General features: G+C 52.4%; 1 protein-coding gene and 2 pseudogenes across 1 annotated transcript; all 3 read right to left on the bottom strand.

Annotated features, from left to right (window-relative positions):
• Positions 1-5,020: 5,020 nt before the first annotated feature.
• On the bottom strand, positions 5,021-6,833 carry LOC133251939 (AFG3-like protein 1; annotated as a pseudogene).
• A 55-nt stretch (positions 6,834-6,888) lies between these two features.
• On the bottom strand, positions 6,889-7,782 carry LOC133251791 (MKI67 FHA domain-interacting nucleolar phosphoprotein-like; annotated as a pseudogene).
• A 2,196-nt stretch (positions 7,783-9,978) lies between these two features.
• NOTCH3 (notch receptor 3) lies at positions 9,979-49,714 on the bottom strand. The gene is made up of 33 exons (XM_061421817.1): positions 49,575-49,714; positions 46,892-46,970; positions 43,399-43,541; positions 42,981-43,319; positions 42,771-42,893; positions 42,460-42,693; positions 41,415-41,570; positions 41,139-41,324; positions 40,428-40,541; positions 40,081-40,194; positions 39,058-39,291; positions 38,827-38,937; positions 38,152-38,344; positions 37,924-38,075; positions 37,587-37,700; positions 36,480-36,635; positions 34,888-35,113; positions 34,283-34,484; positions 33,877-34,030; positions 33,312-33,496; positions 32,627-32,759; positions 32,285-32,542; positions 32,083-32,201; positions 31,043-31,629; positions 29,094-29,426; positions 25,514-25,668; positions 25,215-25,437; positions 23,672-23,756; positions 21,511-21,673; positions 17,938-18,242; positions 17,525-17,672; positions 12,913-13,010; positions 9,979-12,094 (listed from the first exon to the last, which is right to left on the bottom strand). Exons 1-33 carry the CDS (start codon positions 49,693-49,695, stop codon positions 11,039-11,041), a joined length of 6,999 nt encoding a protein of 2,332 aa, XP_061277801.1. The 5' UTR covers positions 49,696-49,714; the 3' UTR covers positions 9,979-11,038.
• Between the last annotated feature and the right edge of the window lie 1,019 nt (positions 49,715-50,733).

Here is a 50,733-nt window from a genome sequence, read left to right as displayed (position 1 = left end):
TATCAAACTAAAGAAGAAAACTTATATATTGACACAGAAAAAGCACTTGACAAAATCCATCACTATTAGTACACTAGTAATAAGAGACTTCCACAACTTGATATACTTCTACCCAAAACCTACAGCTAACCCTTTACTTAATGGTGAAAGATTTAATGTTTTCCCTCTAAAATGTAAAACAAGACCAGGATGTCTCCTTTCACCACATCTATTCAATATTGTATTGAAGTCAAGTCTCATAAAATAAGGCAAGGAATTCCTAGCAAAACATAAAAGAAAAAGCATTTTGACTGGGCTTTAGTAAAACTAGAAATGCCTGCGTTATGAAAGATACAGTTAGAAGAGTGAAAAGTTAAGACATTTGAAATAAAGATATTTGCAAATATCTGACAAAAGATTGCTATCTAGAACATATAGAGAACTCCAAAAATCAACAGTAAGAAAACAAAAAAAGTCTTCAGTTGGGTTCAGTTCAGTCGCTTAGTTGTGTCCGACTCTTTGTGACCCCATGAACCACAGCACACCAGGCCTCCCTGTCCACCACCAACTCCCGGAGTTCACCCAAACCCATGTCCATCGAGTCGGTGATGCCATCCAACCATCTCATCCTCTGCCATCCCCTTCTCCTCCTGCCCTCAATCTTTCCCAGCATCAGGGTCTTTTCAAATGAGTCAGCTGTTCGCATCAGGTAGCCAAAATACTGGAGTTTCAACTTCAACATCAGTCCTTCCAGTGAACACCCAGGACTGATCTCTTTTAGGATGGACTGGGATTATTGATATTTCTCCCAGCAATCTTGATTCCAGCTTAAAAATGGACGAAACAGGGACTTCCCTAGTGGTCCAGTGGTTAAGAATCCCCCTTGTAATGCAGAGAACACTGGTTTGATCTCTGATCCTGGAAAATCCCACACGCCATGAGGCAACTAAGCCTGCATGCCCTAGAGCCTACGCTCCACACAAGAGGGACCACCACTATGAGAAGCCTCACAGCACAGCTAGAGTGTAGCCCCTGCTCACTACAACTAGAGAAAGCCCACATGCAGCCAAAGGAAGACCCAGTGCAGCCAAAAATAAAATAAACTAATTTTTTTAAATGGACAAAACACACAAGACAAACATTTCACTAAAGAGGATATACAGATGGCAAATAAATACATGAAAATATGATCAAATCATTAGCCATTAGGGAAATGCATATAAAAACCTCAATTAGATACATCTGTGTATCTAATCAGAGAAGACAATGGCACCCCATTCCAGTACTCTTGCCTGGAAAATCCCATGGATGGAGGAGCCTGGTAGGCTGCAGTCCATGGGGTCGCTAAGAGTCGGACACAATTGAGTGACCTCACATTCACTTTTCACTTTCACGCATTTGGAGAAGGAAATGGCAACCCACTCCAGTGTTCTTGCCTGGAGAATCCCAGGGACTGGGGAGCCTGGTGGGCTGCCGTCTATGGGGTCGCACAGAGTCGGACACGACTGAAGCGACTGAGCAGCAGCAGCAGCAGTGCATCTAATAAAATGGCAAAAGATAAAAACAAAACAACAACAATAACAAAACTTGACGATACCAAGTGCCAATGAGGATGTGGAACTGGAGGTTTCAGACATTGTTGTAAATGCAAAATTGCATATAGCCTCTCTTGAAAACAATGTGGAAGTTTCTTATAAAGTTAAACATCTTTACCATATGGGCCAATAATTCCACTTCTACATATTTTTCCTAGGAAATGAAAACATACATCCACACAAAAACCTATCCATGAAATGTTTATGACAGCCATATTTAAAACTGCCAGAAACTGGTCACAATGCCGATGTCCTTCAATAAGTAAAGGGTTATACAAACTGTGATATATCCTTATAGTGGTATACTACTCAGAAATGAAAAATAGAAACTTACTGAAACATGGAAGAAAAGCTATGACAAACCTAGACAGTGTATTAAAAAGCAGAGACATCACTTTGCCAGTAAAGGTCCCTATAGTCAAAGCTATGGTTTTTCCCGTAGTCATGTATGGATGTGAGAGTTGGACCATAAAGAAGGCTGAACACCGAAGAACTGATACTTTTGAACTGTGGTGTTAGGGAAGACTCTTGAGAGTCCCTTGGACAGCAAGGAGATCAAATCAGTCAATTCCAAAGGAAATCAACCCTGAATATTCATTGGAAGAACTGATGTTGAAGCTGAAGTTCCAATACTTGGCCACCTGATGCAAAGAGCAAACTCACTGGAAAAGACCCTGACGCTGGAAAGATTGAGGGCAGGAGGAGAAGGGGGCGACAGAGGATGAGATGGTTGGATGGCATCACTGCCTCGATGGACATGAATTTGAGCAAACTCCAGGAGACAGTGAAGGACAGGGAAGCCTGGCATGCTGCAGTCCATGGGGTTCTCAAGGAGTCAGACAGAGAACTTAGCAACTGAGCAACAACTGAAACATGAATCAAAGGAGGCGGAGTGACTGTTTAGTAGTTGTTTCCACAGAATTCCTGCTTCCACAAAACTGATAACCCTTAAATATACCCCACCCCCCAGTTCCAGAGCAGAGACTGATTGCTTTAAGAAATAAGCACATTCTTTTTTTCTTTTTGGTGGTAAAGCTGAATTAGCTGATGCACTACCAAAGGTGTCAAAAACTTAAAGATTGTTGAGAGGCAAAACCCAACAATTTTATTTCAAGATAGCAAGTTGCCCTGGCATACAAAAAAAAAACACAGAAAAAGTTTATTTGGTGGTCACTGCATGAATCTTGAAACCAAATTCCAGATTGATGATACTGATAAAAGATGGTAGTTATTAATTAATCCATGTTCAGTTCAGTCGCTCAGTCATGTCCAACTCTTTGCAACCCCGAGACCCCATGGACTGCAGCATGCCAGGATTCCCTGTCCTTTACCAACTCCCAGACCTTATTCAAACTCATGTCCATCGAGTCGGTGATGCCATCCAACCATCTCATCCTCTGTCATCCCCTTCTCCTCCCACCTTCAATCTTTCCCAGCATCAGGGTCTTTTCCAATGAGTCAGTTCTTCACATCAGGTGGCCAAATTATTGGAGTTTCATTTTCAGCATCAGTCCTTTCAATGAATATTCAGGACTGATTTCCTTTAGGATGGACTGGTTTGATCTCTTTGCAGTCTGCGGGACTCTCAAGAGTCTTCTTCAATACCACAGTTCAAAAGCATCAGTTCTTTGGTGCTCAGCTTTCTTTATAGTCCAACTCTCACATCCATACATGACTACTGGAAAAACCATAGCTTTGACTAGACAGACCTTTGTTGGCAAAGTAATGTCTCTGCTTTATAATATGCTGTCTAGGTTGGTAATAGCTTTTCTTCCAAGGAGCAAGCGTCTTTTAATTTCATGGCTGCAGTCACCATCTGCAGTGATTTTGAAGCCCAAAGAAATAAAGTCTCTCACTGTTTCCATAGTTTCTCCATCTATTTGCTATGATGAGATGGGACCGGATGCCATGATCTTAGTTTTTGAATGCTGAATTTTAAGCCAACTTTTTTACTCTCCTCTTTCACTTTCATCAAGAGGCTCTTTAGATCTTCTTCACTTTCTGCCATAAAGTTGGTGTTACCTATGTATTTGAGGTTGTTGATATTTCTCCCAGCAATCTTGACTCCAGCTTGTGCTTCATCCAGCCCAGCATTTCACATGATGTACTCTGCATAGAAGTTAAATAAGCAGGGTGACAATATACAGTCTTGTTGTACTCCTTTCCCTATTTGGAACCAGTCTGTTCTTCCATATACAGTTCTAACTGTTGCTTCTTGACCTGCATACAGATTTCTCAGGAGACAGGTAAGGTGGTCTGGTATTCCCATCTCTTTCAGAATTTTCCACAGTTTATTGTGATCCACATGGTCAAAGGCTTTGGTGTAGTCAGTAAAGCAGAAGTAGATGTTTTTCTGGAACTCTCTTGCTTTTCAATTACTCAGAGGATGATGGCAATTTGATCTCTGGTTCCTCTCCCTTTCTAAATCCAGCTTTAACATCTGGAAGTTCATGGTTCACATACTGCTGAAGCCTGGCTTGGAGAATTTTGAGCATTACTTTGCTACCGTGTGAGATGAGTGCAGTTGTGCAGTAATTTGAAGATTCTTTGGCATTGACTTTCTTTGGGATTGGAATGAAAACTGACCTTTTCCAGTCCTGTGGCCACTGATGAGTTTTCCAAATTTGCTGGCATATTGAGTGCAGCACTTTCACAGCATCATCTTTTAGGATTTGAAATAGCTCGCCTGGAATTCCATCCTGTTATCCACGCTAGCCCACTGCAAACTAATTTACATTGCCCGCCAGAACTCTCCCACATAACCTTGTTATGGATGGGGACTCCCGTGCTGGCTCCCGACAATCGTATATACATAAATGAGTCTCTGTTAGTACTGACACCTCCTTCTCACTCCCCATAGGATTTAAGTTCTAGTTTCAGCCATCTTATGGGTTAAACGTGCTTGGTCTAACAGAGAACTATTTAGATGTTGTCAAGCAAGATTTTCTTTATTTGATGGTAACAACAGAGGCTACAGTTTAGTACTTAAACCAGCAGTTAATAGGGACCTTCTATTCAGCTGCCGTCTATGGGGTCACAGAGTCGGACACGACTGAAGCGACTTAGCAGCAGCAGCAGCAGCATTCAGGCAGAGTAACTAAAAGCAGCTGTGAAAACTGCAAAGAAAACTAGAGACAGGATAAGAGGCAGTGAAACCCTGACTGCTGTAAGCTGGTACACACCCCTGCATTTCAGCAAACACAGGAAAGCCAAAGTCACTGACTGCTTTCCTCACTGACTTGAATTGACAGTTTCTTCTCCAACCATCTTGTTACTGGTTGCATTCTACTGCTGCTGCTACTGCTAAGTCGCTTCAGTCGTGTCCGACTCCATTCGACCCCATAGACGGCAGCCCACCAGGCTCCCCCGTCCCTGGGATTCTCCAGGCAAGAACACTGGAGTGGGTTGCCATTTCCTTCTCCAATGTGTGAAAGTGGAAAGTGAAAGTGAAGTTGCTCAGTCATGTCTGACTCTTTGCGACCCCATGCACTGCAGCCCACCAGGCTCCTCTGTCCGTGGGATTTTCCAGGCAAGAGTACTGGAGTAGGGTGCCATTGCTTCAGGTTGCATGTGCTTTAGTTTGCTTCCTGGGGGTCCCAGAGGCTGCTCTCCAGGCAGAGGTGCCAGGCTGGGCTCTCCTGCAGCGGGCCCCCCATGCCAGCCCTGCAGACCCTCGGGAAGGGCTGTGTCCTCCTCCAGGCCTCCTGTGCCCTCCACGAGCTCCTCGTAGGTGATCTTCTCAGCGAACGGCCGCGGCCCAAGCAGCTCCACCATGTCAGCCCGCTCCAGCACCTCCTTCTTCAGCAGCCGCCTGCCCAGCTTGTCCACCTTGTCCACCTGCTCACAGTAGCATATGAGCAGGTCCAGAGTGCATGCAAGCGCGGAGCCGATGAGCCACCGCACCTCCTTGTCTATGAGCTGGGCCATGGCCTCGCTGAATGGCTTCTCCACCAGCGCCTCTCCTGGCCACGGGAGGTCGAAGGACACCTGGCCCAGCTTCTCGCTCATCCCGAACTGCATGATCTGAGCCTAGGCGCTCTGGGTGACCTTCCTCAGGTCATCCTGGGCCCCCGTGGTGACCCACCCGAAGAACAGCTGCTCAGCCATGCGGCTGCCCAACAGGGCACACAAGCGGTCAAAGAGCTGCTCTGGTGTGTACAGGTACTACTCCCTGGGCAGGCACTGGGCATAGCTGAGCCCCTTGCCCCGGGGGACAATGGACACCTTGAGCAGGGAGTCTGCATGTTCCAGGAACCAGCCCACCACCTCATGGCCAGCCTCGTGGTAGGCCACCATCATCTTCTCGCAAGGCTGCAGGACCTGTGTCTTCTTCTCAAGGCCTCCAATGACCCTCTGAATGGCCTGCTTCTCCCCGACACAGGGGTTTAGGTGGCGGGTGGCAATCAGGGCGGCTTCATTGCAAACATTAGAAATATCAGCACCTGTGAAGCCTGGAGTGAGGGCCGCAAGCTTCCTCACCAGGGCATCCTTGCTGAGGCTCTCATCCAACTTGAGTGGACGCAGGTGGACCCTGAAGATAGACGACCTGCCTTTGATGTCCGGGGAGCCAGTGTAAATCTGATGGTCGAAGAGGCCCGGCCGCATCAGGGCTGGGTCAAGGACGTGGGGACGGTTGGTGCTGGCCAGCACGATGACGTTCGTGGTAGAGTTGAATCCGTCCATCTCCACGAGCAGCTGGTTCAGGGTGTTCCGCTCACTCCGGCCTCCAAAGTGCCTGCAGCCACGCTTCTGGCCAATTGCATCAATCTCATCAACAAACAAGATACAGGGAGCATTTTTCCGGGCCATTGCAAACATGTCATGAACCCAAGCTGGGCCAACACCAACAAACATCTCCAGGAACTCAGACCCATTCATGGTGATGAAGGGCACACCAGCCTCCCCTACGATTGCCTTGGGGAGAAGCGTCTTGCCAGTACCAGGAGGACCTGTGAGCAGGGCTCCCTTTGGAATTTTGGCCCCAAGGTCCTGGTACTGTTTGGAGTTCTTCAGGGAATTCACAAACTCTGTGATCTCCAGCTTGGCCTCTTCGCAACCAGCCACGTCTGCAAACCGCACACCGATGTCATCCTTGATGGTCTTGGCTATTGTCTCACCAATGCCAAAGAGGCCCCCTCCTCGCCCACCATGCCCAGCCCCCATCAGACCCCTCCTCATGGCATAGAGGAAGATGCCAATCAGGAGAAGGGTGGGCACCAGGCTTCACAAGAAAGTCCCATCACTCTCTAGTTAAATATAAAGAATCAGTCTTCATAGTAAAATCATCTTTTCAGAAGAGCTATACACAATACATTCAAAACCACTGACTGTTTTTTCTTCTTTGTTTCCTTGAACTTGTAGGTGGTTGAATCTCTTGTGTTTCTTCTTTTTCACCAGATATGGGCTGTTTGAAAACTATTTCATTATCTTTATCATCATCATTCATTTTAGCCACTTCAGATTTTTGTTTTTCCAAAAATGTTGGTGTACAAATTGGTGTGGGACCCTGGCTATCCACAGCCTTCTCAGGAGTGTTAGGAGTGACTGAAGCTGCTTTCTTCTTACATACAACCTGGTGCTTTCTGGAATTTCAAGGACCAGTGTTCGAGCATTTTCCTCATTTTTATGTAAGACCTTAACCAATGAAGGGAAACTATAATCAATTCTCTTTTTAGCCAGTCTCTTCCTGAGTAATTTTTCCTCCATTTTAAACCACTCCTCCATCCATAGCTTTTAAAGAAGCGACTGATTCTGATTGTACCATTTCACTGCTGGATATGATGACCTTTTAAATAGTATATGCCACTCTCAAAAAGTTCTTCATGTATCTTTTCAGGTGGTATAAAATGACACTTCAAGAGTCTTTCACCAAAAAGGTAGCTGTTCATTGTTTCAGCAGCTATTTTGGCAACATCTTCAGACTCAAACTCCACAAAGCCATAGCCTTTGCTACTTCCAGTCTTTTTTACCCCTGGACAGTCTGAATTTTGTAACAGTGCCAAACTGGAAGAAATATACTCAGATCTGGGTTTCATAAAGTGATGGTGGTAAGCAAACCTGAGCCACCTCCTTTTTAAATTTGGCATCCTCCTGTAGGTTTAGGGACAGGAGTGGCTTAGCTGGGTCATTGAAGGCTGCCATTCCACCAACTTGTACGCAGATGAGAAATCAACACATTCTATATCCCATTGCCGTAGTGATTGGCTAGTGCCGTGACGTTCAAAAGCAAGTTTTCATTGCTTGGCAATTGGCAACATCTGGAAACATTTTTGGTTATCACTATGGAAGAGTGGATGCTGCTGGCATCTAGTGGGTGGAGGTCAGGGATGCTGTTAAACATCTACAATGCAAAGGACAACCTTCTACAGCAAAGAGTGATTTGGCCCTAAATGCCAGTATTACCAACATTGAGGGACACTAGGCTAGAGGATAAATATGTGACCCAGTTGAAGTCAATACAAAATCAACCCCAAGACTAAAAGCTTCTCAACTCTCTGGAATGTACAAGATGGTCTATGATCCTTACACCTATTTTGTTAACACAGAGAGGGAAGATCAGAGCTGTGGAGGTGGGAAGAGAAGCCAGGTTGAGTATCATGTGGAGCCTGGGGGTGAAATGTTGACCTCATTTGAGCCACTAGATGAAATCTCCCCTGAAGCTGGTCCTTTTCAGTTATATGAATCGGTTGGTTTTTGTTTGTTTTAGCTAGCTGGGTAGACTTTTGTGTTACCTGCAACCAAGAGTGCACCAGCTGACAGGAATGAACACTAAACTTCCTCTTTCCTGGAGGAGCCCAGTCTAAACACAGCCTTGTCTTGTGCACAATTATCTGCAAGACATAAAAACCTGTTCAAGCTGCAGTACTTATTAAACGATGCAGCAGTCTCTCCAAACCCCAAGGAAGCATGAAGTATAGTTGAGATCCGTGCAAAACCAGCCTTAGGCACTTAGAAGGCAATTAATAAATACCCACTGATGGCAAAGCTATAGTTTTTGCAGGAATCATGTATGGATGTGAGAGTTGGACCATAAAGAAGGCTGAGTGCCAAAGAATTGATGCTTTCAAATTGTGGAGCTGGAGAAGACTTTTGAGAATCCCTCAGAAAGCAAGGAGTTCAAACAAGTTAATCCTAAAGGAAATCAACTCTGAATATTCACTGGAAGGACTGATGCTGAAGTTGAAACTCCAATCTTTTGACCACCTGATTCGAAGATCTGAATCACTGAAAAAGACCCTGATGCTGGCAAAGATGGAGGGCTGGAGGAGAAAGGGGTGACAGAGGATGAGATGGTTGGATGGTCTCACCAATTCGATAGACATGAGTTTGAGCAAACTCCAGGAGATAGTGAGGGACAGGGAAGCCTGGCATGCTGCAGTCAGTCCATGGGGTCACAAAGAGTCAGACACGACTTAGAGACTGAACAACGAATAACATTGATGTCAATGGAATATATGTTCAATTAACTGGAATTTCCATTTGGAAATGAAGTACTCAACATCCTGGAACCATTTGAGTGCTCATCTCTGATTCTCCCATAGAATCTGATCCTCCCAAAGAAGACTGCATAGTTCCAGTCTTCTGCTGTTTTCTCATCAGTACCCAGCACCCCAAATTGTCCATCAATATTTCTTCATCTGTCTTGGCCTTAGTAGCTCCACCAAATGATAGCTTTCTTGGCATCCTCATTTTAAAAACATTCTCAAGCAAGAATCTGATTGGCTCAACTTTAGTTAGGTGGCCATCCCTAGTCCAATCAATGGAGTCATCCATCAAAAGAGGAAGCAAAAGTGGGTCAGCAGGTGAACCAGATGGTTTGGTCCCAAGATGAAAGCTCAAGTTACCAACCAGGGTTCTTGGACACCTTCATCAATAGAATTGATCAGAGGCCAGATAAGAAATTCTGGCAAGGTTTTGTTGGGACCGCTGTGGCAGCAGTGGGGAGTGAGAACAAGCAACAGGTTCCCTTTACTTGCTCATTTCCCAACAGCAGAGAGGGACAAGCTGGTTCCTTATATGGTGTAAGTGGGGGCGGGGGGTCCAGGGGTTGAGCTGGAGGGGTGGCTTAGGTGGTACCCAGCCCTCACGTGGTATTGTGTGCAGGAGGCAGGCACAGTACCCTGTTCTTGCTCCCAGCTCTTCAGAGGCGGCAGTTGGGGTTTTCTGGTCTTTTCACATCTTATTGTCTGTAATTTGCCCCCAATACACATGCCTGCAGGTGTTTTTAGTCCCTTATAGTTTCTTTGTATTTTATTGCTCCAGGAGATGTTTGTCTAGGTGCAAGCACTGCAGGAAAGGGTCCCAGGTCCCGTGTCTCAGCCTGTCTCAAAGTTAATGCTGAAGAGGCCAAACCCCCACACTACCACCACCCCTCCTCACCTAGACACACAACAATGACACCGAGTGTTAACTATTCCTTTATTAGGTGGTGACGGAACAGGGGGCTGTACAATGCAAGGCCTGGGGACTTAGCTACACAGGGATTGTGACCAGAAGCTATATTACAAAAATAGCCTACAAATACTTCTATTTTGCCCTGAGGCTGGGCCAGGGGAGTACCAGGAAGAAGAGGTGCCAGGCAGGCAGCTCCTTCTCTTCCTGCAGGCCCATTGTTTACAGGGAGACAAAGTAGAATGCACACATCTCCCTTGGTCCTCATAGTCCCACCAGCCACCCCACCCTCCCAGCTCCCAAAGGGAGAAGGCCCACACCCTAGGATGGGGGTGGGGGGACTGTGGGCGGGCTCTCTTGGGCCAGAGGGCAAAGCTCTAGAATAAGTTCCATCTGGAATGCAGTGAAGTGAGGGAGGTGGAGCAGGGAGGAGGCTCCCAAGTCTCACCCGACCCCTAGCCCCGGAGGGTGCGCCCAAGGGTGCCTACTTGGTACACACCAGGGTTGTGTACTTGGTACACAGGAGCCCGGTCATGCCTGTGTACTTGGTACACAGAATCCAGCTTGGCCGAATGGGCCCACAGACTCAGCCCCACAGGGGCACTGGGGGGGTTTGCAGGGGGGCAGAGAGCATCTCCATATATATATTTTGTAAAAAATAATAATAATAATAAGTTTGTTTAAATGAATTTGTTTCTATACAAAATGTAAAAAAAAATAATAATAATCCACTTGTGTCAGAGCAGGAGGAGTGACAGAGGGGGGCCAGAGAAGGCAAGAAAAGGGGGGAAAAGAGAATGGGGGTAGGGGGGTGTTGGCCACAGGATGAGGGGAGAGGCAGGCGGATGTCCTAGACTCACCACAGGACCCAAGGGTGAGGGTCAGCCTGCACCCCTTATAAATAAAGGAAGACTGAAGCCCTAGGCTGGTGACCTATCTTGGTCACATTGCAAGGAGAGCAGGGTGCAGGAGAAAACAAGAAACAGAATGAAATGGACTAAAAGGGGAGAGAGAGAGGGGAATCATGACTGGGAGCCCCTTCAGCCTTCCAAAATTCAGGAACTGGGGAGCCCTCAGGCCAACACTTGCCTCTTGGGGGTGACTTCAGGCTGGGGCCCTAGCTGGGTCTGGGCCTGAGCAAGAGCGCCAGGGACCGACAGGGGGAGCGGCTGGGCCGACAGGGACCCAGCAGCTGTGGCCGAGGCCCCGGTGGCAGTGGCCGGGCTGGGCGTGGAGTCAGACCAGTCCGAGAGTGAGGGTGGGGAGGGGCTGGCCCAGTGCTCGGGGGACTCGGGGGATGGGGTCAAGTAAGGGTGCTCGCTGGGGACCCGCAGGAAGCGGGCCTTGGGGGGGCTGCCGTGAGCCCCAGCCACCGCGGGGAACTCCTCGCCGTGTCCTGGGGCAGCCAGGTAGGGCGGGGGCCGCTCCTGGGGGGACACAGGATTCCCAGGGTTCAGCAGTTGGGGTCCTGGGGCCAGCGGCAGCAGGAAGGAGGGACCTGGAGGGGCGGGTGGGGGCAGCCGGGCCCAGTCGAGGGGTACGGCCACGGGGTTCAACAGGCCCAGGCTGAGCACGCAGCCCCCAGGGGGCTGACGCCCTAGACCCGCCCGGCCCGCGCCACCCAGCTGCGCCAGAGACACAGCCGTGGCCGTGGCGGCCGCGTAGGGCCCCTCGAGGGGGAAGCCGCCAGGAGACGCGGGGGGCCCGCCAAAGGGCCGCGGGGAGTCCAGCGAGTCCACGGGCGAGAGCGTGACCGAGCTGTCGGCCAAGGGCCCGGGGCAGGCCAGCGTCAGCTTCTTGCCCCGCCCCCGGGTGCCCTGCGGCCCCAGCCCCGCCTTCCCCGGGGGCCTCCGGCTCTTCTTAGCCCCGGACTGCGCCACCTTGAGGCCGGGGAGGAAGGCCCCGGGGGGACAGAGCAAGGGCCCCAGGCCGTGGGGGCCAGCGGGGCTACGGGGCCCGCTGGGCTGGTCCAGCAAGCGCACGATGTCCTGGTGCAGCCTCTCCTGGGCCACGTCCCGGGGCAGCCTATCCAGGTGGTCTGTGATCTCCCGGTTGGCAAAGTGGTCTAGCAGCAGCTTGGCCGCCTCGAAGCTGCCCTCCCGGGCGGCCAGGAACAGTGGAGTCTCTTCCTGTGGGGGCCCAGGAACCCACAAGATGTCAGGGTCAAGAGTCAGGTAAAGTCCTGCCTAACGTCACAGAGTCCTCTAGTCTCTGGGGGAAACAGAGCTAGGAGTTCATACTCTGCAGCCAGACAGACCTTGATTGGAATCTCAGTTCTGCCTGGATGAAAAACTGGGCAAGTTCTTTCCTTAAAGCCCTATTCATCCAGCACCTATTAAGAAACTTCAGGCCCCAAAGCCAGGACTAGAGTGAGGAGAGTGAGGCACTCACCTTAGGCACAGAATTTAAGGGGGTGGTGAAAAATTCTGCTATCAAAATAAATGGTATTTAATGCAGTTTTTAAAGTTAAGATTAATGCAAAAATATATACATAACAAATATAACATGGATATTTTAGATAAAGATGGAATCTACCCCTGCATTCTTTTGAACCTCATTTTTCCATTTGTAAAATGAGAGTAATACCACCTTGCAAGGGTTTTCAAACAACAGTCATAATAGCTATCTTTTGTTGAGGATCCTCTAAGCACTTTACAAAAGCATTAGCTCACTGAATTCTTGGAAGAGGCGATGAGGTGGGTACTGTTGCTTCCCCATTTCAAAAATGTGAACAGAAGTTCAGAAGAGTTAAGTAACTTGCCCAAGGTCACCAGCAACTGCCATACACTTCCTCCCCTGATCCACTATTGGAACCTCTTGGGCCCTGATCCCACGTGAACACTGGCTACAGGCAGGGTGAATGTCCCCACCAGCCTCCCCCAATCTGCTCTCTGCTGCCTGTGGAGGCTGTTCCAGGGCTGAAGGTGAACCAAAAGCTGGGGCTCACCTTGCTATCCTGCATGTCCTTGTTGGCTCCATTTTTGAGCAGAGCCAAGGTGGCCTCCACGTTGTTGACAGCTGCAGCCCAGTGTAAGGCCGATTTTCCTGTGGGGAAGTGAGGGGAGGTCAAGGTCAGGACCTGGCTCATTAGCTGCCCCTCCCCCACAGGGGAGGACAGGAGTGTCTAGAATATGGGATGGGATGGGGGGGAGGGTAGGCTGAGTACCTGTGTTTGGGTCCATGTGTGCACAGCTATAGGTGTAACTTTCCATATTTGGGGCATATTATGTGGGCTTAACTAAGTTGTATGTAGAGCTGTGCTGTCCAATGCAACAGCCACAGTCACATGTGGTTCTTTAGTTTATATAAATTACAAAAAAAAAAAAAAGAAGTTCCCTGGTAGCCTAGTGGTTAGGATTCCAAGCTTTCATTGCTATGGCCCAGGTCCAATCCCTGGTCAGGGAACTGAGATCCCACAAGCTTCACAGCATAGCAAAAAATAAATTAATTCATTAAATTGGTGTCAAGATAGTTTAATGGGGAAAGGATAACTTTCTCAACAGATCATGCTGGAGGGCTTCCCTGGTGGCTCTGCGGTGGAAAATCTGCTTGCCAATGCAGGGGACACAAATCTGATCCCTGGTCTGGAAGGATCCCACATGCCTTGGAGCAACTAAGCCTGTGTGCCCCAACTATTGGGCCTGTGGTCTAGAGCCCAGGAGCCGCAACTACTGATGTCCTTGAGCCCAGAGCTCATGCTCTGCAACAAGAGAAGCCACGACAGTGAGACGCCCACACACTTCAACTAGAGAGTAGCCCCCAGTCACTGCAACTAGAGAAAACCCACACACAGCAACGAAGACCCAGCACAGCCAAAAATAAAAAAAAATTATTTTTTTAAATGGTACTGGTACAACCGGATCTCCATATGCAAAAGAACAAAGTTGGACCCCTACCTCACACCACATACAAAAAATAATTCAAAGTGAATCCAATATCTAAATGTAAGACCTCAAACTATAAAACATTTAGAAAGAAACACAGGAGTAAATTTTCACAAGACCTTGAATTAGGCAGTACTTTGGCCACCTCATGTGAAGAGTTGACTCATTGGAAAAGACTGATGCTGTGAAGGATTGGGGGCAGGAGGAGAAGGGGACGACAGAGGATGAGATGGCTGGATGGCATCACTGACTCAATGGAAGTGAGTCTGAGTGAACTCCGGGAGTTGGTGATGGACAGGGAGGCCTGGCGTGCTGTGATTCATGGGGTCGCAAAGAGTCGGACACAACTGAGCGACTGAACTGAACTGAACTGAACTGAATTAGGCAAAGGATTCTTAGATATGACACCCAAAACACAAGCAACAATAACAACAACAACAAAAATAGATAAACTGGACATAATCAAGATGAAAAAACTTTTGTGCTTGTAAGGACATCATCTAGAAAGTAAAAAAGAGAACCTATAGGGAAATTCCCTGGCAGTCCAATGGTTAAGACTCCAAGCTTCCGCTGTAGGGGGTGGAGGTTTGCTTCCTGGTAGGGGAACGAAGGGCTTGCCCAATGGCTCAATGGGTAAAGAATCTGCCTGCAATGCTGGAGACACAGGAGACTCAGGTTCAATCCCTGGGTTGGGAAGATGCCCTGCAGAAGGGAATGGCAACCCACTCCAGTATTCTTGCCTGGAGAATTCCGTGGACAGAAGGTGGAAAGAGTCAGACATGACTGAGCGACTAACACACACAAGGACATCATCTAGAAAGTAAAAAGAAAACCTACAAGAACTTCCCTGATGGTCCAATAGTTAAGACTCCAAGCTTCCACTGCACAGAGTAGGGGGTTTGATTCCTGGTTGGGAAACTAAGATCCCATATGCCGTGGGGTACAGTCCCCACTGAAAGAAAACCTACAAATATAATAAACCTACTGTATGTTTGATAAGAGACCTACCTAGAATATATGAAGAACTTTTATAACTCAATCATAAAAAGACAAATAACCCAATTTTTAAATGGGCAAAGAATCTGAATAGACATTTCTCCAAAGATATACAAATGGCTAATAAATGTGGAAAAATGCTCAACATCATTGGCCATCAGGGAAATGTAAATCAAACCACATTGATATACTAAATCACATCCACTAGGGAGACAGTACAAAAAGAGAGAAAAACAAGTTGTCAGTCAGGATGTGGCGATAGCAGAACCTGTTTTATACACTGTTGGTAGGAATGAAAAATAGGGCAGCCACTGTGGAAAACAGTCTGGCAGTTCCTCAGAAAGTGAAAAAGAGTTATCATGTGACCTAGCAATTCTGCCCATAGGGATACATCCCAGAGAAATAAAACCATGTCCATACAAAAACTGATACATGAATTCTACACCAGCATTATTCATAATAGCCCCAAAGCAGAAACAACCCACATGTCCATCAGTGGATGAATGCATACACAAAATGTGGTGCCTCCATATAACAGAGTATTACCTAGTCATTAAAAACAAAAAAGGGGGTTTCTCTGTGTGTTCTAGTGGTCAAGAACCCAGTGGTTAAGAACCCTGCAACACAGGGGACACGGGTTCGGTCTCTGGTGTGGGAGGATCCTACGTATGGTGGAGCAACTAAGCCTGTGCAGCACAGCTACTGAGCCTGTGCTGCAGAGCCCGGGAGCTGCAACCACTGAAAGCTGTGAGCCCTAGAGCCCGAGCTCTCCAAGAGAAGCCGCAGCAATGAGAAGCCCACGTTCCGCAACTAGAGAAAGCCAGCAACGAAGACCCAGAACAGCCAAAAATAAATAGTTTTCTTAAAAAAAGAGGGAGTTCCCTGGTGACCTAGTGGTTAGGATTCCGGGCTTTCACTGCTGTGGCTGGGGATCAATCCCTGTCAGAGAACTGGGACCCTGCAAACCTTACAGCAAGGCCACAAAACAAACAAAAAGTAATCCTGGTACACGCTGCCATGCATATACCTGCTACTTGCAGGCTCATGAACCTAGAAAACATCATGAAAGGAGCCAACCAAGAAAGACCACATATTGTGTGATTCCATTTATATAAAGTAGAATACACAAATCCTTATAGAGAGAAAGTACATTAGCAATCATCTAAGGACCACAGAAAATGAGAGGGTGTGGAGGGGTGATGGCTAAGAAGCAAAGGCTTCTTTTTCAGGTGATGAAAACATTCTAAAATTTATTGTAACAAAAAATAAAATAAAATTTATTGTGATGATATTTGCACAACCTTGTGGTTATATTAGGGGGCTTCCCAGGCAGCGCTAGTGGTAAAGAACCCAGCTGCCAATGCAGGAGACATAACAGATGTAAGTTCAATCCCTGGGTTGGGAAGGTCCCCTGGAGGAGAGCATGGTAACCCACTTTGGTATTCTTGCCTGGAGAATCCCAAGGACAGAGGAGCCTGGTGGGCTACAGTGCATGGAGTCACAAAGGGTTGGACATGACTGAGGCCAACTTAGCACACACACAGGTGGTTATACAAAAAAAATCACTGGATTTTACCCTTGAATGAATTGCATGGTATGTGAATAACATGTCAATTTAGCTATTTTTTTAAAAAAAGCAAAACAAAGGTTAAAATATTCAGTGAAATAAAAGACTCAGTTCTTTGTTCATCCCAGCCACATTTCGGCGCTGAGTTATCACCATGCGTTACCAGTAGCTACCATATTAGACAGCACAGACCAAGAGTACTTCATCATCACAGACAGTTCTATTGGCCAGCGCCCTTCTAGACCATATTTCTAAAGCAGGGGTGATTTTCCTCTAAGGGGCATTTGGCAATGTCTGGAGATATTTTTGGTTGTCATATCTGGGAGGTGGGGTGCTACTGGCATCTCATGGATCAAGACCAAGGATGCTACACTGCACAGGGTGGCCCCCACTGCAAAGGATGATCCAACCCCCAAATGTCAGCGTTGCTGAGACTGAGAACACCCAGCTCCAAAGATGTTTCTGAGAGTCCGAGTGTGTCTATGTGAGGTTCTCTAGACACAAGGCAGGTTGCTGTTGGGCAAGCAAGCCACCTCCAAGCAAGAAGTGATCCCCACCTACAGATTGGCCGATTCGCAAATTTTACACCAGTAGTCCAGCAGGTGGCACCAGTGTACGCTCTTCTAACAAAGCAGATGGAAAGAACGTGTCTTGCAGAATGGCATGCTTGCCTGCTCAGTCCTTCAGTCCTGTCAGACTCTTTGTGAAGCCATGGACTGTAGCCCACCAAGCTCCTCTGTCCATGGAATTTTCCAGGCAAGAATACTGTAGTGGGTTGCCATTTCCTACTCCAGGGGATCTTCTTGACCCAGGGATCGAACCCATGTCTCCTGTGTCTCCTGCATTGTCAGGTAAATTCTTTACCACTGAGCCACCTGGGAAGCCCCATGGGGAAAGGCACCTTTTTCTAAATCACTGAGCGCAATATAGGCTAATGGGTGCCATTAAAAAAAAAATAAATGTATGAGAGTATAAGTCCATGTTGAAACTCTGTTATGAGTGCATGGGTTTCACTGACTGGGTCTCAGTGTGGGTGTGAGTGAGTTCAGACCAAGTCAGGGTCCAGGTGACACTGTCTCAGCCTCCACCCACCACTACCCACCACAGCCTACCGAGCTCATCCACAGCATTGACATCAGCATGGCTGGCGATTAGCTCTTCCACCATGCCCTCCACCGCCAGGCGGGCTGCCAGGATCAGTGCCGTGGAGCCGTCTGCCATGCGAGCATCCAGGTCTGTAGAGCGGTTCCGGATAAGAATCTAAGGGAGACGGGGATGCAGCAGGGGGAGTCATGGCAAGAACAAGGGAACAAGAAGCACTCCCAAGCCCTCTGAGGACCCCAACCAATGCCTCCCATGGAACCCATGGGTTCAGGGAGCAGCTACTTGACAGTAACTCTACACTCATATATCCCCATTTCACAAATGAGAAAGATGAGCTCTGACAGGCAAAACCTGGGCTCAAATCCAAGTCTGTCTGATGTGTGTCCCAGCTCTGAAGTCCCAAGAGGCAAGCCGATCTCACCTGGAAAACACCCTGGGCATCGGCAGTGACAGCTGTGTGCAGGGGGGTGCGGCCAGAGTGGTCCTGGGCATTGGTGTCTGCCCCAGCGTCCAGCAGCCGCTTGGCCGCATCAGCCCGGGCATAGCGGGCAGCCAGGTGCAGGGCCGTCTCACCAGTGCGGTCAGTTCGAGCCCCAAGCTGTGCCCCTTGGCAGATCAGGTCTGAGATGATGCTGGCTGATGTGTCTTCTGCCTCGTCCTCCTCAGTTGGGATTGGCTCCAGGGCTCCCCCGCAGAAGGAGGCCAGCATTAGAGGGGTGAAGCCATCTGCAGGGACCAGGAGTGTGTCAGAAAGGAGGCAGACACAGGGCCTTCCCAGGGAATATGACACTGTATTAGGAGGAAGCGCACTGCATTAGGGGGAAGTGGGATGTGGGGAAGTACACGATCGAAGGGCCAAACCTCCCATCACACACACGCACACGTGCACACACACACACACACACACTTGTGTCAGGTACTTCGGAGCCAACCCAGGATGAGGCTTCACAGGCATTTGGTTTGTGGCAGGAGGCCTCCTAAGCAGTAGGGTACACAGAACGAGGGAGGAATAAAGTCAAGCAAGTGGACAATGACCACATTCCTGGAGAGTTATTTCAGCCTGAGTTATTTCACTTTGTCAACAAAGGTCATCTAGTCAAAGCTATGGTTTTTCCAGGAGTCATGTACAGATGGGAGAGTTGGACCATGAAGAAGGCTGAGCACCCAAGAATTGATGCTTTTGAATCATGGTGCTGGAGCAAGGAGATCAAACCAGTCCATCCTAAAGGAAATCAACCCTGAATATTCAGTGGAAGGACTGCTGCTAAAGCTTAACCTCCAATACTTTGACCACCTGATGCGAAGAGCTGATTCACTGGAAAAGACCCTCATGTTGGGAAAGACTGAGGGCAGGAGGAGAAGGGGGCAACAGAGAATGAGATGGTTGGATGGCATCACCAACTCAATGGACATGAGTTTGAGCAAACTTCGGGAGACAGTGAAGGACAGGGAAGACTGGTGTGCTGCAGTCCATGGGGTTGGGAAGAGTCAGACATGAGTCTGAACAACAACAACATTTCAGCCTGATCCCAAAGGGGGACTCTGAAAGCTGAGTTGTACCCAGAGTTGTAATCCAGCTTGAGACAAAGGAGCTGAGCCTTTCATATACCTGCATCCACTGCTTAGGAGCTGCACCGAGGGACATAAAATACCAAGTACGTGGGGGCCTAATGGGAGTCAAAAGACAGCCACAGGTGCGAGTCATTTGGAGCGAAAGCAAATCAGAACTGCAGGAGGCATATTATAAAATGTGACAAAGACAGACCCCAGAGGATTCAGACACCATGGTCTGCTCTACTCTGCAAGAGCACTTGCCCTTCTTTCCCTTAGGAAGCCACTAGCACCCCCATTCTCCATTCTCAAGGCCTCAGTTCAGTTCAGTCGCTCAGTCGTGTCCAACTCTTTGCGACCCCATGAATCACAGGAGAAGGAGCCTTCTCCTCTTGCCCCCAATGTCTACCAGCATCAGAGTCTTTTCCAATGAGTCAACTTCGCATGAGGTGGCCAAAGCACTGGAGTTTCAGCTTTAGCATCAGTCCTTCCAAAGAACACGCAGGGCTGATCTCCTTTAGAATGGACTGGTTGGATCTCCTTGCAGTCCAAGGGACTCTCAAGAGTCTTCTCCAACACCACAGTTCAAAAGCATCAATTCTTCGGTGCTCAGCCTTCTTCACAGTCCAACTCTCACATCCATACATGACCACTGGAAAAACCATAGCCTTGACTAGACGGACCTTTGTTGGCAAAGTAATGTCTCTGCTTTTCAATATGCTATCTAGGTTGGTCATAACTTTTCTTCCAAGGAGTAAGCGTCTTTTAATTTCATGGCTGCAGTCACCATCTGCAGTGATTTTGGAGCCCCCAAAAATAAAGTCTGACACTGTTTCCACTGTTTCCCCATCTATTTCCCATGAAGTGATGGGACCAGATGCCATGATCTTCGTTTTCTGAATGTTGAGCTTTAAGCCAACTTTATCACTCTCCTCTTTCACTTTCATCAAGAGGCTTTTTAGTTCCTCTTGACTTTCTGCCATAAGGGTGGTGTCATCTGCATATCTCAAGCCCTGCTGCTACTGCTGCTGCTAAGTCACTTCAGTTGTGTCCAACTCTGTGCGACCCCAGAGACGGCAGCCCACCAGGCTCCCCCGTCCCTGGGATTCTCCAGGCAAGAACACTGGAGTGGGTTGCCATTTCCTTCTCCAATGCATGAAAGTGAAAAGTGAAAGTGAAGTCGCTCAGTCGTGTCCGACTCTCCTCAACCCCATAGACTGCAGCCTACCAGGCTCCTCCGTCCATGGGATTCTTCAGGCAAGAGCACTGGAGTGGGGTGCCATCGCCTTCTCCTATCTCAAGCCCTGCTGCTACTGCTGCTAAGTCGCTTCAGTCGTGTCCGACTCTGGGTGACCCCATAGACGGCAGCCCACCAGGCTCCACCATCCCTGGGATTCTCCAGGCAAGAACACTGGAGTGGGTTGCCATTTCCTCCAATGCATGAAACTGAAAAGTGAAAGTGAAGTTGCTCAGTCGTGTCTGACCTTCAGCGACCCCATGGACTGCAGCCCACCAGGCTCCTCCATCCATGGGGTTTTCCAGGCAAGAGTACTGGAGTAGGGTGCCATCGCCTTCTCCTCTCAAGCCCTAGGTAAAGGCAAACCCCCGCTGCAGGGACAGGCATATAGCCCAGGCCTGTCAATCTGCATGTTCCAGGCCCCAGGCCACATTGATTGGTTCACACATGGGGCACGTGACCTTAGACTATCCAATCAGAACTCATCCTGGGAGGACTTCCGTGGTGGCCCAGTGACTAAGAATCTACGGACCAATGCAGGGGAACCAGGTTGGATCCCTAATCTGGGAAGATCCCACATACTGCAGAGGAACTAAGCCCGTGTGCCACAACTACTGAGCCCGGGTACCCTAGAGGCGTGCTCCGCAGCAGGAGAAGCCGCGGCAACGAGAAGCTCCTGCACTGCAACTAGAGAAGACCTGTGAGCAGCAACAAAGAGCCCACACACTGCAACGAAGACCCAGTGCAGCCAAAAATTTAAAAAAAAATAAATAGCTTTCATTGGCCAAAGATACAATAGTTTGAGCATCAACAAGAATGTGTACATTAAATTTAAACATATCAGTTACATTAAAAAAAAAAAAAAAAACCCTCATCTTGGGACTTTTGCTGTTACAGATGAGAAAAAGGTTGTGTAATGCCTGCAGGAGAAAGACTGCCTGGACTGGAACCAAAAGCTGACAAGTCCAGGATCCAAATGTGCCTGAAGCTTCTGTTTACAAGAGCCAGTAAATCGTTTGTTTTACTTAAGTTAGCTTGAGTTGGGCTATTATCACTTACAACCAAGAGTCCTGATTAACAGGACTGATTAACCCACTGACAGACAGCCAGACACACCCAGCTGTTCCCAGAGCACAGACTCAGATGGAACCTCTCATGAGCAGGATGGATCAAGGGCATTCTGGAGGCAGGGGCGCCATCACTGACCTGGACCGCGCACGTTGACATCCATGCCATCCGCATCTGCATCGCCCTGCGGCGGTGTCAAGGCCATGGCTGGTGCCACGCGGATGTCGGCGGCAACCAGGTGGTGTTGAGTCCACTGGCGGCAATCCACAGCGTCCTCAGTCCCCACACCAGGCTCCTCCACCTGGAGGCACAAGCACCCAGGTTCTCACAAGGAATTGGGAGACACAGAGGAACCATCTGGGCATTCTCACAGATTTCTCTCACAGAGATGCACACACGGCAGGTGCCGAGAAGCCATTAACATCCTGCTTGATAGGGGCTTCCCAGGTGTTTCAGTGGGAAATGGCAACCCATTCCAGTTCTTACCTGGGAAATCCCTTGGATAGAGGGACCTACCGGGCTACAGCCCATGGGGGTTGAAAAGAGTCGGACATGACTGAGCGACTGAGCACACACAGCAAGACTAAACAGAGCCTGATCAAATTAGATCTGAACTTAAGGACCCAGGTGGGGAGTTTAATTTCATAAAAAAGGACAGCCAGGTGACGGACAGGTAACCAGAAAAGGTCCTGGAGGATGGGACACCCTTCAATGTGGATTCAGTGTCTGACACAGTCACTTAGTAGGCTTGTAATCCTAGAATTCTGAGCTTCTCATTGGTAAAATCAAGATGATGCAGTCAGGGACTTCCCTGGTGGTCCAATAGTTAAGACTCCGCCTGCCAATGCAGGGACATGGGTTTGATGCCTGGTCCAGGAAGATTCACTATGCCTCGGAGTAACTAAGCCTGGGCGCCACAACTACTGAGCCCTCGACCCTAGAGCCTATGCTCTGCAACAAGAGAAGCCACCGTGATGAGAAGCCTGCCCACCATAACTAGAGAGTAGCCCTGGTCACCACAACTAGAGAAAGCCCACTCAAAGCAACAAAGATCCAGCATTGCCAAGGACTAATTAATTAACTTTAAAAAAAAAAAGAGATGATGCAATAATTTCACAAGACCCACATAAACATTCTACACCATATACTTAACACCCACTTTTGGATGAGAAAGAAAGAAAAAAAAAAAGCCTGGGGCAAGCAGATTTCTTTGGCTGTCATTTGCAACAGAAGTATCCATTCTAACAAACATTAAAACATAGGCAGGAGGAGAAGGGGATGACAGAGGATGAGATGGTAGGATGGCATCACCAACTCAATGGACATGAATTTGAGCAAACTCAGGGAGATGGTGAAGGACAGGGAAGCCTGGCGTGCTACAGTCCATGGGGTCACCAAATCAGACACGACTTAGCGACTGAACAACAACAAAAATCATATGATGAAGGCCTAATCCCCCAACATGACTATATTTAGAGACAGAGCCTTTAAGGAAGTAATTAAGGTTAAATAAGATCATAAGGGTGGAGCCCTAATCCAATAGGACCAGTGGAAGAGGAAGAGACACCACAGTTCTCCCTCATTCTCTGCACACAAAGAGGAAAGGTCATCTGAGGACACAGTGAGAAGAGACATTCTACAAGATAAGAAGAAGTCCTCACCAAGAGCCAATCCTGCCAGCGCACTGATCCTGGACTTACAGCCTCCAGTGTGTATCTGTGCCTGCTAAGTCGCTTCAGTCGTGTCCAACTCTGTGCAACCCTATGGAGCCCACCAGGCTCCTCTGTCCATGGGATTCTCCAGGAGAGAATTCTGGAGTGGGTTGCCATGCCCTCCTCCAGGGGATCTTCCCGACCCAGGGACTGGACCCACATCTCCTGCCTCTCCTGCACTAGCAGGCAGGTTCTTTATACCATCAGTGCCACCTGGGAAGCCCCAGCCTCCAGAGGTGTGAGAAGAATAAGTGTCTGTTGTTTGAGCCACTCAGTCTGCAGTATTTCATTATGGCAACTCTCGCTGACAAAGACAGGGCCCATCGGCGTGGCCCCTGGACAGGAAAAGACTAGCTGGGGGTGTTCTCAGGCTGGGCACGCTGGACTAAGGTGGCCACATCAGAGAGAATGCAGAGTCACTCTCTGGGATAGAGGATCCCCTCTGGAAAGACGCCAGGAGCAGGATGGGGTGGTTGCCGTGACTGTTCTCCAGAACCAGGGACAGCAGAGATTCCCCTGGCTCTCCCACTGACCACTGGGCCCCCACCCAGGACCCTGAGGGCAGGGGTCACAGGAGGGAACACAACCTTCAGTCGCTTGGCCTCTGGGCACTCTGTGTCCATCCAGTCGGTGGCCACCTCCCCCATCAGACTCTCACCCTTGGCCATGTTCCTGTGGGGACAGTGGGAAAGGGGAGGGGAGAAGGGACAATGCGGTCAGCAGGGGCAGGGTACTCAGGGTCAAGAGATAGGGTCCAAGGATGGGATGCAGGATGCGGTCAAGGTTGCAGGGGATACTGTCAGGGGTTGTGATGGGTGACAGTCAGGTGGAACTGGGGAAGGGACAGGAGTGGAGTCAGAGGTCAGAGCAGATAGATGTCTACGGGACAGGTGAGGGTCACAGGCATACAGCATGGGTTACAGCAGATGACATCGTAGGTCATGGAAGACAGAGTTATCCTCATAGCAGGTGAGAGATGTAGCCAGGAATAAAGAGGTTGTGGAGAGGGAGCAGAGGGCAGAGGGTCACAGGAGAGGTAAATTCAGGGGTTAGGACAGGGTGGGGCTGGAGTCTTGAGGGGCCGGTCAGGGAGGTGGAGATCATGGCCAAGGCCAGGACTGAGGACCATGGGGAATGATCACTGAGTTGGGGTGGAAAGAGAGGTCAGGTCAAGAGTCAGGGTAGGTTATTCTTGAGGCTTTCAATGGCTAAGTCAAAGATCTCTCAGTAAACGTCACAGTGCTCTTGTAAATATGTGGGTTATTTTCAAATTTCTTTTGATATTGATTTCTAACATGATTCCAGTAACAAGAGAACAGACTCTATATGATTTCAATACCTTTAGACCATGACACTTTTGCACCTTGTTTTATGACCCTGGGTATGGGCCAGTATCTCCTGGTTTATAGTCTATGGGAACTTGAAGATTTTGTACCCTGCTGTTGTATGAAAATTGTATAATCTTAATTATGTTGAATTGGCTCATACTGCTTTTCAGGTCTACCATATCCCTCTGCTTTTCTGTCTATTCATTCTGTTAATTTTTTGAGAGCTTGATATTGAAACTCCAATGAAAAATCTTAATTTATCTACTTAAAAAATAATTGTAATATACAGTGGAACTATATGTAACTTTCTTCTGTATTTTCCAAGTCTTCTGTAAACGTGCTATCATACTTTCATAAATTAAAAAATAAAAAATTAAAACCAAAAAAAAAAAAAAAAAGTCAGGGTAGGTTAGAGCCAGAGGTGGTACTGGGGCTCACAGAGGATAGGATCAGGGGGTCCAGTGAGGGGTTGGGGTGCAGACAGAGGTCATGAGGTCCACGGTCATGTGGGAACACATATCAGGGTGAAGTCTGAGAGGCTGGGGTTGGGGGAGGGGGTTGTCACAGAAGGATCTGAGTCAGGGAACTGGACCACAGGAAAGGGGATCAAGGGTCACAAATCAGGGGTGATCCCTTAGGGATTATGGAGTCGTTGGTCAAGGAGACAAACACTGATGTCCAAGCTGGAGTCTGAAGTTAGGGTCAGGTAGGGGTCAGAGGTCAGAGTCAGGTGACGGTGGGCTCAAGAGCTCAGGCCCCGCCATAGTCAGGGACGGGGTGAGGGATCGGGTAGGGTCCTCACTTCATGCCCAGCGCGTCTTGGCCCACGGGTTCCCGCCGGCCCTTGTGTCCCACGGCCACATCCTTGTGCAGTGCAAAGCCCTCGGGGAACCAGAGGGTGCTGTGCTCACGCTTGCGGCGGGCCACCATGACGCCGAGAACCAGGAGGACCAACAGGAAGATGCCGCTGGCCGCCAGCAGCGGTAACAGCGGCACGCTTGGTTCCGGCAGCTCCACTGGCTCCCCTGCGGGCAGGAAGCAGGGGGTCTTTACCAGGGGTCCAGGCCCACCCTCATCTCCCTACCTCGGGCCGGGCCTCACCCCGCGCCGCCCGCAGTGGGTAGGGGAAGTCGAGGCGCTCCACTGCCGACAACGCTCCCAAATAGTCCGCCGCGCTCTGAGCATCAGGGAAACAGTGGTCGTTCTCCGGTGACTGCAGGCACAGACGGTTGTCAATCTCCAGCATCACTACAGAGCTGCAGAGACACAGTGGAGGGACAGGAGGCTCAGCAGGCACTGCCAGAAGCCCCGCCCCAGGCCCCGCCCACCTCCCCACACCTCGCTCAGAAGAGCATCTCTACTCACCAGGTCACCACTAACTCCCATCCGGCATCCAATCCTGCCACATCCCCTCAAACTATCGTTTTTTTAAATCCACTTATGATATATTTGGTGATATTAAGGATATTTATTTTTTAGCTGTGATCATGGTATTACAGTGCTTTTAAGAAGAGAGCTTATGTGTTTAGAGAAGCATGCTGAAATGTCTACATATGAAGTGACGCACTATCTAGGAATTATTTTGACATAGCATGGGAACTAGGACAATCGAAGGGACTATATATGAAACAGGAATGGCCATATGGGGGGCTTTCCTCATAATCCAATGGCTAAGACTCCCAGCGCCAAGCACAGGAGGCCTGGGTTCAGTTCCTGGTCAGGGCACTAGATCCCACATGCCACAACTAAAGACCCCGCAAAGAAGATCAAAGATCCCGTGTGCCACTAAGACCCAGTGAAGCCAAAGATACAAATATATATATAAAGAATGGCCATATGCGTTCATTGTCAATGCTTGGTCCTAGGTACCTAGATGTGCATAACCCTGATCTGTTTTTGCATATGCTTAAAGTTCTTTGTCAATTCCCAAGCCAGTCTTGCTGTGGTCACCAGTGTCCTCTAAGTCATGAATCCAATGGCCACTGTTTTCCCATCAACATCTCCTTTCTCAGGCTGGTGTATCCATCTCCTGCCTGTTATGAGCACTGGCTTCTAACAGTTGACAGCTGTTCCTTCCCCCAGAGAACTGGCCTCAGCAAAGTGGGGAGCCCTTCACTTGGGAGGTGACACCACTTAGGGAAGCCCTAGGCCAGGGATTGACTGATGTGTACAAAAGCTGGCCCTTCTGTCTCAAGGCGGGACCAACTTTATCCTCCAGAGCTCTCCAAGGGATCAGGCTGTGGCCCGATCCTGGCTGAGGCTCCCTCCTGCCTCAGTTCCTGCCCCTGTCCCATCCTGCCTCCCTCATCCCCTATCTACCCAGAGCACCCTTTCAATACATTGCATATATCTGAATCTCAGGCTCTGCTTCCAGGAACGCAACCCTCCAAACTTTTCCTTCTTCAGGATACCCAGTACCCCAAGCCCTGGGTCTCCTACTGTCTCTGCTCCTTCCGCTTCTCTTTTCTGAGCTAATTTCTTTCAACCAATCTTTAGGACTCAGTGTCCCCATGTCATCCTTCTGTTCCCCACAACTCTCCCTACTTCTTCAAGTCCCTCCATGGCTACCATGATTGCCAAGTGCTTCGGTCTCACTCTTCAGACCCTAGCTGCCTCCTGAGGGTCTCCCCGAGACCCCCAGTTCCCTCCAGACTCTACAAGTCACAAAGTGACCCTTAATTTTGAGCTGGTGTCTTAATCTTTTTTAAAAGAGATTTTAAAATAATTTTACTTGTTTATTTTTGGCTGTGCTGAGTCTTCACTGCTCCACGGACTTGTCTCTAGTTGTGGAGAGCAGGGGCTACGCTCTAGTTGCAGTGTGCGGGCTTCTCACCGCGCTGATGTCTCTTGTTGCAGAGCTTTGGCTCTAGGGAACATGGGCTCAGCAGCTGTGGTGCACGAGCTTAGTCCCTCCACCGCTGGTGGGAGCTTCCCAAAACAGGGATCAAACCGATGTCTCTTTGCATTGGCAGGTAGATTCTTTACCACTAAGCTGCCAGGGAAGCGTTGTTTCTTCATCTTGATGAGAACACTTCCAGCAACTCAGTCACCCAGCCAAGGACAGGCACATCACCCATCCACCCACCTCCTTCATCCCAGTCAGAGGTCCTGCTCCTTATCTCTGACTTCCAGCCCTCCTCTCTGTGTCAGGGTCCTACCCTATTCAGAAGCCACATCTCCCTCTGGCTCCTCCACCAGGTCACCAGCAAGAGAGTTTTATATTTTCCATTTATGTTAATTTTTGAGAGTTTGATACTGAAACTCCAACTAAAAATCATAATTTACCTACTTAAAAATGATCAGAATATACACATTCGTGCTAAGTGGCTTCATTCATGTCCAACTCATTGCGACCCCAATGAACTGTAGCCCACCAGACTCCTCTGTCCATGGAATTCTCTAGGCAAGGATACCAGAGTGGGTTGACATGCCCTTCTATAGGGGATCTTCCTGACCCAGGGATTGAACCCATGTCTCTTACATCTCTTGCATTGGCAAGAGGGTTCTTTACCACTAGCACCACCTGGAAAGCCCATAATATATAATGGAAATACATGTAACTTTGTTTTTTATTTTACAACTCTCCTATATGCTTCCCTTGTGGCTCAGCTGGTAAAGAATCTGTCTGCAATGCAGGAGACCTGGGTTCAATCCCTGTGTTGGGAAGATCCCCTGGAAAAGGGGAAGGCTACCCACTCCAGTATTCTGTCCTGGAGAATTCCATGGACTCTATAGTCCATGGGGTCGCAAAGAGTCAGACACGACTGAGCGACTTTTATTTCACTATAAACTTTATAAGTTAAAAAATAAAAAATTAAAATGGGCAAGTTAGAGCCAGAGGTGGTATTGGAGCTCATAGCGCATAGGATCAGGGGGTTCAGTGAGGGCCTGGGGTGCAGACAGGGGTCAGGAGGAGGCTCTTCTTCTGCTCCCCAAAGGACCATTGCCCATGTCTGGAGGCATTTCCGGTTGTCACATCTGGGAGTGGGGAGATCTGTTGCCTGCATCCAGTGGGGAAAGGCCAGGGAAGATGCCAGACATCCTACAGTGCACAAGACAGACGGCCCCTCACAGTAAAGAATGACCTGGCCTCAGATGTCAATGGTGCTGAGGCTGAGATGTGTGTATTATATGTATTACATGACTCTGTATGTACCACCAAGAAGGCCCTCCCACACGCTGGGCATTTCCTAAGCAGTGAAATCAGTGAAAACATAACTGGACTAAAGACCTAACCCAGTGCCTGAAACCTATTAGGTGCTTTATCAGATATTTCCGGAATAAAGCCAAGTTCAGCCACAGAGTTTTACAGTTTGAAGGGAACTTAAAAAATAGCTAGAATAGTGTTTCCCAGATGTTAAGGGAAGTAAAACGCACAAGGGGCTTCCCTGGTAGCTCAGCTGGTAAAGAATCTGCCTGCAATGCGGGAGACCTGGGTTCCAGCCCTGGGTTGGGAAGATCCCCAGGAGGAGGGCATGTCAACCTACTCCAGTATTCTTGCCTGGAAAATCCCCATGGACAAGAGGAGCCAGGCAGGCTACAGTCCATGGGATCGCAAAGAGTCAGACATGACTGAGAGACTAAGCACAGCACAGCAAACGCACAAGGCCTTGTGAATGGTGCCCCTTCCCTAGCATCTGCATGCGCCCCCCACGGCTCCCCTGGGGCTGGAGTCACTCACCCAATCACCTCAGGGGCCAGCTCCCGCCGGTTCCGGGATTCAGCGCCAGGCCCTGGCCGGTGGTAAGGGAAGACCATGGCCTGGCCATTCTCGTCCAGACGGAAGCGTAGCGAGGTGCGCAGGATGCCGCTGAGCCGCTGCAGGAAGTCGGCGCTGGAGCGCAGCAGCTCCTCCGGCGGCAGCAGCACTGTGAGCACCAGGACGCCTCGGGCCAGCAGGGCCGGCACCTCACCCGCACAGTCCAGGCCATCCCAGCCGCACTCCTCCGTGTTGCAGCCCTGGTCGCAGCGGCCGTCAGCGAAGTGGTCTGCGCAGTACTTCTCATACACTGGGCTGGGGGAGGAGGAGGGCTGGGTCAAGGGAGCCTCTCCCCCAACTCCCACCCCCCACCCCACATGCCCCCACCTTGCCCCACGCTGCCCGAATACACCGCAAAGCACCCAAGATTCTTCAGGGAGCAGAGAACTGGAACGTATCCACATGCCTGTGGAATGTATCAGGCTTTCTGCAAAACCAGCCAGTTGCTTTACAATTATTAATAAGTCAGTAACTATTGACAACTGCATCCTAGGTGCTGAGCGCAGTTATAGGAGCTAAGGATATGAGTGAAGTGAAAAACCTTAGTCACTCAGTCGTGTCTAACTCTTTGAGATCCCATGGATGGTGGTCTGCCAGGCTCCTCTGTCCATGGAATCCTCCAGGCAGGAATACGGAAGTGAGTAGCTTTCCCTTTTCCAGGGAATCTTTCCCACCCAGGGATCAAATCCAGGTCTCCTACATTGCAGGCAGATTCTTTACCGACTGAGCTACTGGGGAAGTCCACTAAGGATATGGCCCCAACACAAAACCTTACCCACTTGAAGCTGTCATTACAATGGGCAGAGACATATATTAAAAATGATGAATGAGCAGAACATACAGTATTTTGATTACACAACAATAAAGGCTAAATGTAAACATACACACACACGAATTAAATGCTAAGGGAAGAAATTAAGCAGAGGAAGTGCTGTGGGTGGCCAGGAAGGTGTTCACGGAGAGACTTGTGCTTGAGCAAAGACTTGAAGGAGATGAGGGAGGAGCCATGTGACTTCCTGAAGGACAGCATCCCGGCAGAGCGAACAGCCAGTGCAAACGCCCTGAGATGGGACCAAGCCTGGGGAATCTAAAGACTGGAAAAAAGGCCAGGATGGCTGGAGCAGAATGAGACGGGGGAGACAGAGGGACAGAGGGTCAGACAGGGCAGAGAATATGGATGAATACATAGAATGTATGAGACAGATAGACAGGCCTCATGAACAGACTGAGAAGGTCAGAAGAGGGGCAGGGAAAGACCAGCAGGGCCATGGATAGATGGGCATATAGAGGGGCAAAAACACGCATGGGTGGACATAAGGACAGAAGGGGCACATGAATGAACAGGTGGGGCACAAAGGTGTGCAGATGGACAGATGGGGCACATAGAGAGACAGACTGGCATAGAGACAGACAAATGGACAGGTGAGGTCTGAAGATGGACAAGCAGGGGTGCAGACAGACAGCTGGGTGCATAGAGGGACAAAACGAATTCATGGATGGACAGAAAGACCAACAAACAGGGTATAAAGAGGGACGGATGGAGTGCAGAGGCAGACAGAAAAACAGAAAGGGCTAATGGATGGACAAACTGCCACGCTGATAGGCAGGGAACGAAGATGTACAGACAGAGCACAAGAATGGGAAGACAGGCAGACAGGCATAAATGGCACGTGGATGGCTAGGTGAGGGGCACAGACAGACAAACTGCACGCAGATGGACAAAGTACACCAAGAAACAGGGCAAACGAAGGGACAGCCCAACAGACAGACTGAGGACGGACTGACAGATCAAGGCAAATGGATGGACAACAGAGAAGCAGGGCCCAATGTGGCACATGGACAGACAAGACCCAGACTGAGGACGGACTCACTTGCAGGTGCGCTCGCGGCCGCCGGCGCGGCAGTCGAAGTTGTCGTAGAGGCAGGCGGGCGAACTGCAGGCAGGGTCGCAGCGGCTGTTGTTGAACAGGAGCCAGCACTGCAGCGCCGCGCACTGCCGCCAGGGGTCGCTCACGCTCAGCGAGCAGTCGCCGCCGTCCCAGCCGCAGCCGGGGCTGTTGCACTCGCGGTCGCAGTTCTTGTCACCGCTCTTGGCCTCGCAGGCGGCTCTCGGGCACGCCGGCTCCTCTGGGACCTCGGGCATCGCCACGGATACCTCGGGCATCGTCGCGGGCACCTCACAGCGGGGCCCGGCCCAGCCTGACGCGCAAGCGCAGCGGAAGAAGGGCGCGAGCGGCTCCGGGCGGCAGGAGCCCCCGTGGAGGCAGGGAGAGGTCACACAGCTGGCATTGGCGGCCCCGGGGGTCAGCCCCCGGGAGCCCCGGCAGGCGGGACCCGACAGCCCCGGGGGGCAGGCGCAGCGCGGTCCACGGACCGTCTGCTGGCACGGGACACCCACGGGGCACTGCAGCTCCCGGCAGGAGCGTGCCACCCGCTCGCAACGCGGGCCCCAGAACGGCTGTGGGTTGGTTGCGGGGAGGGGAGAAAGAGCGCAGGGGCAGGGGATATAGAGGGGGAGAGAGAAGGGAAGGAGAAAATAGGGAAGGTGAGAGAAATGGAAAGGTGGAGAAGCGCATTGAGGGTTGAAGGGGGAGAGGAAAGGAAATATGGAGGATCAGAACTTGGGAAAGGTTGTGCCTCTGATCTCCCGAGGTCTGGCCCAACCTCTCCCGGCTCCCACTGCCAGCCCCACCTTACAGGTAAGCCCAAGCTTTCCCAAGAGGCCGCAACTCCAAATTCCGGAGAGACACACAAACACAACCTCCCGGTAATTTCAACATTTCCCAGAAATCCTCTTCCACTTCTTGTCCCCTAAAAGCCTCACCCTCCCATGAGGCCACGCCCCCTACCCCCCATCCCTACCTGCTTCCAGAGACCCTGTTACCACCGGCCACCCCCACCTACCACCTACCGGGATGCAGTGGCAAGAGAAGGTCAGCACACCCCCAGGGCCCGGGCTAGGACGGCACTGGCCTCCATGCTGGCAAGGCTGAGACTCACAGGGAGACAAGACAGTCTGACAGCGGGGACCTGGGCAAGCAGAAGGGAGTGGATCAGCTGCCTGTGGGGAACACAGGCAGGATCCCAGGCCAGCCCCCTCTTCCCATGCTCACCTGTGAAGCCAGGGTGACACAGGCAGCGGAAGCCCCCACCTGGGTCCTGCAGGCAGTCCCGGGTATGTGCCGCATGGCAGGCACCTGGGCGACACTCATTGATGTCCCCCTCACAGCGCAGGCCAGTGTATCCTGGGGGGCAGGTGCAGCGGAAACCACCCACCAGATCCACGCAGGTACCATTGTGCAGGCACCGGGGCCCCAGGTCCAGGGCTGGGCCTGGGCCACAGTCATCCTCATTAATCTCGCAGAGCACGCCTAGGGGGATGGGGGATGGGGAACATCAGGAGGGCTCAGAAACCCAGCCTCCCCACCTGTCCCCAAACCCTGGTCCTGGCCTACCCAGTGTCCCTGGAGGACAGGAGCAGAGATAGTGGGCCACGAGGTCAATGCAGATGCCCCCATGCTGGCAGGGCTGGGAGGCACACTCGTCTACATCATCCTCACAGTTGTCACCAGTGTAGCCAGCTGGACACTGCAGTGGGGGCGAGACAGGGACCTCCTCAGCCCAGAGGGACACAGATGCTCCCCATGAAGATACAGAGAATCCCAGGGCAAAGGGACACACACAGTCATCCCATGCACAGAGATATGCTCAGTGAGCAAAAACACACACCCAGTACATGGAAACACCCAGACACAGAGGGCTACAGATACACTCAGTGCAAAGAAACACACATACATACAAATGTACAGGCACATACATACAAATGTACACAGGAGAAATACCCAGATACACCCAAGACACACACAGCCAGAGATGCACACTCAGGCACTGGCACATGTGTGCCATTCATACCCATAGAGACACACATGTCCAAGAAATAATAAAAGACAGAGGTAGAGCCAGAGACACCCTGAGATCTACCCAGAGTGACACCCACAAAGATACACCCAGAGTCACAAAAGCAAAAACCCAGACATGCCTAGAGAGGGACACCGCACCAGGCTCTAGACACACAGAAATGTGTAGCCAGACACACTCAGGGTGACCAGCCCTCCATCTCCTTCCCTGGGTGCTCCTTACCTCACACACATAACCGCCCATGTAGCCTCGGCAGGTGCCCCCATGCTGGCAGGGCTGAGCCAAGCAGGGGTCCATCTCCTGCTCACAGTGGCTGCCGGTGTGGCCCTCTGGGCACACACAGTAGTGGGAGCTGTCCTTGTCCACACACTGCCCACCCGCCTGACACAGCTGCTCTGTGGGCACCCCTGAGCAGAGGAGAGCGGCATCAGGCAGACTCCCTCCTCCCTGCCCCCGTCATACACAGCACACCCAGCATCCCCACTAGCCTCAGTCACCAAGGCGTCACACACATTCCACTGGGTTACCACACATCCCCTGACACTGACACACACACACATGCACTTTCAAAGCTCACATCAGCTAGGTCACACACAGCATTGCAGACATCCCTGCTGTTTCACAGTGATAGACACACATACCACCTTGTCCTGGCCAGCTGTCAGACAGTCACATATCCACACACTCGCACACACCCCACGACGTCCATAAGCTCTGGTGCACTCTCATTCAGCTCACACTAGGAGGAAGAATGTGCACACACGCCCAATCACGCGCTCCCCCTCACCAATTTGGGCTGCGGCCTCTCTGCAGGGCAGGCTCCGGATGTCACATAGGCGGCCGCTCCACCCAGGGGGGCAAAGGCAGTAGAAAGAGGCCCCCGTTCGGGCACAGCGACCCCCATTCTGACAGGGCGAGCGGCTGCACCAGTCCACCAGCGTCTGTCGAGGAAGGGCAGGGTGTTCACACTCGGGGACCCCTAGAAACCCTGCCCAGCTTCTCCTCTGAGCAGGCTCCAGAACGCCTCTCCAGATTTCTCCCTCAGGATCCCTGCCAGGCCCCTCACCACAATCCCTCTGCCAACTCCTCCCCAGGATCCAGGCTGCCTTCTCAACCAACCAGGGTACCCAAAAGGCCCCTCCCCCAGAACATCCCTCTAGACTCCTCCCCAAGGCTCCAGTGACCCCGCCCACCTGGCACTGAGCGCCGGTGAAGCCGTCTGGGCAGGCGCAGTGGAAGCCAGGGTGGGCGGCAGTGCAGACGCCCCCGTGCATGCAGGGCCGCGAGAGGCAAGGGTCCGCTTCATGTTGGCAGTGTGTGCCAGTGTAGCCCGGGCGGCACAGGCAGGTGAATGAGTTCACACCATCCACGCAGGTCCCTCCATTAAAGCAGGAGCTGGAGGGAAAGGAGGGGCGCGTCTGGCCCCACCCTTCAGAGGCCCTGCCCCCTTCCTGGGCCCCTCCTGGCGGAAGTGACAAGACCCCTACCCCAAGGAGAAGCTGAGGTCCCCCAAAGGCCCTGCCCTGTCATGTCCCTTAACCCCAGTATACCAGATGCTTCAGGGCTATGTGGAAGCCACGTGGAGGCCCCCGTCCCCGTGGCCTGGCCTTGCTCCCGCAGGGACAGGGTACCTAAGGTGACCTCCCAACAGATGTCCTGCCCCTTCCCGGACACGTTCCCATCGGGCATCAGAGTCCTGAAGTGGGTGTCTAGCCGAGGACTCCTTGTCCCCGGCTCCTCGGGTCCCACGCCCCATCCGATGCCAGGGTCCTTGACTCCCAGGAGAGGCCCCACCCACCTGGGACTGCAGTCGGGGAGGTCCTGCTCGCAGTGGAAGCCGCCATAACCCGGTGGGCAGGTGCAGGTGAAGGAGGCCACGTGGTCTGTGCAGGTGCCTGAGCCGCAGGGGCTGCTCAGACACTCGTCCACGTCTCGGGCACAGCGAGGACCAGCAAAGCCAGGGAGGCAGGAGCAGGAAAAGGAGCCCACCCCATCCTGACATGAGCCACCATTCAGGCAGGGGTCTACGGTCAGAAGGGAGGAGGTCTGGTCACGCACCTCACCCCCTGACCTGGCCATGCCTTGCATAGAGGGAAATGGGGAGAAAGCCAAGCTTCATTGGGAGGGGCACACTTAGCCAGGGGAACCAAACCCTGTTCTCTCTGTGGCCTCATTCCCTCCCTTATCTGATGGAAACCTCATCTATATGTAAGGGAGGAAAGGTTTGAGAAGTTCCCAAAAGGTCCCTTTGAGCTCCCAAGTGCTAGTTGCCTGCGTGCGTGCTATGTCGCTTCAGACATATCCAAATCTGTTTGACTCTATGGACTATAGCCCACCAGGCTCCTCTGTCCATGGGATTCTCTGGGCAAGAATACTTGAGTGGGTTGTCATGCCCTCCTTCAGAGGATCACCCCCACCCAGGGATCGAACCCTCATCTCTTATGTCTCCTGCATGGGCAGGTGGGTTCTTTACCACTAGCACCACCTGGGAAACCCCAAGTACTAGTTGTATCTGCTTAATTCCTGAGCTCAGCACAGGAGGTCTCCTCCAGGCCTGGGCTAGCCAGTAGGGTGGCCACTGACCACATGTGGCTCTTGAGCACTTGACATGTGGTTGGTCCAATTTGAGATGTACTGTCAGCATAAAACAGACACCAGAGAGCAGATCGTGAAGATTCCATATGAAAAAAGAAAAAAATAATGTAAAATACCTCAATCATTTTATGTTGATTACATGCTGAAATGATAATATTTTTATGTATTAGGTTAAATAAAATATATTATTAAATTTAATATCACCTGTTATCATTTTGTTTGCTTTTTAATACAGCTATTAGAAAATAATTAATTCAAGGACTTCCCTGGTGGTCCAGAGGTTGAGACTACCTGCTCCCAGTGCAGGGGGCCTAGGTTTGATCCCTGGTAAGGGAACAAGATCCCCCATGCTGCAACTAAGATGCAGTGCAATGAAATAAATTTTTAAAAAATTAATTCAAAAATAAACAAAAAAAGATTTAAAAAATCAACTAAAAAATTTTAATTCATATGTGACTTGCATTATTTGTCTATTGAACAGTGCTCCTGGTGACTCACTAAGGGGCCTATTATCTCATAGTTTACATACAATTTTAACTTGCTTGCTGCCAGAGGCAGTTTACAGCCTTCAGAGTCAAACAGACCTGTGCTCCTAACCTAGCTCATCTCTCTACTCACTGCATTACCTTGGGCAAGTCACTTAACCTCTGTGGGGCCTCAGTTTTCATGAACAAATGCGGAAAGTAAGACAACTGTGAAGATGAAATGAAAGCACAGTGCTAGGCATACTGTAGCAACTTGATGAACATGTTCCCTAGGTCAAAATCCTCCCCCCAAGAGCTCCCTTGAACTCACTGGGGTCACAGTCATCGATGTCCTGATCACAGGAAGGGCCACTGTAGCCCTCGTGGCAGGTACAGCTGAAACTCCCTGCCAGGTTGGTGCAGGTACCATGGGGACCACAGGGTGAGGGGCTGGCACACTCATCCACATCCTGCTGACATCGTGGGCCTGGGGGTGGGGAGGGAAATAACATCCAGGATTAGCAGATGCAGGGTAGGGTCCGGGAGTACCTGGTGCTCAGGAGGAATCTTAAGACTGAGATGGATGAAGGCAAGAACAATTTGCCTCTGGGCGTTTTGCACATACTGTTCCAGAACACCCCTCTCCTTATTTCAGTGGATGAAGAATGTGATTCTGTGATTGAGGTCTGGTCCTCCAGGCTCTCCCCAAACTCTCAGCCTGAATTCTAGATTCTTAAGCCCTTATCAAACCAAAACCAGTCACTCATAAAGGAAATCAACCCTGAATATTCATTGCAAGGACTGAAGCTGAAGCCGAACCTCCAACACTTTGGCCACCTGATGCTAAGAGCCAACTCACTGGAAAAGACCCTGATGCTGGGAAGGATTGAGGGCAGACGGAGAAGGGGACAACAGAGGGTGAGATGGGAAGTTGTATGGCATCACTGACTCAATCGACGTGAATTTGAGCAAACTCCGGGAGATGGTGAAGGACAGGGAAGCCTGGCATGCTGCCCTCCATGGGGTCAAAAGAGTCAGACATGACTTAGCAACTAAACAATGAACAACACAGCCCATATCTCTTCCTCTTCTCCTGAACTGACTACACAGGCTGCAAGTGTCTGTGTCTAGCTCTGTTCCTTCCCAGAGGAAGCTCCCTTAAAAGGCAGAACCAGGGGACTTCCCTGCTGGTGTAGTGGCTAAGACTCTGTGCTTCCAATGCCGGAGGCCTGGGTTCAATCCCTGATCAGGAAACTAGATCCCACATGCTGCAACTAAGACCCAGTAAAGCCAAATAAATAATAAATAATTTACTAAAAAAAAAATTTTTTTTAAGGCAGAGCCGGTGGTGGGGGGACTCCTTCTCTGGGTCCCCAGCATCACCCAGTATAGAGCAAGTTGCAGAGGAGGTGAGGAAGAGAAGAAGCAACTGGTGTACCTTGCCAACCAGGGGTGCAGGAGCAGACAGCCATCTGGCCAGGAGCAGACTCACAGTAGCCCCCATGCTCACAGGGATTCGGGGTGCAGGGGGACAGCAGCTCACACTGATGGCCTGTAGTGGGCAGGCAGAGTGAGATAGTCTTGAGAGATTCCTTGTTGCCATCTCCCCGCAAGGTCCCCACCTTGATACCCACCTCCCAAGCTCCTGTGTAAGAGTGGGAAAGGAAAAGAAAAAAAAGGGCAAACACAGAGAAGGAAGAGAGAATGAAGCAGAAAGGAAATAAGAAGGAAGAAGGAAGGAAGAGGCCCTGGGGCGGGAAGGTGGAGACACGCACCCTGGACACCAGGGGGACAGGTGCAGCGGAAGCCCATTCCATCACTGGTGCAGGTGCCGCCTGCCCGGCAGGGATGGGATTCACAGGCATCTCGAGTGAGGCTCTGACTGCACTGAGGGCCACTCCAGCCAGGCTCACACACACAGCGGAACCTGGTGAGGGAGGCAGTCAGGGCTGGCAGGAGGGTAGGGAAGCTGTGAGGGTCAGGGATCTGGGGAGAGACCTCACCCTCCAGGCGCATCGTGGCAGACGCCATGACTGCAGGGTTCCTGGGCACAAGGATGGCTTGGGGGAAGGCAGAGTGGGGGCAGGGAGCCAGGTGGGCAGAGGCATCGGAAGCCATTTTCACCATCCACGCAGGAGGCTCCCTCGCCGCAGGGGTTGGACGCACATTCGTTGATCTCCACGTTGCAGAGGGGCCCTGGGGAGCAGGCAGGCAACCTCATCCCGGGACAAGGATAGCGGAGCCAACCAGGGAAGGGCAACTTTGCCCCATTTAGCACAGTCACACCCTTGAGCAAGGAGCATCTCATTTGCTTCATAACACATCAGCTCTTGTGCATATTAGGACAGCCACCTCCGCAACCCAGAGATACCTCGCCCCAGATCACCCTTGCCCCCAAACTTATATGAAGTCACTTTAATTTCCGCCAAGGATTGCCTTGGCCCCACTCAGAAACACCTCAATCTCTGAGTCTGAATACCTTCATGGACATACCAGGATAATCTTGAGCCAACATGGGGATACATGCCGATGAGAGAAAGCAAAAATCTCAGGGCAAAGCATGGACAATCCCTGAGGACAAGCACGTGCAAAGAGAGGGGCAAAACCCGGCCAGGAAAGATAGATGATTTCACCCTCACGCTATAAAGACCCCGTTTCCATGGCAGCCACTTGCCCACCTGTGAATCCAGGCTGGCAGACACAGTCATAGCGGTTGATGCCATCCCGGCAGACTCCAAAGGTGCAGGGGTTGCTGGCACAATCATCAGTGTTCACCTCGCAGTTCACACCTGCGGAAGGGGAACATGACTGGGATTGCCACCACCGTGACCTGCCAGAAACACCATTCCTGAACCCTCTGTGTCCCATCAGATGTACTATTCCTGTCCCAGCCCAGCTCCTGGCCCTACCTGTGGTGCCAGGAGGGCAGCGGCAGAGGTATTTGTCCACCAGGTCTAGGCATTTGCCCCCATGTCGGCAGGGCTGGCTTCGGCATTCATCCACCTGGCTCTCACAGCGCATGCCTGTATAGCCCGGGGCACAGGCACACGAGAAACTGGCGATGCCGTCCACACAGCGCCCGTGGTGGCAAGGGTCAGGCGAGCAGTCATCCACGTTGCGCTCACACACTGTGCCCTCGAAGCCTGCGGGGGACAGAGGGTCAGGCTCCACCCAATGGCCAAGGTCCTGCCCACAGCCATGGCTTCTGCCCAATCTTAACTCAGTTCTCCCTCAGGCCTGGCCCATTGAGCCAATAGGAGGCGGGCTCAGTTCAGGCTCCGCCCCTGGCTGGCCTCCAGAGGCCATCCAGCGGCCACCTCCGAGACTTGTCCCTGGCCAGGACCCTACAAGTTAAATCACACCCCTAGCGAGACCGTGCTTCCAATCCTTACACCGTCAGCCCTGATTTGCCTCTCCCTCCACTGGAGATGCAGACACATGGGAGGTTCCTGGGCTTCCCAGGTGGTTCAGTGGGTAAAGAATCCGCCTGCAATGCAGGAGAGATGAGTTCGATCCCTGGGTGGGGAAGGTCCCCTGGAGGAGAGCATGACAACCCATTCCAGTATTCTTGCCTGTAGAATCCCATGGACAGAGGAGCCTTGTGGGCTACAGTCCATTGGCTTGCAAAGAGTGGACACAACTGAAGTGACAGAGCAGGACAGTACGGGAGGTTCCTGGGGGTGGAGGGGGTCAGACGGGGTCCCTCCAATCCAGTGCGCATCTATCCTGCCAGATCCTTTGGGCCCACCCCATAGCCTTACCTCTGCTTATGTCCAGGATTGGCTCCTCCTCCTGGCTCTTTCATTGGTCCTGCTCCGGGCCTGCCTTGTGGCAGCTCTGCCCGCAACGTTCCCCCAAGCGTATTATTGGCCCTTTTCCCCCACTAGCCCTGCCTCCAGATTCCTGCAGTCTTGTCATTGGCCCGCCCTCACCCTCTGCGCAGCGGCACTCGTAGCCATCTGGCTGGTCCACGCACTTGGCTCCATTCCGGCAGGGTGTGCTGGCGCACTCATCCACATCCAGCTGGCACATGGCGCCACTGAAGCCTGGAGCGGGGAGTGTGAGATAAACAGAGACCCAAGTAGGGTCAGAGCAGTCACCCCTCACCCGTGCTGCCTGGTTTGGGTGGAAAGCCCATTTACTTTTAAAATTAACTTCAGTGTTTTTCATAAGGTGGTATCTGCTATATAGGAAGCCACTAACACGATGTTATAAGCTCCCATCCTGGAGTCTTTGCCCCAAAAGGTCTTTCTCAGGCTCCCTAGCCCAGAGTCCTCACCCGAGGGGCACGTGCAGCTGAAGCCATTGACTCTGTCCTTGCAGACCCCACCGTTAACACACGGGCTGCTCTGACACTCATCCATGTCCACCTCACAATAGGTGCCTGTGAAACCTGGAGGGATAGAGGGAGGGGGATTACGGCAATGAGGGTTTAGCTTCTGGTCTGAAGGGAGAGCAAGGGGGGACATACCCCGCTTCCCTTGAGCCTTGGCCTTGCCCCTCAACTCATCCCTACATTCAGTTTTCAGACTCAGGCTGGATCTGCATTCAGTGTGGCCCCAACTGTTTCAAGGCTTAAGAGACTCCATGTGGGCTTGTCCTTCTTCCTTCTTCAAACTATGCCTCTTTCCCAGCTCCCAGCCGAGGGCCCACCATAGCCTTGTGCCCAACCTCAATCCCACCCCAGCATCAGTGCATCTCTGTCCACAGTCTCCACTTTGACCTCCACTCCAGACCCTGCTCCTGCCCTCATGTCATTACCATCCCACAGTGCCGTCCTGAGGCCCAGACTCCACTCCCAGCCCATCTGAGGTTCTACTGACTCCACCCAACCATGCCCCCAGACTCTGCTCTGGCTCCGCCTCCACCTCATCCCAGACTTTAGTCTCTCACCCTTCCAGTTCTATCTGCTCTGGGCCCCTCTGCCTGAAGGCTTTTCTCGCCCTGCCTCCCAGCCTCAGGCCCCGCCCCAGCCACGCCCACCACACACCTGCCATGCAGATGCAGGTAAACTGGCCTATGCGGTCCAGACACGTGGCCTGGTTGCGGCAGGGCCCGGAGAGGCATTCATTTACGTCGGTCTCACAGCGCGGACCGGTGTAGCCACGGCCGCACTGGCACAGGAATGAGCCCTGTGTGTTCACACACCGGCCCAGGTGCTCACAAGGATTGGCACCTGCAAGGTGGAGTAACAGTCAGTGTGGGTGTGGGTGGCCGAGGAGCAGCCTCTCCCCTCCTTCCCTACCCTCAGACTGCGCCCCCTCACCAATGGAACACTCGTCCACGTCCTGGTCGCAAGCTCCACCTGTGAAACCCGGTGGACAGGTGCAGATGGCCCGGCCATTTACTGGGTTAGTGTCACAGATAGCATCCTCGTGACAGGGGTTGCTGACACAAGCATCGTCCAGATGACACAAAAGTCCTGGGAAAGAGTAAGTAGAAGTCAAGGGAAGACCATCCCCCAGCTCTGCCCAAAGGTCCCACATCCCTGAACATTGTAGTGTTTTGGGTTTTTTTGTTTATTTTTATTAACCAGCAGTGTATTTAGTGGGCTTCCCAAGTGGCGCTAGTGGTAAAGAATCTGCCTGCCAATGCAGGAGACATAAGAGATGCAGGTTCAATCCCTAGGTTGGGAAGATCCCCTGGAGGAGGGCATGGCAACCCACTCCAGTATTCTCTCCTGGAGAATCTCATGGACAGAGGAGCCTGGCAGGGCTGCAGTTCATAAGCAACTTAGCATGCACACCCATATTTAGTAGCTATTCTCCCCCAATCATTTATTTAAAATTTAAGCATACAGAAAAGTTTATTCATATACCCACCACCTAGATTCAACTATTGTAACTTTATTTTTTCTGAACCATTTGAAAATAAGTTGGAAATATCCACATATTGTTTTTAAAATCTGTTGACTCTTTTCATGATTCTAAGAGGGTCCTAGCATTAAGTCTTTGCCCCTGCAGTACCCTCTGCCTGACATACGCTGCCCTCTGCTCCAAGTCCCCCTCCCAAACATCTCTGATCTTTGCCACTCCCAAAAGTCCCCTCTCCTTATGAGTCACAGTTTAGCTCTCCATTCCTGTGACTTCTTCTCTGGATTGTCTGCCCTCCCAGGCCTCTCCCAGGCTTATCCTTCACCCCAAACCCAGCTTCTAGCATAAGCATTAAGCATATGCTTCATTAATTAAGAACAATATGTTTAATTATGCTTCTAGCATAGCGTAAGTCTGATTCAAGTCAGACTCCATCCTTGGCCCCACTCAACAGCCATCAACAACTCCCTGCTGCCTTCAGGGAAAAAAGTCACTCACCAGTTTTGCCCATGGGGCAGGCACAGTAAAAAGAGGCCACACGGTCGTGGCAAGTGGCCCCGTGGAAGCACACAGCCGTGGCACAGTCATCAATATTCTGACTGCAGCTCTCGCCCGTCCAGCCATTGACACACACACAACTGTGGCCACCCAGTGTGTTGAAGCAGGTGCCCCCGTTGTGGCAAGCGTTGGGCTGCAGCTGGCACTCGTCCACGTCCTCCGTACAGAACTGGCCTATGGCACACAGACGCATGAGTCCGGTTACCTGGCGCATGCCCATCCAAGGGCTTCCCTCAGGTCCCACTGCTCACCTGTCCACTCAGGAGAGCACTGGCAGTTGTAGGTGTTGACACCATCCACGCACGTCCCCCCATTTAGACACCGGTGCCCTGGACAGTCATCCACATTCACTTCACAGTTCTGGCCCTCAAACCCTAGCGTGGAGCACAAGGATGGTCACTACCAGGCAGGCTTGCTGTGCCCCCACCTCTGCTGCCTCCCCCTGGGTACAGCTCCCTCACCAGGAAGGCAGGCACAGTCATAGGTGAGGTCGCCACTCTGTCTGCAGGTGCCCCCATTACGGCACGGGGAGGGAGCACAGGGCACCGCGGGGCTCTCACACAGTGGCCCAGTGTAGCCACCTGGGCACTGGCAGCGGAAAGAGCCAGGCGTGTTGAGGCAGGTGCCACCATGGCGGCAGGGCCCGCCCATCCGGCACTCATCTACATCACTCCGGCAGCTGCGGCCCTGGTAGCCGGGTGGGCAGGAGCACAGGTAGCGGCCATCGGAGCCCACTGAGCAGCGGGCACCATGGGCACAGGGGCTGCTGAGGCAGGGGTCTGGCAGGGAGCAGTCGGGGCCTGCCGGGAACCAGAAATGGTGAGCCCAGGCCGACCACACCCTTGCCTGCCTTCAGCTCCCTTCCAGACCCTCCTTTACCTCGGAAGCCCCGGGGACAGCGGCAGGTAAACCGGGCAGTCCCTGCCACCACCGAGCTCTGGCAGACACCACGGCCAGCACAGGGGCCAGAATGGCAGGGGTCTTCCAGCTGACACCGTTCACCCACCCAGCCTGGTGGGCACCTGCAGACAGAGACGACTCAGTGGGGAAAGTCAGGGCAGAACAGCCCAGAACATAAGAGATACACACCAGACAGACCAAAAACACACAGGTAAACAAACACACACACGTATTCATCCATGCAACAGTTTCCCTGAGCATACCTACTATCTTCTTAGCAATGGGAATACAGCGTGCATGCTAAGTCACTTCAATCATGTCCAACTCTTTGCAACCCCATGGACTGGCTGGCTCCTCCATCTATGGGATTTTCCAGGCAAGAATACTGGAGCGGGTCGCCATACCCTCCTCCAGGGGATCTTCCCAACCCAGAAATTGAACCCGCACATCTCTTAAGTCTCCTGTATTGGCAAGTGGGTTCTTCACCATTAGCGCCACCTGAGAAGCCCAGCAGCAAACACAATTAAAGTGGTCCCTACCCTCTTGATGTTCATAGCCAGGTCTGCCAAAGAGAAGATATACAAATAATGAATGAATAAGCAACATGCCGGGAGTGGAGGGAAGAGTAGTTCAGGCCATGGGGACCATGAAGGATGCAGTTGGATAGAGTGGTGGCCCCAGAAAAATTATGTCCATGACCAAGAACCTGTGACTGTGACCTTATTTGGAAAAAGAAATGTAATTAATGATGTAATTAAATGATGGATGTCTAGATGAGACCATCCTGATTACCCAAGTTGGCTCTAAACTGAGTGACAACTGTCCTTACAAGGGAAAGGTGAAGACTCCTGGCCTCCAAAACTGCAAGAATACATTTCTGTTGTTTTAAACCACCCAGTTTGTGGTCATTTGTTCCACAGCCACAAGAAGCTAAAACACAGGATAAGGAGAACAGAGGGATGGGGGTGGGGAAAAGGCAACTATGTTTTCCCAGACAAAGTGAGGGAAAAAAAGAAGACTGTGTGGGAAAAGAAAATGAGGGAGGGGGCCATGAGCCTGTGTGGGGAAGAGTAGAGGAAATGGAAAATGCAAAAGGTCTCAGGCTCCAGACGACAGCCACCCAGGCGCACAAAGACGGGCAGAACCCCCAAATGTACCAGATGAGAGGGACACACGAACACGATGCACTGGGCTGGCAAATACTCAAAGACACCAACCCACAGCCTCATTCACCAATACGGACTAACTCTCACATGCCAGGCAGGAGGACCTCCACAAAGCCTCAGTTCCTTTCCTGGGGGCACAGAGACCCCTTCCTTCCTTCCGTTGCGGGGAGGTGGCCACCAATGCTTGGGCCCCCTGTTGGGGGAAGGTCCTTCAGCCTCCAGCCCCCTCCAAACCCACTAAGGCCACCCTGAGAGTGAAGGTACAGAAGGGCGCTGGTCCAGAGTGGGGTCAGAGGGAGGGACTTGGACCGGCCCCCGACGCTACCCGTCCTTCGCCTGTGTTCCTCCCTCTGGCCGGTCCCGGTCGCTTGGGGCTAAACTTAAGTAGCTGACTCAGTCCTTAGCGTCACCCACAAGATTCCCCCCACCCCAGCCCCCAGCGAAACAAGTCGGGGCACGGGCGGGTGCAGAGGGAGAACCCAGTTCCCAAACCCCCTCCCCAAAGATCCGCAAGGCAAGGACCGCCGCCAAGACTGCGCGCCGGGAGGGGGCGTGCTGCGCTGGGTGTAGAGCACGGCGGGTTGTTCCTCCCGCGACCACGCGCGCGCGCGCACGGCAGGCAGGGCGTGGCCGCGCGGCCCGCTCCCGGCGCCCCCGGCGGGTTCCCACGCTCTGTGCCCCGCGCCCCTGCCGACCGGTCGGGCTGGTTCTCCGCTGCCCGCGCCCCGCCCAGTCGCCTGGGCTTCACCGGAGACCGATGGGGGCGGGAGAGTGGGGGTGGCGGGGAGCACGGACTTGGTTTGGGGGACTGGCTGGGGAAGAGGTGATGACTAGGAGATAGAGACTAGAGATTGAGAGACTTTGAGAGTTGGAGGATCCATGGAGCGGTGACAGACTGCGGGGTCCACGAAAGGGCTTTGAAGGAAACTGGGGATGAGCGGGGGCGTGGGGAGAGGTTCCCAAGGCCCAGCTCTGGAGACTAAGCCCGGCGCTCCGCTCCGGGCGATCCGGGCTCCGGGAGGCCGCGCGGGCCGGTGATTCACCTGTCGGGGGGGCGGGGCAGTCGGGGGCGCATTCACCTGTCGGCAGCTTTCCAGGCGCGGGGTCCCAGAGCGCAGGCGCCCGGTCCCGCGACTCCGCCTCTCAGGTGAGTAGCGCCAGGTGAGGTCACACTTTCCCCCTATTCCCACCATCCCAACCCGAGGAACCCGCTCTACCAGGCTGAGACACCCCCCCACCCCCATCCAGATGAGTCAAAGTGCCTGTGCAACTTCAAAGGGTCTCTGAAGTCACCCCAGACCCACCCAGCTTGGGCTGGACACACAAGTTGCTGAATAAATGGATGCATTTAATGAATCGACCAATGGCTACTGGGTGACCTGCTATTATTAATGATGATATTATAAAAGGAACCAAGCATTTTCCCATAACCTCAGCGGTTTCTCCTTATGGCACCTATTTTCCACATCTCTACCAGTAACATTAATAAAAATACCATTTATTGAGCACTTACTGTATGCCCGACACTATGCTGATTTCACTCTTAATCTTTACAATCAACTCCATAAAGGAGAGAACTGTTATTGCCCCATTTTCCGGATGCAAAAATGAGGCTCAGAGAGCTCAAAGCACTTGCTCAAGGTTATCCCAGAGCCCAGAATTCAAATTGATCTCTGTCTGCCTCTGCTCAGCAATTCCCCAGGCCCTGCCCTGCTTTCCTAACCCTCTGCCTTTCCCTGCACTTTCCAACAACTGCATTTGGGGGGACTTTGGTCACAAATCAGGCAGAAGAACCATTATTTTATAGATCAATGAGGTTCAGAGAGGGGAAGTGACTCACTCAAGGTCACACAGAAAGTGGCAGAGCAGGGCTCCTGTGGCCCCACCACTAAATCTTGAGCTGTGGGAAGGTACAGATGCTATACCCACTACTGCCAATCCACTGTTACTAGTCCCTGAAAGTCTGTTGATTGAATAACTATCTGTCCATCAGGGGATTTACACAAGACCGCAGGCAGCAGAGAATTCTGTGTAGTTAGCATTAGTGGGCCCATTTTCCAGACCAGGACACTGAGGCTTAAAAAGTCAGACCATCAGCAACATGATGTGGGATTTGAACCCCAGCCAGGCAGACTCTAGAGCCTCTACTCTTAGCTCTGCTCCACTCAAAGGGGAAACAAGAGGTTGCCCAAGCTACACACTTGAAGGAAGTGGTGGAAGCATCTATGGTGAACACAGAGGCAGGGGGAGAAGACAGACCGCCTCCCCACACAGGGCCCACTGATGGCTCAGAGCCAGGCACTCACAGGCAGGCAGCCTCCCGGGAGGGCAGCTGGGTGCAGCGACCTCCGTTCGCACACGGGCTTCCGTCCAGGCAAGGGGGGGCTGGGTGGGGGTGAAGGAAGGTGGGGGTATCAGGCCGGCGCCCAGGAACCCCAGCCTAGATTGAGACTCCGTCCTTTGCTCCCTCAGGCAACAGCTGCACCAGGCTGGGGGCGTCTCTACGAGTGCAGGGAGCCCCCCCACTCACAGTTCCCACGGCCCCCCGCCCCGGCCCCAGCTGTTGGGGCTGCAGCTGTCACTGCCAACTCGGGCCCTGGGAACCACAAGGCAGGGGCAGGCAGGAGGAGGGGCCGACTTGTGCCAGATGTGGGGGCTCAGAAGCTGCCACAAGGGGGGACAGGAAGTGGGGGTGCTGCAAGGGTTGAAGGGAGGTCTGGGACTGTGTACCCAGATCCCAGGGTTGTGGAGGGGGCAGGAGTGGGGAGTCCTGGGGCCCCAGGTCTTCCTTCTGTTGATGCTGGGCATCTACTCCAACAGGGCAGGCCTGCATGCTAGTTCTGGGGAGAGATGCCAGGGCATGAACGAACGCCGTGCGCAGCCAGCAACTGGGTGTTACAGGGACGGAGTCTGTGTTAAGGGAGGGGCAGCTGGCACAGCTGACCTGTCCAGCATCCTCACCCTTAAGGACTGTGTCTCTCTGCAGTGTGGCACAGTCTAACTGTCCTGTCGGATGGGTCAGGGGTGTGGCGGGGTGTGAGTTAGTGGGCCCTTGTGTGAGCCAGCAGGTGTGGGGCCGCTTGTGCATGTGTGCTTGTGTGTGCAAGTAGGGGAGAAAGAAAGGGAGAGGAAGAAGATGAGAAAAACAGACAGACATAAAAGAAGGAAGCTAGAAGCAGACAGACACAGAGAGGAGATCAAGAAGGACAGAGACAGAGTTTAAAAAAAGAGAGAGAGAGAATGAGATAAACTGGACATGTGAATGCATTAAACATGGCTTCTGTCCCCTTCAAGGCACAAGCAGCCAGGACACTATTACCCAGACAGGAGCCCAGGCGTGTTTGTGAACTCATTCTGGGGGCCACATGACACGAGCCATGGGCCTTGCTGAGCAGTGGGCCCTGTGGGCCCTGTGTGTGTCTGCATGGCCTGCATGGATGTAGAGATGTTTGTAGGCTGAAACTTGTTGTGTGTCCATGTATGTGAACTATGTATCTGGGTATATAGCTGTGTGCTGTGTGTGACTTGTGTGTGCATGGGTATGTCTGGGTATGGGTTGGATGTGCCCCTATACCTGCATGTGTCAGCTGGGTGTAGGCATATCCTTGCATCTGTCTATATGCATCTGAGTGTGTGCAGACAGTGAGTGTGAGGCCTTGGGCTGGTGGTGCAGGGTATGTATGAACATGTGTGATTGTATGAGCACGTGTGAGCTGTGAACGTCTGTGTCTTGTGTGAGCTGGGTGTGCACGTGTGCGGGTGTACCCTATGTGTGTGTGTGCACGCACATACACATCTGCATCTCCACATGTGTGATCCAAGATTGTGTGTCCTGTGAGTGTGTGACAGGCCATGTGTGCCTGCCGGCTGGCCTCTGGGGGCAGCTGCTCCTGCCCACTCCTGCCCCATCTGCCCGGCCAGGGCTGGGCTGGGCTGGGCTGGGGAGGCCTGTTTCCTCCCCACCCCTCCCTGGGCTGAGCCCCACAGCGGCGTCCAGAGACCCAGGGCCAGGGCCACTGGGCTCGCGTCCCTCCCCTGCTGGCCAGGCCTCCCTTGGCTGGGGGTGCGCCCCAGCAGCCCCGGTCCGGCCCCGCTGCCGTCCCCGCTTTGTCTGGCAAAGAAAGCGCGAGGCTGCCGGGGGGGAGGGGGTGTCTAGACGGCGCGGCCATTGTCCCAGGCGGGGGAGGGGAAGAGTGGGGAGGGGGAGGGGCGGGGGGCTCCCCGGGCCCGCTGGGGAGGGGGTCGGGCTGCTGGGAGGGGGCGCTGGAGCGGGAGAGGAGCACGTGGGCTCGCGCCCCAAGCCCTCCCCTCCCTTCCCCAGGCGGGGAGAGGGTCCCGGGACGCCGTCCGGTCCAAGCAGCCGGGGGAGGGAGCGGGGCCGCGGGCGGGGGAAGGGGCGCTGGCGCCTCTATGGCTCCAGCTCTGGCTCCGGTTCCGGGTCTTGCCGCGCTCCGGCCTGGGAAGTTTTCTCCGAGTTCAGAGCTCCCAGAACTTCGCGCCCCCTCCGGCCCGCAGCCCTGCCAGACCTGCCCCGGGTGTGTGCATGGGGAGGGGGAGCTTTTATGCGAGGGGTCCCCGACCTGGGGATACTTGGATTTCAATCGTGACCTTCCCAGGGCTCTAGACAGGCATGGTTGGTGAGAGAGCCCCAGATTCTTGGTTACCCCCCTACTCGCCCGCTAATCTTGATCCGCTCACCTCCAGCTCCCAGTCCCGGGCTCCAGGGTCCCTTTATTCCCAGCCCACATCTCTCCCGGGCCACAGTTCCCCCGGTCTCTGGGGTCCTGCCTCGCCCCCACTCTCAATTCGGAGTCCCTGCCCCCGGCTCCTGCGCTCCCTGCCCCTGCGCTCTGGTCCCTGATTCCCAGGGACCGCCCCACCCCCCCGCCACCCCTCATCAAGTCCCAGACTCGGGGAGGCCTTGCACTCCATTCTTCCCCTTCCCCCACCCACTCACCCCATCCCGCCCTCAGGGTCCCGGCCCCTCACCTGCAGCCCCCGGCCCCGCTAGCAGCAGCAATAAGGGCAGCGTCCGCACGGACGGCAGGGGTGGCGGCGGCGACATCGGGCGACGGCGGCGGGGGCGGCGGCCCCGGGGCCCCGGCCCCATGGCGGCCGGCCGCGACCCTCCCTCCTCCCACCTCTCTCCTCCCTTCTCCCTCCTTCCTTGGGCTCCGGGCGCGTCCGGGGCCAGCCTCCGCGCAGCCAACTTCGCTGAAGTGAGACGGCCGGGCCGCCCCGCCCCCAACCCTGGGCGGCTCGCCCCGCCCCAGGGCCGGCCCAGAACTCCCCCGCCCCCGGCCCGGCCTCCTGGGGTCCCTGCCCACCCTCCACCCACACAGCCTGGGACCCGAAGACCTTCTCGGAAACTCAGGCCAGCGGGCCCAACCCAAGGTGTCAGACACACCCAACTTCCTGAACATCTCCCTGCTCCCCAAAACACATCCAGAGCCCGAAATACACACGGAGCCGGGCACAAACAGACACTCCCCTCCACTCCCCCCCCCCGCCCCGACACCCCGAAACTGAAACCAGGCACGTCCTGCAAGGCTCCTGAATACACAGCCAGGATGCACAAATGCAGAGGCGTGCACAGAGCTTCCTCGGGGACTTAAAATCTGAAATATTCACAACTCTAAACTCAGGCCCTCTCAGACCAAGAGCCTTGGGCGATTTTTGCAGCCTCGGACCTCGGACAAAGTCTAGGCGTCTCAAGTGTGCTACCAAATACCCACACCCCTTCTTACTCTCAGCGCTTCCTGAAAGTAACCCCTTCCTCCTCAATATCCAAAGGTCCACCCCACCCCATAGCCTACACAGCTTTGCTGCTCAGCCAATCTTGCTCAGTTTCATCCAACTGCCTTTTCCAAAATCAGTCATGCTGAAAAACAACCACCCTGCAGTGAGCTCTGTCCCTGTGGCAAGAACGGGTACTCCGGAAAGGCCCCAAGACCAGCCTAGAGAAGCCCCCACTCTGGGGAAGAAAAAACCAGACTCCAGCACTGAGGACTTAGGGTTGGGCCAGAGGGAGGGACACAGCAGAGAAGCTGGTGAGGGCTCTGCTTGGGGGAAGGGGTCACTTATTCATTCACTCATTTATTCAACATAAAGCTCAAGCTCTATGTCTGGCGATGTTTCAGCGGCTGGG

The sequence above is a fragment of the Bos javanicus genome, chromosome 7, assembly GCF_032452875.1.
Source record: "Bos javanicus breed banteng chromosome 7, ARS-OSU_banteng_1.0, whole genome shotgun sequence".
Classification (NCBI taxonomy): domain Eukaryota; kingdom Metazoa; phylum Chordata; class Mammalia; order Artiodactyla; family Bovidae; genus Bos; species Bos javanicus.
The sequence above is the reverse complement of the archived record's forward strand: the minus strand, read 5'-3'. Positions and strand labels throughout refer to the sequence as shown.

Coding starts and splice junctions, on each gene's coding strand:
- NOTCH3 (XM_061421817.1), bottom strand. CDS start 49,695: ATGGGGCCGGGGCCCCGGGGCCGCCGCCCCCGCCGCCGTCGCCCGATG. Junction 29,427..31,042: donor GGCCGCGAGCGCACCTGCAA/GTGAGTCCGTCC, acceptor CTCCTCCCCCAG/CCCAGTGTATGAGAAGTACT. Junction 12,095..12,912: donor AGGACATGCAGGATAGCAAG/GTGAGCCCCAGC, acceptor GGGCCCCCACAG/GAAGAGACTCCACTGTTCCT.